Genomic DNA, 69,941 nt, shown 5'->3' with positions numbered 1-69,941 from the left:
AGAAAGCAACTCAAGTGCACTTACCAGGGTGCATAGAACTCAACTGGAACACCCTTCTTCTCATCATGTACAACCTCATGGAAGTTAGCAGGAGTCAGAACCACAACATTTGAAGGGGTGGAAGCAATCTTGACATTGGTACCTGACAAAAGAAAAGGTTGATTATCATCACTTACCTGGGCTACAAGTAAGTTAATAAGTAGAAACACTAAAAAGAGAGCATTACATTGTCCAATTCTCATCCATGATTTCATGAATAAAGTTCTTTCACAAAAACTGAAAGATTGGCATACACATACGTTTGTTGCTCAAAACGAGATTAGTTAGGCCACCAGAAATAAAATATGATAAACCTACACAGATAATTGTGGACGATAAATATGACATAACTAGAAATGCTTTACCTCCTTCACTGTTAACAAATTCAGCAAGGGTTTCAGCAGTCCTTGCACCTTCATACCTATTAAATGAAATTTTTGGCCATTAGATTTAGGCATGCTGTAGAAATGTTTTACCAGATACTTAATGTTCCACTTCAAGGAAAAAGACAAGAAGGAAATTTTGTTTGATAAGAGTATAACCCACTTTTTTGGTTCCAAGGAACCTTTATGGAACCATTGGATAGTGGGATACCCAGAAACCTATACTTGCTGCAAAGGCACTTATGCTCATCACAGTCGACCTACAATAGAACACATGCAGTTGTTGACATTAAGCAATTAAGACACATCTACTAAACGGACCCTCAAATGACCTTGATACTGTGATTTCCAAGATTGAAAGCATGGCATGCGAATTACTAAAGCATGAGAAATGAGTATCACATACCAAATTCAGTCCCAAACATTAACTGGAACAAAAGATGGGCTAACCTTTCCAATCAAAACAGATTTTGCCTTCTTGAAACCTTTACAATGAGTATTATTGGTAATTTAATTATACTCCCTTTGTTCTTGATTTATTGTCTCATTTTGACTCCGCATGAGTTAAAAAAATGTGAAAGAAAGTAGTGAAAAAAGTTATTGAAGTTTAGATCCCACTTTTTTAGCAAACTGTGGGATTCACAACCTAAAATGAAAAAAAATTAAATGAAACTTTAACTTGTGACGTTATTTCAAGAACAAATGGAGTACTATTAGTTTATTTTATAATATCCTTATACTCCAATTCATTTATTACATCTTCCCGTTGGAATGTAATATTACTCCACTATTGTTTAATTACTTGTATCACCTATGAAAAAGTCAACCACAATGAGATACAAATTCGCTGCATTGATGTTATATATAAACGGGTGCACCAGTAAGTCTTCAATCATCGATTCTATTCATTTTGAAAATTTAAGGTTAGTTTTTCTTTCCCACTTTATTTTTCTTCACCCTAAATTTCTTTAGGTTGTAGCACTCCGATGGACGAAATTAATTTCCTTTTTCTAATCTTCACCTATATATTGTGTGTGATCCCCTTACTGATTTCTTTTATTTTTTCAAGTTAGAGTATTTAATTTGTTAATCTTCACTATAAAGCTACGGCGATGTACTCCCTCCATTCCGCCTTATTAGAGGCGTTTCATTTTCTGCACGAGTTTGAACGAGTGCAAAATATGAAACGCCTCTAATAAGGCGGAACAAAGATAGTATTAATTACAGTACTATAAATTTGCTATTTAAATTCCACGCACACAAATATATATACATGTATGTATTTTGCCTTAATTTATTTATTTTCTGTGTCAAGTAGTTGTGCAATATTATTATGGTTGATTTTATTAACAACAATCTTGAATATATAGAGCATGTTTACCGAAGAAGAAATAGGCAATTTCCTTGGAGTGTTGCAAGTGACACCCCAATTTATAGAGATTGAATGTGGCAGCACCAATCCAAGATATGGTGACACAACAGGCAATCTTAGGGTTTTCAGTGATGGGAAAGTTAAGGTGGATTGCATTTGTCGTGCTGATTGCGATAAAGGTAAATTAGAGATTTTCAAATTAGAATATTGTATGTGCGGAATCCCAAACTATTTTTTTTATGTGTGTTGCCCTGTCCTAGCTAGCTAATTGCTAACTAGGGTGTGTGCAGTTAGAGTATTCCCGGCGGAGTTTGCAAAGCACGCCGGAAAAATAAACGCGCACGAGAAGTGGGATAGGCAGATATGGGTGTTTGGCAAGGATGGGACTAAAATAGGGCTATGGAGAACATGTTTGTTGAAGCATAACAAGCATACTTTCGTGAGGGGGGTGCGCCAACTCATCCATCGTGACGAGTTCATACGATGCTCCCAGTGTGACAAAGAGCGTAGGTTTAGTATGCTAACCAAGGACCATTGCAAGATCTATCATGACGCTCTTTTCAAACCAGATTGGACTTGTTCCGACATGCCAAATCATACGTACGTAATTAATCATATAAATTAAATATCGTGTGTACATTAATTAATTAATTAATTTGTGTATTGTGTTTATACTAGATTGAGTTGCAGTGTTGGTGAGGAGCGAGAATCTCGGAAAGTGAACAGAGGATGTCCCAGAGCTACAAAATGTGAGGGTTGCGAGCAATGTGTTTGTTTTGGTTGTGAGACGTGTCGATTTGAGACGTGTGCTTGTCAATCATGTATTGATTTTATAATCAATATCTGATATTTTTTGGTTTAGAGTGAGTATGTAAAATGTACTATTAATTCTATTAGACTCGCTCCTATGTTGTACTCTTAAAAAATAGTACTCCATTATTTTGTCACATCTGAATAATTTATGCGAATTTATACCCACATATATTAGAGAATGAAACTCAATAAATTACTGCATCATGTTTCTGAAATTACTGCAGACAATTTATTTTAATTTTTAATCGCAACAATTTTACATTACCTCAATATTATGTCCAGCTAAGGACAAGCCCCCGCTCCAGCGGGGGCTTAGCCGGTGCTGTACGCCATTTTACATAGGGGAGTAGTCGAGGCTGTGGGAGAGATAGGAATTAATTGGGGCAGTAGAGAAGAGAGAGTGTTGGGAGGGAGAAAGGAAGCAAAACTGGAACTCCGTAAAAATGGATTGGGAATTTGGGATTCATTTGATTGGGAATTCACTAGTAATAAATTTTAATAGTACATTTTCTTAATGTATGGAGTATTAGTTTTAAAAAGTGTGACGGAAAGTTATTATTATATTTTTATATTTTATTATTATTTCTTAAAATTTCAAGAAAAACAATTCTCAAAATTTTGCTTCATATGTAATAATATACTTATTGTATTCATTTCTTGTATTATAGTACTCCAGTAGTTTATTTGTATTATGTTATATATAAATTATTAATTTAATAATACTCCCTTTGTTTTTTATTTAGAGTCTCAATTTGATTCCGCATAAGTTAAAAAATGTGAAAGAAAGTAGTGAAAAAATTTATTGAAGTGTAGATCCCACTTTTTCAGTAAAGTGTGGGGATTCACTACCTAAAATGAAAAAAAAAGTGAATGAAACTTTAAATTGTGGACATTACAAAATAGCAAATTGAGACGTTATTTCAAGAACAAATGGAGTACTATTAGTTTATTTTATAATATCCTTATAATTCATATGTATTTATGTTCATATAAAAAAAACTACTCATAATATCTACTTCGAATATAATCTTGGATACGTCAGGATAAAGGCTAGCCTCTTTCGGTTTCCGCATATAACAAGGACGTGTTTTGCTACACTTTTATTAAATTTTAGCCCCGGCTTCTTTAAATTTCTAATTTTGTCACTGCACGTGCACACTCGCGCTCTGATTGTGCACTAGCCATGAGTGCTTGCACGCGCGCGTGAGAGCGCGTGTGAGGAGCGGACTGCAGTCAGAGAGCCTTGCATGCAACTCAAGTTGCTGACTTCTTCATCTCTGATGGTGGCAATGAACGGAAAAGAGAGGCGGATCGTCTTTCAAGCCACCGTTGTGAATATTTGTATGACGTTTTATTTTCTTTTGTAGGAAATCTGTAAACGTTGTTCATTTATTACATCTTCCCTAACGTTGTTCATTTATTACATCTTCCCATTGGAATGTAATAGGGAAAATCAAATTTATTACATTTGACAAAATATTACTCCTCTATTGTTTAATTACTTGGGTGGTAGTAATTGAATAACATGAAAATATTGGAATGTTATTGCATAGAATTCGCATGCCTAGTGTGGTATGATTATCCCCAAGAGGTGTTTGGAAAATGAATTTATTATTCAGAAATCTTTGCAGTTTGAATTTTATTTCATGAATAATAAATAAAGTTTCAAACCAGAAAAACTATTTGGAGAATTGATTTAATTCAAGTCACATAGGAGACAAAGAATTAAATTGATGGATTAATATAATCTTAAACGTGGGAAATATTGTAAAATAAAATGGAACCCAAGTTATTCATAATTTGGTGATTTAGATGAGAGTGCACTATTTTTCTTTAGTGGAACAACATAATATTCCATTGGATAATATATTAAATCATGGGTTAATTAATTTAACTAGATATTTATCTATTGGGTGAGCCCAACATCTAATTCACTCCATGGATCCTCTTTCTAGCCCAACAAGTCTTCTTATAAATAGTGATGTGATGTGGAAACCCTAGAATATATACAATACACATTTCACAACTCCTCCCCAAAACCCTAGCCGCAATCATAGGCGTTCTCTCTTTCCCTCTTTGCCTCGGTTTTCGTGCCTTGCACTAGGGAGAATAGGGTTCTTGTCTTGTTCTTGTTCTATCCTAATTCATAGGATTAGAACAAGACAATCTTGTGTTTTGTGTTGGTTTTCCTAGATCTCATCTCACTATTTATTGATTCTTCGAGATCCGCCCAAATGGATGAACAATCAAGGACGTGGGGATAGAATGGAAGATTTGTGGTCAAGAAATCAATGATTACCGGGAGGTTCAGCAAGCAACGTCAATCCTTCAACGGATCGAGAGGTAACAATCAGATCTACATCAAATAACATGTTTGTTTGTAATTTTGATGTATTTTCTATAGATCTAGATTAATTGTATGAAAATTAGATTTAATCACATAGTCACCTAAATAGATCCGTAAGGACCTGTTTGATTTCTGTGTCTTCCGTTGCAATAACCCCAACAATTTTGACTTGACATTGATTTTTTTAACATTATAACATATTTTGAAGTGTGATTGCTCTTTTTATAGTATAAATTCAAAATTGTTTTAATAAACATATGCTTTTTTGGTGTTTATATTTAATACTTGTTTAAGTTTATGTTCTTAGTCATATGATTATAAAGTGTTATTACATTTTTTGATATAAAACTCCAACTAATGATATTTTTTCTCATTTGAATTGATTAGTTGACAATGGTACAAAAAGAAGTGACTTTAACTACCGTCGACGATATTAAATGAGTTCAAGAAAAAACAAATCAATCGCGCATTGCTCGAGAGTTGACATTAGGTAAGGCATATTAAATCAGAAAAAATTAACTTCGATTTGGAATAATATAGGTATTTTATTATAGATGGCAGTGTTCAATTCTATCAACAGTTGAAGATATTTGGACGTTTTGACGTTGATTTTTCAGCATTATATACTCCCTCCGTCCCATAAAAATATGTGCACTATCCATTTTTGTCAGTACCACAAAAATATGTGCATTCCATTTTTGGAAATATATATCAATTTAATAATGTAGGTCTACTTTACCATATCATTCTCGTCCTCTCTCTCACTTTATCAATTTTGTCTTAATTCTCGTGTCATACCTATTACCCATATTTTTATGGGACGGAGGGAGTAGTGTATTTTGAAATGTGATTGCTCTTTTTATAGAAGAAATTCAAAAATTGTTTAATCAGAATATGCATTTTTGCCGGGTTTTTCAGAATTATTTAAGTTTATGCTCTTAGTTGTATGATTTTAAGGTTTTGTTACATTTTTTAATATAAACTTCAACTAATGATATTGTTTCTAATTTTAGCTGATTACTTGACAATGTTAAATAAATAAAAAAAAGAAGTGACTTTAACTATCGTCGACAATGTTAAATGAGTACAAAAAATATTAAAATTCGTGCACAGTGCATCGCACGAGAAATGAGACAAATTACAGAGTATTTAAACATAACAAATTAATTTTTATTTGGAATAATAGAGGTATGTTATTATGGATGGTAATGTTCAATTCCATTATCAGTTGAAGAGATTTTGATGTTTTGACATTTACTCTTTTGACATTATAACATATTTTGAAGTCCGATTGCTCTTTTTATAGTATAAATTCAATAATATTTTAATTAGCATATGCATTTTTGGCGTTTTTATTTCAGACTTATTTAAGTTTATGTTCTTAGTCGTATGAATATAAAGTGTTATTACATTTTTTAATATAAAACTCCAACTAATGATATTGTTTCCATTTCAACTGATTAGTTGACAATGTTAAATGAGTACAAAAAAAAAATTACTTTAACTACCGATGACAAAGTTAAATCAGTTCAAGAAAAAACAAATCAATCGTGCATTGCACGAGAGTTAACATTAAGTATGGCGTATTAAAACAGAAAAAACCAACTTTAATTTGGAATAATATATGTATGTTCTTGGACACAAGTTATTAGGCCCAAAATCAGTAAACATTTAATAAAGATTAGGTACTCAATTGAACTTTATCTCCTCTTGGTATTCTTTATTTTTCTAAAATTAGGTCTTTGCATATAAATATGATTTAATTTTGGAAAATTAGTAATTTATCTTTATAAGAGAGATTTCAACATTTATCTTTGGCAGATCTTATATAAGAATGTTTAAACAGGTCAAAATTGTAACATTTCATAAAAAAACCATAAAAATTTCGATTAAATACCTAACTTAATGTGGAATATTGGAGAGAGAAAATGTGATTGTAAGTATTAAATGGAGAAAGAAAGAGAGTTGAATATTTAATAGGACAAAGAAAAAAGTGGTTGAAGTTATAAATTGGACACAGAAAATTACTAAAAGTAGAATTGTGTCATCTTGGTTGAGACAAACTAAAAAGAAAAGTGTGTCATCTTAATTGAGACAAACTAAAAAGAAAAGTGTGTCATCTTAGTTGGGGCGAAGGGAGTAATATTTATTTAATATGTTTATAATTATGATGACAATATTATATACTAATGAGTAAAATGACACATATATTCGAACATGAATGTTACAAAAAATAAGAAAAATTGCAAGGGGATTGCATCACACGCACACGCGCGCTCTGATTGGGCACTAGCCATGAGTGCATGCACGTGCGCGTGAGGGTGGATTTTAGGTGTTGCCTTTAATTTGTTTCGACATTTTAATTTTTTTAATTAGGTATTTTAGGTGTTGCCTTTAATTTGTTTCTACATTTAATTTTATTTAGTCAAGTAAAAACTTTAAAAAGATAAAAATAATGATGATGTGGATAATGGGGATGGAAGAATTTATAGGTTGGACTATTGCAGGTGTATGGCTGGAAGATAAATACTGATGTGGCAGGGAAAAAAATGGAGATGAGTAGATTTATAGGTGTGACGCCCGACTTTTTCTATTCCTTTAAGTTTATTTCTAGGATACCGTCGAATTTTTTTTAAAGCCAAATGTCGTTCCGTTTTATTTTAAGAGTCTATGGAATTTATTTACTTTTAGAAGCCCAAAATATTAATTACTCATTCTAGTCATGCAGTCAAATTTTGGTCAAATATAATTTTCCTAACCCATCACCATACGGTTTCTCCCCATCTCCACCCCCTGAAAAATCTCCAACAAACTAAATCCAATCTTTATAGATACACATACCCAGTATGGTTTCTCCCCATCTCCACCCCCTGAAAAATCTCCAACAAACTAAATCCAATCTTTATAGATACACATACCCACAGTTATATATATATATATATATATATATATATATATATATATATATATTTGATCTATGAAGACCAGATTTAAATGCAGAAACGCAGAACGCGGTCATACGTAGGGCATTTTTAGGTCATAGTTAGTTTATTTTTAGGTCATGCTAACAAAGCATGACCTAAAATGATCTTAACATGACATAAACCCAAATCTTATAATATGACCTAAAACTACTTAATTATGACCTTCCGTGTTTTGAGTAATTATTGACCATTAGATCATCTAATCCTAGGGCCAAGATTTGGGCTGCATTTCTGGATTTAAACACATACTTGTTTTGATCATCTCCCTATATACACACATATATATATATAGGGATGTGATCAAATGCAAACTCTAAATATTGTACAAACTCCAAACTATGATCTGGACCGTTTGAAAATATCAACAGATCATGAAATAATAGCAACAAAAAATGTCAACACAATGTCAACGGTTGATGTTGTGTTGAAATTGTGTTGACATTGTATTGATATTGTGTTGACATCAAAATCTGAAAATTTTATATTGTGTTGACATTGTGTTGATATTGTGTTGAAAAAGTTTGGAGTTTGTACAATATATGAGTTTGCATTTTATCACTACCCTATATATATATATATATATATATATATATATATATATATATATATATATATAGGGTTGTGTTAAAATGACAACACCATTTAATATAACACCATACCACCATTAGGAGCCATAGGATCTGAAAATCGGACAATTGCTAAGCTGCCATGTGGCGGCTCATTTTATTTTTCTTTAATCAAATTAAAAGGCTGAAGGGCATAATAGGAATTCTCTCTTCTAATTCTTCTTCACACAATTCACGCCAATTTCCTTATCATTCTCAACCCAAACTCACGCTAGATGCTGCAAATCACCCTACCAATCTCGATTTTGATTATGGATTCTGCAATATCTAGATCCAAATTACACGGCGACATATTCAATCCAGTTTGAATTAATCTCAATTCGAGCTATCAATCACACAATCGATTCAATTTGATTCTTCCAGAATTGCAAGCGATTTCTCTGCAATCACACCACCTGTGCTATCGCTTTTTGTGCTCTCTGCAATTCACTCCACAAATTCGTTCGAATATGGGTGAATCGATTATCAACTTTGATTTGGATGATTTTCCAGAATGTGAGCTTTGTCAGATTATCAATTCTCCATCAATATTTTCTGTGTTGTTGCGATATGGATTATTTAGATTCAATGATGGATTGTTTGCCGATTTTGTCAGATTGAAGAGTAGGTTGTGATTTTGATTTTGATTGACGAGAAGTTTTTGATTGAGTATTGTTCTGTTTTTTATTCTGTTTAGTAGTTTGTACGAATTGTTGTTTTAAGTATTACATCTTGCTGTTTATGTAATTATATATTGCAGTTAGTACTATCTGAACTAATTCGGCTTATGTTTTGTTATATGGTTGCGTAGTGTTCTATTTCATAAGGCTTAATGCAGAATATTGACCTATGATTTTATGGCAGTGCTTTGTTTCTGTATTTCATATTTTGTATGCAATAATTGCTGATTTATGTATTACATGTTGTTGTTCTACTTATTATTGTATATTGCAGGTAATTGTATCTGAACTAATTCAGCTCATGTTTTCTCAGTGATCCAGTTGTATTTGTATGTGTTTCAGCATGCCCCAACGAACTCTGGCTATATGTTGGTAAGAAAGTCCTTACATTAGATGAGGGCTTTGGCTTTTATAAAGGTTAGCCGATGTTGTTCGTGGACCAGCTTGAAGTTTGGGAGAAACTGAAATTCTATCATATCCAAAGTAGGACTCAAAGAATAAAGCTGCTGACATTTTTTTTCAGTTACATGAAAAAATTTGATGGTGATAGTGCGATCATTGATTTTTTTTTCAGCTGGAATTGATGAGCTTGGGAAGAGTCTTTTGACAAGAATCCCTGAACTATCTTCAGCAGATAAGGGTAACACAGTTGAAGATTTCTATTTTATTGTAAAGCTGGCTGTGGTTGATGTACAACCACTATCAGTTGTGTCGACCAAAGGTTCGGCAAGTGATTCTAAAAGCCGTTTGGTGTCCGCGAAGGAGAAGGTTATAAAGTTGAACAACAAACCATTGCGTCGGTATAAAAAATGTGGACAATTAGGTCACCATGACTCAAGGAACTGAGGCCGACAAAAGAGAAAATAAAATTGTTAGTTCATTTTTTCATTACCAGATTGCAGTCTTATACATTGTATATTGCAATATTAGTATTTGAAGAGTTGATTTTCTTGCTTGCTGTATCCTATCAATTTCTAATTACACACTTCCTAGATCCAGTAAATCAACTAGATCACAAGGTCTAGAGACTCACAAGACTGGAAGTCTGGTCGTTGGTACGCAAGCAAACCTTCAAAACCCTCAACCACAGATACTAAACTAGCACAGGGAAGTAGGGATCGATCCCACAGAGATGGACTCGTAAAATACATGCGTAGAGAATTGGAAACTATTTTTGGGTTGGCTGCTGCCACGCATATTTTGGGTTGAGGAATTTAACTAAGTGAATTTGGAAATAAAGTATGCTATGCTAACTGCTAGATCTAGGCAAAAAATGAATTATGTATAAGAACTAAATCAAATCAACTACTAGATCTGGGACTTCTACGAACATCTCTAGACCAAGGAGATTAAAACAAGTGGGGACCAAACTCTGAAAAAGGTAAGTACGGACAGAATCGAATCTGCAGCCTAACTAACTAAAGCATCAACTGAAAATGACTTCATCTTCTTCAACGAACACAAATAAATGCAGAGATCAAGAAAAACAAACTCAGATGTAGATCGGAGGCATAATCTTAACAGAAAACTAAACAACGACGGAAATTAAACTGCTAGACGAAGCAAACCAGGCAGAACAAAATTTCCCATAATTTCATGCACAAATTTCACCTCCCCTGTTCAGATCCACACTTCGGATGCTAAATCCACTCCGGATCCAAGCATCAGAACAAAAATCCAACCGAACACAACTTCAATACCACGATTCTCGAATCTCCTAAAATATTCAGCAACAAATTCAAGAGAACATCTCAAATAAACAAACCAAAATAGCAAGCATCATAATAATCAACACGAAATCTAACTTCATCAAAGCAAATCAAATGTAAACAGAACGGTTAAACTAATCCAGCAACAAAAACAGCAAGCTCGACTTCCAAAAGTGAAGTTCGAGACGGAACAGAGTAGTAAACAGAAATTAAGAGAACAATTGTTTCTTCGCCCTCAAGGGACGGTGATGCACTGATACGAGACTCCTGAAAACGAAAACCACCCCAAATTTCCCATATCCCTAGTGTGTGTGCTAAGAGCGTGACTGTGTGTGGAGTGTAACCGATCTGCCATTCTTGTTGCGCACTCCTTTATTTATAAGCTTCGAGGTGGGGCCCAGCGAGGTATTGATTGACTTGATTGCCCTCAGCTTTTGGCTTCCTTCCTCTAGCTTTTCCTCGTGATTCCGTTCCTGCTCCTCGCTAGATATCCTCCTCCAGCATCTCCTGGATCTAGCGCTACACACACACCTGGCTTAACAAAACTTGTTAGATCCAGCAGAAATGTGATGTTTTTCACTACATAACCAATGCATGAAATTAGCCTTATCAAACTGCTCACACTTAAACCATACTTGTCCTCAAGTATAAAGACAAGAAGAAAAGAAGAATAAGGCGAATTTCAAGCATGGTTATCCCCTTGACCGACTCTACAGACTCTAGACAAAACTCCTACACCTAGACACAACTGAGGCAAAGCTAGACACTAAAACAAAGAGTACATAATCACATAGGATGAAAACATATAAACACATATGCATGAACTGGTTTCAACTTTTAGGCAACCGTCCCCACAAGATTAAGATCAATCCAACAGGCTGCACTCCTCCAAATAGGCCCTTTTCTCCCCTCTACCTAGCCAACCTGTCAGCTCGTCAAGATAGCCTGTTACTTCCCCAATTGTTAGATTCACTCGATCGCTCATTCCTTACCAGGGATGTTAGGACCGATTCTCTCTTAAGTTATTGCCAAACCACTGAAGCCTCGGGTTATGAGAATTTCCTCCTTCTATCCTCCGTCACTATCCCCCTTTTTTTTCTTTTTTTTTTTTTTTTTTTTTCTTTCTTTCTGGACTTCGTCCAGCTTATACCTCCTTGATTTCCTGGACTTCGTCCAGCTTATACCTCCTTGATTTTTTTCTCTCTTTTTATTTCCTCCTCTGGACTTCGTCCAGCTTATACCTCCAGATTTTATGATTATATATTTTCTCCTTTCCCCCTTTTTTATTTATATTTTTTTTTTTTTTTTTCTTCTCTTTTCCTTCAGCATTCAGTGGCAGACTTTTGACATATGTTAGCTCTAAGTGTTATCACAGGCTTATAACTCACCTCTAGAGTAGGGCTTCACAACTGAGCAAGTAAAGGCATTTACTATCGTTCTCGCTTCATTCAGATTGGTTCGGCTTACTAAAGAATCAGGCTTCTAAGTTGGAATACCTCCTATTTTCAATTGCTCTCCCTAAGGGAATCTGCCGTATTATATCCACTAGTTCATGCGATACAATCCTAGACCTACAACTCCTCAAAGCATAATAACACTGCATTGATTCCTCTCCCCCTCCCACTTCACTCAAGCTTGTCCTCAAGCCATCGTCGTGAAGGGGGGAAAACAGAGAATTCAATGCAGAATTAAACAACAATTTCACTTCTCACACTTAGACCGAGCAACGGGCTAAGTGGGAGAAGAATAAACCAACAGAAAACATAGAACTTCTCACACTTAGACCAAGCATTGGGCTAAGTGGGAGAAGATAGCATAAAACACAGCAACGCATGGAAATAAAACACAGAAAAAAAAAAAAAACACAAAAACTAAAATTTACTTGGTCTGGGGAAATTGCTCATTTCTGGGGCTGGCTCCCGCGAGAGCCAGACGGTGGTGGAACACTGGGGCGGTTTGTTTTCACTTTCTTCTTCGCTGGTTGCTCCAGCTCTTCCTTTCCTTCTGCAGCTTGATCGAGTCCTGGTTTCCTCATTAGCATTTTCGTCCTCGGTGGATTTGGAACTTTCTCGGGAATAGTCGGGGTGGTCAACTGCTGGAATGGCTTGATCGAGGGACTGCTGTGGATGATCTTCTGTGCCTCGCCACTTGACCCAGGAGTCGACTTCGACTGGGTCAAGGGAAGCGTCTGATGCAGCCATTTCAACATTCGCGTAGATATCTCCACAGCTTCCGCCACTCTTTCACTTTGTTTGGCACATTTCGTGGCCAAATCTGCTACGTTGCTGCTCAGAACTTTTACTTCTTCCCGACTCCCATTGAGTTCCTTCCGTATTCCCCCGAGTTCCTTCATCATCTCCTTTTTCATCAGTTGCATTTCCTTTTTCATGTCCTGCACCTCCTTCCTAAGCTCTTCCACCTCTTCACTTGGCATGGCCTCCTCAGCTTCCTCCGGCTCCGCCTTCGCTTTATCTCCCAGCGAATAGAAGTAAGTCTTGTTGCCTTGAGTTTGCAACAAGCCCTTGTTGAAGAAGTAGTCTACGCTGAAAACCTCTGGGCGGTCGCACATCACGACCTCGGGAGCAAGCTCGGCGATCTTCACCTCAATGTTTCGTTGCAGGTAGGCGCCGATGAGGTGGCAAGTATACATGTGGCGTGAGGGATTGCTCGTCATCTGGTGACAGGCCTGAGCCAGCCAATATCCCAAATGTACCTTGATGCCATTGGCCATGCACCAAGTGAAATATAGGTCGGTGGTTGTAAGAGCGGCATTTGCTGTCCCCATCAGATTGTAGCTGATAAAAGTTTGGGCGAAACGAAGGATGCGGTCTTGGATATGAGAGGCCTTCGAGTAGCTTGACTTGAATGCACCCGCTTGAGAGTGAGTGAGCGACTCCCATGCTGACTGCACATTGAAACCGGGTGTGTGCTTTGGTAGCCCAATCATCCTCTCGTTCCACTCCCCTTCATCATCCTCCTCTGGAGTGAGCACCCCCATACGGAGTGACCATTCTCTGATGCTAATCTCATGTTCTTCGTTGAACATCCGGAAGGTAATGGAGTCTGCATCCAAGTCAGTAGTGTTTTTAAACCGAAAGGTGGAGAAAAACTCCCTCGCCAGATCCACCGGAACCTTTACTCTGCTATGCTGCAGCAGCCACTCAAAACCAATTGAGGAAATGCAAGCACAGAACTCTTCGTCGCTTGCAATCTTTACTAGTTCCTTCGGCCGATATTGCTTCCCAGACTTCGTCATCTTTCCCGTGCCACACCTTTCCTTGTAAATAGCGGCCCTCTTCGGATCGTCGAACTTCCTCATAGCTTGCAACAATTTTTTCGTTAACAACACCTTCGGGCGTCCAGCGATAGGCTCCTCCTCCACTTCCTCAGAGTCAGACTCCGGCAGGGGAGTCTGTTCGTCTTGATGCTCCGTGGAGGGTTCCTCGACCACTGGGGAAAAAGGTTCCTCGACCTCCTTGACGGAGGTAGCTTTCCTCGATCGGGTAGTTGCATGGCCTTTCCCTTTCTGTTTCTTCTCGTTTTCCAGACGGCTCTCCTCAGCCGTTGAGTCCTCTTGTGCCACTTCGTCAACTTCATCCAGTAAGCTTCTCCTGGTGCGCCTTCGCTCAGCCCTTTCGTCTACAGCGGGCTCATCTTTCTCTTCCGGTTCATCTACCAAATCCACAATTAAATGGAGCCCCTCCACGTCGGGCTCCTGTACATCAGTCTGCTGCATCTCCGCAGCATCCTCAAACTTCTCAGGGGTTGCCCCCTCACCTTCAACCATCGGGGTTGCCCCCTCAATGTAAACGGGGCTTCCCCCCCCAATATCGAGTAGAGTACCCTCCTCGTCGGCAGGGGTACCCCCTTCCTTCCCCTTATCACCCTCAAGATTAGGGTCCTCGAATTTTCCTATCTCTGTCTCGTCACCCTCAAGATTAGGGTTCTCAAAATTACCTGTCTCTGTATCGTCACCGTCCCCGCCTTCCTTTCCGTCCCTTTTTCCGCCGTCCTTTTGCCTACCTCCGACATCATCCGCCTCCTCTGGGACTATTTCTGTGTTTGTCGGTTCAGATCTACACGCTTCCGCCTCTCCTTGCAGCGCTTTCTCATGAGAGACGGAAGGTCGGGCTGACGAATCGTCTGGTACCGACGTCGGCACAGTGATCGCCGCGGATGGCATCATATTGGCAAAGAATAGGGCGTAGACCTCCTTCGCCTTTTCGACGCACCCTACCTTCTGCGTCAGATCGGCCAGCAAGGCCGGGTCGTAGACTATTTGTGGAGAATTTCCGGCGGGATTAGTGGATTCCATTACTCAGATCTGCAATTCAAACAAAAACTCGGCCGATTTGGTTAGGGTTTGTAAGCTTAGAGAGAGAATGACAGTAGAGAGAGGGAGGAGCAAGTTGTGAAATTATTATGTGGAGAGAGAAGGTCGGTTCGCATCTTTTACACAGAAGAGAGAGACGGTTGCAGGCATGACATCAGCGACCGTACTCCTCCATAATTGTCGGCATTTTGAATTTCAAATTATAACTTCCCTCCTCAACTGCTCCTTCATGCACTCTTCCTCTAATTGATTCCCTTGACCGCGACCTAAAAAAAATATGAAGACCCCAGACTCCTGGGTCAAGGTTAAAGTACGAGACATAAATCCCCTTTGAGTTTGGGTCTTCGAAAATATTTTTGGAAATTTTTGAATTTTTATTTTGTTTGGATTTTCTTTGTCTTCTAAAGCAATTAAACTATGTACAATTACCTTTGAATATTCTCGAATCCCCTGGATCAGTGTGTAAAAACATAACATTTCCCTTGACCCAGGAGTTCATCGAGAATATTCCTTTGTCTGGCTAAGTGATAACTGAGAGCGCACGTAGTGGTATTTCCTCCACTACGCATAGCTCAGAATTATCCCTATAGACTTTCAATCTATGGCCATTAACAAGAAAAGGGACCGAGTTAGGAGCACTTCCCTGGATTTCCACTGCTCCGTGTGCGCGGAGGCCAACGATGGTATATGGACCTACCCACTTTGACTTCAACTTCCCTGGCATTAGCTTGAGTCTGGACTGAAATAGAAGTACTTTCTGCCCCACCTGAAGTTCCTTGACCCGGAGGTTCTTGTCGTGCCAGAGCTTCGTTCTTTCCTTGTACCACATTGCTGAATCGAATGCCTCTAGCCGTAGTTCCTCCAGCTCCTGTAATTGCAGCTTCCTTTCTTCTTCACATGCCACAGACTTCATATTCATTTCCTTAATGGCCCAGTATGCCTTGTGCTCCACTTCCACGGGTAAGTGACACATTTTCCCAAACACCAACCTATAAGGTGACATCCCGATTGGTGTCTTGTAAGCAGTTCTATACGCCCACAAAGCATCGTCAAGGCGTTTACTCCAATCCTTCCTTGTGGTGTTAACTGATTTTTCCAAAATACTCTTTATCTCCCTATTAGAGACTTCAGCTTGCCCATTCGATTGGGGGTGATATGGTGTAGACAATCTATGATGCACGCCGTATTTCCTCATGAGCGCTTCTATAGTGCGGTTGCAGAAGTGTGTTCCTTGATCTGAGATAATCGCTCTAGGAACTCCATATCTGCTGAAAATGTTTGACTTCAGAAACTTGGCCACCTCTTTAGACTCACAAGTGGGCGTAGCCTTCGCCTCTATCCATTTGGAAACGTAGTCTACAGCGACCAATATGTAAGCATTTCCGTACGACGACGGAAATGGGCCCATAAAATCCATCCCCCAAACATCGAAAATTTCGCAGATCACTATGGGCACTTGGGGCATCTCATCTCGTCTCGAGATTCCCCCTGTCTGTTGACACCTTTCGCAGCATTGACAGTATTCAAAGGCATCCTTGTTCAATGTAGGCCAGTAGAATCCACTGTCTAGAACTTTCCTTGCGGTTCTCCTTGGTCCGAAATGCCCTCCACACGCCAAGGAGTGACAATGATGGAGTACATCTCTTTGTTCCCATTCAGGAATGCAACGTCGAATTATCTGATCTGCACACATCTTCCAAAGATAAGGATCATCCCAGAAGTAATATTTGGCTTCGCTTTTAAGCTTCATCTTCTGGGCCCGGGAGGCTTCCCCTGAACTTGGCACCTCTCCCGTGACCAAGTAATTTGCCAGGTCTGCGTACCATGGTTCTGCGTTACGTACGCGCTTTCCTCGATCAGATTCTCCTGGACCTGTTAAAACTAAGACAGATTCCCAGCTTATCGGTCTAGGTGGTTCGTCCATATAGTACAAATGTTCTTCGGGAAAAACATCGGGAATAGCCTCGTCCGTATCTCCTTGATGAATTCTACTCAAGTGGTCAGCCACTCGATTCTCTGTTCCTCTTTTGTCTCTTACTTCCCAATCAAACTCCTTTGACCCAAGAAGATAAGGGCGGAATTTTTCGAACGAGTAGACGACAGCCAACATTTCCTTCTCCGTAGTATCGTAATTCTTCTGAGCTTGATTTAGTGTCTTGGACGCATAGAAAATTACGTAGTTTTTCCCATCTATCTTCTGCCCTAGGACGGCTCCCACAGCGAAATCGCTCGCGTCGCACATTATCTCAAAAGGGTGATTCCAGTCCGGTGCCCTGATAATTGGTGCGGACACTAGTCTCTCCTTGAGCAATTGAAATGCCCTCTTGCATCCCTCATCAAACTCGAACTCCACATCGTTGTGCAGCAAATGAGTGAGTGGTTGCGCAATTTTTGCAAAGTCCTTGATAAACCTTCGATAAAACCCTGCGTGACCGAGGAATCCTCTAACTTCCTTTTGATTTGTAGGGTAAGGTAGCTTTGCAATCACTTCCACCTTTGCCTTGTCCACTTGTATTCCTCTTTCAGAGACCACATGACCTAAAACAATCCCCTCAGTTACCATGAAGTGACATTTTTCAAAATTCAGGACTAGATGTTTCTCTTGACATCTTTGCAGCACTAGGTCAAGGCTGGCTAAACAAGTATCAAATGAGCCTCCATATACAGTGAAATCATCCATGAATATCTCGATGCATACCTCTAGTAGATCCGAAAAAATACTCATCATACAACGTTGGAATGTACCTGGTGCATTACATAGACCAAATGGCATCCTTCGGTAGGCATAAGTTCCAAAAGGGCATGTAAATGTGGTCTTTTCCTGGTCCTCTGGGTTCACGAAAATCTGGAAATAACCGCTATATCCGTCGAGGAAACAGAAATACTGTTTGCCAGCCAGCCTCTCTAGCATCTGGTCAATGAATGGTAAAGGAAAATGATCCTTTTTGGTGGCTTCATTTAGTTTCCTATAGTCGATGCACATCCTCCATCCAGTGACCAGTCGAGTAGGCACCAACTCATTCTTGTCATTCTTCACCACTTGTATTCCAGATTTCTTCGGTACCATGTGAACCGGACTGACCCACTCGCTATCTGGAATAGAGTATATGATTCCAAGGGACAGTAGTTTCAGAACTTCCTTGAGCACTTCCTCCCTCATGTTTGGATTCAGTTTCCTTTGTGGATCACGCCGAGCCTTTGCCCCTTCCTCTAGTCTGATGTGGTGCATGCAAAGATCAGGGCTAATTCCAACTAGGTCAGAAAGTGTCCACCCTATGGCCTTCTTGTTCCTCCTTATTACTTCCAGCAGCGCACTCTCTTGGTCTTCAGTCAAGCGGCTGTTAATTATCACTGGACAAGTTTCTCCTTCCTCCAGGTATGCATACTTTAAATTTTCAGGCAAAGTTTTCAACTCCTTCTTCGGTGTGATGGCTTCCTGAGGTAAAGGGTTCTCCGCCTTACTTCTTGGCGCCATTTCCTCTAGATTCGCTCCCTCGTCTGGGCTCTTCTCCTGAACAGATCTGGCTGATTGGAATGATAGTGGCTGGTGGCAGAATGCCATGATCGCTTCATTGATCTGATCATCTGTCAAGTCCTGTGTGAAAAAAGTTTCACACCATCCTGTCACCTCCTTTTCTACAGTCTGGCTCAGCTCCGAATTGTCAAACTGTTCCTGCATTAGTTCAGTCTCAAGATATTCTTGGACTAGGGGGTTAATTACATCTACAACATGCAAGTTTTCAACATCAAGCGGTTTTTTCATAGCTTCTTCAATGTTGAAGGTGTATTTCTCCCCATGATAGTCCAGGCATATGGTTCCATCAAACACATCAATAACAGTCTTCGCGGTGCGAAGGAAGGGTCTCCCCAGTAACACCCCACTAGACTCAGCAGATTCATTACCCCTCATTTTTATCACATGAAAATCAGCTGGGTATAGGAAATCATGCACTCTGACTATGACATTTTCCAATACTCCCTCAGGCGATATGCATGTTCTATCGGCCAACTGAATCACTACTTTAGTATCGACCAAACTGACTCCCACCAATTTTTTATATATTGACAGCGGTAGGACATTTATCGAAGCACCTAGATCACACATGGCATGCTCAATTTTAATATCACCTATAGAAATAGGAAGAGTGAACATACCTGGATCTGTACACTTTGACGGCATCCTCCTCTTTTGTATCACGGCGGATACATTTTCTCCTATAACAATCTTCCCATCAGGTTTGGTTTTTCCTGCTATGAATTCCTTGATGAACTTGCTGAAGGTGGGTATTTTCAGAGCCTGCAAAAAGGGTAGGTTAATCTCCAGCTTACTAAATATTTCCACAAGGTCCTCAGTATCATCTTTCTTTTTCTTGGCTTCTCCTCGATATGGGAATGGTTTGGGTCGCTTTACTGCATTCGTGGAACTCCCTGCTGGGGCTGCACCTGTCTCCCTGCTTCCCTCTTTAAGTTCCAACTCAGGTTCTGGATCAAGGAAAAATGGGTCACTTAGTCGAGGCATAGATCCCCTTAAATCTCCCTCCTGGAGGTCATCCTGTATAGGAATTTCTCTGAGTCCAGGATCATCTCCTCGAGACTTCTGATTCCCCTTTTCTCCGTTCATCTGTGAGGGTGTCTCCTCGTTTATCACTTGCTTCGGTCCTTCATAGCCTTTCCCCGATCTCAAGGTAATTTGACTAATATTTGCTCGGTCTGGTGGTTTGACAGTGGCAGGCAATTTCCCTTCATTTCCCCGCATTTCGTTCAGCGACGTGGCCAACTGGGACATCTGCTTTGCCAACATGTCCATGGCAGACTTCTGCTCCTGCTGGGCATCTTGAATTTTGTGCACCACGTCATTATTAGCCTGCATGTTATTCTGCATGTGTTGTTGGAAATTTACCAGGTCATGCACCATGTCATCAAGATTCCGCTGTGGTCGGAAACCTTGAATTGAACTGGGATTAAATCCTTGATTTTGATTGGTTCCAACCACCTGGTTCTGGCGAAAATTTCCCTGACCTCCTTGATTATTGTTGTACTGGGTTGCTGGACCTGGGTGACTCTGTTGGAAATTTTGATTGTTTCCTGAATTGTTCCTCTGATGCGGTGGCACATAAGAATTCCCTTGGTTGCTCTGGTTCCTGTTGTTCCAGTTATGCTGATCCCCTTGGTTACGGAAATTCCAGTTGTTCAGCCCCTCTTGCTGCTTCCCTGCCCAGTTAGAATTATGCTGTGGTCCTTCCTGATTCCGGCTGGGCCATGTCTGCTGGTTCTCCGCTGGACCTGGGTGTTGTGACTGTGGTTGTTGGTTCCCTTCAGCCCATCTGAAACAAGGATTGTCCCTCCATGGTGCCTCCTTAATCTTCCACTGGTTCCAGTTGGTATTTTGATTACTTTGATTCCAATTCCCCATTGCATTCACTTGAGCTTGGAAATCTCCATCGAGTGAGGGATTATTGTAAAATTGAAGCTGATGTTCCTCTTGACCTGGGTTTTTTTCCTTATCAGTCGACCCAGGGGTATTTTTCTTTTCAATGGCATTTAGCAGTGCCTTCTCCAGTCGATCTATTCTGTCTCTAACCTCTTCTCCTTCTCGTTCCTTAACTGTGTTCGCGGAGCTTCTCCTCATGATAGCACGCGGGCAGTCATACGCCTTCTTCGCGTCGATTAATCTTCCCAGAATCTCGCGTGCCTCGCTTGCCTTATTCTTGGTGAAATTCCCCCCGCTCGAGGAATTCATTAAGTCCTTGGACTCAGGATTTGCCCCTTCGTAGAATAGATAAAATGTTTCAGCCTCCGTCATCCTGTGATTTGGGCAAGCGTCAAGCAGGCCTTTAAACCGAGACCAATATTGGCTTAAAGATTCATCGTAGTCCTGCTTACACTCTTGAATTTCTTTTTTCAAAGCGTTTGTCTTATTGGACGGAAAGAAATAGTCCAGGAACTCCAATTTGAAATCCCTCCATGTGGTGATCGAGTCAGGTGGAAGCCTCAGCAACCAAGTGTTTGCCTCTCCTTTCAATGCAAATGGAATCGCTCGCAGGCGATAGTCCTCCTCGGTAGTTTCGTTAGGCCTTTTCTGGATGCTACATAGCTTACTAAACTCGTTCAAAAACTCATAAGGACACTCATTCCTCCGTCCAGAGAATGTAGGTAAAACGCCCAGCACATTCGTCTTGATCTCAATAGACCGCTGACGTTGATTTGACACTATGGCATGAGCTGGCTCTCCGTCGAGATGTGCAGTTAGCGAACCAATCTCTGGGTCTAGGTCCACTAAGTTTGCCATTACAGACTCCTCTTCCTCCCTTTCCGAATGCTCAGTTTCTGACGACGACCGTGAATCCTCTTTCCCCGATGAATTCCACTCTTCTTCACTCCCTGATTCAAACGGAAATGGATCTACAGTTGACAACCCCGATCTGGTAGTTATGGCGGATGTTGATTCCTTAACTTGCCACTTCAACTGCACGTTCCTTGACCAAGATGGGTTGCTCCAGATTCCTGACCTTGAGCCCTTGCTCATAAACTGCCAAAAGCGAAATTCAAAAGATTAAAACTATTTACACCAAATCTCTAAACACATAAACAAACTACGCCATCCATCCCCGGCAACGGCGCCATTTGAAGAGTTGATTTTCTTGCTTGCTGTATCCTATCAATTTCTAATTACACACTTCCTAGATCCAGTAAATCAACTAGATCACAAGGTCTAGAGACTCACAAGACTGGAAGTCTGGTCGTTGGTACGCAAGCAAACCTTCAAAACCCTCAACCACAGATACTAAACTAGCACAGGGAAGTAGGGATCGATCCCACAGAGATGGACTCGTAAAATACATGCGTAGAGAATTGGAAACTATTTTTGGGTTGGCTGCTGCCACGCATATTTTGGGTTGAGGAATTTAACTAAGTGAATTTGGAAATAAAGTATGCTATGCTAACTGCTAGATCTAGGCAAAAAATGAATTATGTATAAGAACTAAATCAAATCAACTACTAGATCTGGGACTTCTACGAACATCTCTAGACCAAGGAGATTAAAACAAGTGGGGACCAAACTCTGAAAAAGGTAAGTACGGACAGAATCGAATCTGCAGCCTAACTAACTAAAGCATCAACTGAAAATGACTTCATCTTCTTCAACGAACACAAATAAATGCAGAGATCAAGAAAAACAAACTCAGATGTAGATCGGAGGCATAATCTTAACAGAAAACTAAACAACGACGGAAATTAAACTGCTAGACGAAGCAAACCAGGCAGAACAAAATTTCCCATAATTTCATGCACAAATTTCACCTCCCCTGTTCAGATCCACACTTCGGATGCTAAATCCACTCCGGATCCAAGCATCAGAACAAAAATCCAACCGAACACAACTTCAATACCACGATTCTCGAATCTCCTAAAATATTCAGCAACAAATTCAAGAGAACATCTCAAATAAACAAACCAAAATAGCAAGCATCATAATAATCAACACGAAATCTAACTTCATCAAAGCAAATCAAATGTAAACAGAACGGTTAAACTAATCCAGCAACAAAAACAGCAAGCTCGACTTCCAAAAGTGAAGTTCGAGACGGAACAGAGTAGTAAACAGAAATTAAGAGAACAATTGTTTCTTCGCCCTCAAGGGACGGTGATGCACTGATACGAGACTCCTGAAAACGAAAACCACCCCAAATTTCCCATATCCCTAGTGTGTGTGCTAAGAGCGTGACTGTGTGTGGAGTGTAACCGATCTGCCATTCTTGTTGCGCACTCCTTTATTTATAAGCTTCGAGGTGGGGCCCAGCGAGGTATTGATTGACTTGATTGCCCTCAGCTTTTGGCTTCCTTCCTCTAGCTTTTCCTCGTGATTCCGTTCCTGCTCCTCGCTAGATATCCTCCTCCAGCATCTCCTGGATCTAGCGCTACACACACACCTGGCTTAACAAAACTTGTTAGATCCAGCAGAAATGTGATGTTTTTCACTACATAACCAATGCATGAAATTAGCCTTATCAGTATCACCATATTGCAGTCTTATACATTGTACGTTGCAGTATTAGTATCGTCATATTGAAGTCAATGTAACGATTGCAGACCACACTATTTGCTTCAATCTATTATTTCTAGAAGGATTAATTATTAATTTTATACTATTGTTTCCAGGTTGTCTTCCATTTCAGCAATAAGTGTAACTTCAATCCTTTTAAATTACAAATTTTTACATTATTATATTGTTGTGTTGTTCAATGAATGCTGCAGTTTTGTTTAATGAATGTTGCAGTATATGACTATATGAGTTGGAGTGCACCTAATAAAAATATTATGTATAATGTAGAGACACATTATTAACCTATATTTAATCTCAAGCATGCAAGCATTTTATAATTAACTGAAATCAAAACGACTATTGAAAAAAATTCAATCAAATTAAGTCACCCACATTGTCTACACCAAAACAAAACTACAAAACTACATGTTTCAGTACAGTTCATTCACACAACCAAGATTTCATTCATGTTCAAAAAAGCCAAGAGTTCATTCATTGTTTATGGTTTCATGTACTCCGCAACCATCTTCTCCACATCTATCGGTCCTCTCTTTTTTGCCTCCTCGAACTGATGTGAGACAATACTTAACACACAATCAAAGGCCATGGTTCATTGTTATACATCATTGTTGTACAATATTTGGCACGAGAAGCTGCAAAGACTTTCGTTCCCATATGACGCATTGTATAAAAGCCACAATCTGTTGTGTCATCTTTTGTACTCCATTTCAGCTGTAGAACATTCACTTTTGCTTTTCGGGCGATTTGTCTGTAGCTAGAACATTTACCAAAACTACAAAAAAAGAGAGTATTTCCATCATGATAACCAACGCTGCAATATTGTAAATGATGCACTGCAATCTATAATCAACAATACTGCAATATTGTAAATGATGCATTGCAATATTTGGTGATAAACAATACTGCAATATTGTAAATGATGCACTGCAATATATAATCAGCAATATTGCAATATCTAACAATCAATAATTCAATATATAATATGGAAATCTGCAAGATGTATCGCTATACCTAAACCTCATTGTACAGATTGTGTTTCAACTTCATTCATGTTATTGCTGCTTTCTTCAATCTCTTATTCATTCATATTCCATTCACTATTACTTGTTTCAACCTCATCCTCATCTGATTCAGTTCTTGTTCTCATTCTTGTCATTATAATTCTTCTATCACAACATTAAACCAAGAACATCAATCAAATATCATCCATCATACAAATAATATCCAAAAACATTCAGTGTCTACATTTTAACAACTAATCAACAACCAAATCATCCACAAATCGAGATTAATTGAGTAAAAATTGATGGCACATCAACCAAAATCGATGGTTACAGTTGCTCACTATCTAGGGTTTCCTAACCGAGCAACACCTCACAAATCGTGATTAATTATGTAAAAATCTATGGCACATCAACCAAAATTGATGGTTACAGTACATCAACCAAAATTTCAAAACATCAAATTAAAATTTCGCTGATCTAAGGTTTCCAAAACATCAACCTGAATTTTGCAAAAACCTCAGATCCAAACATTAAACAAGGCATAAATTGAATGAATAATACTTAAATTTCACAGTAACATCAAGGAAACATGAACAAAAATCAATAAACACATACATAAATTTGCATACACAAACGGAGTAACATTCTCGAAACCTATTCCGATCAACACCAAACGAAATCAATTTAACATACCTTGTGAACTAATTTCACCGTTTAGCTGTTGTAGGCGTTCGAAATTCTAGAAGTTAGCCGTAAATCACGCGATTCACGGTGTAGTTGTGGCTGAAAATTGAAGTTTCACGGTGTAGAGGCGGAGGCGGCGGGATTTAGTGGATCAGGGTTTCGATTTGTGAATATGGAGGCGGCGGAATGGGAGCAATCGCTGTATGGTAGAGAAAGAGTCGGATTTGGAGAGTGACGCTGTTTTTGGGGGATATCCCCAATTTGATTCTGTTTGGAATGACTAAAATGCCCCTGACAGCAATTTTGTATACACTAGACAGCGATCTCAATTCTGTTCGCTAAATTCAATCTTGGGCGTTGGATTTCCGGATCTAAGGGTGTATATTGGTGGTATGGTGTCACTATAACTATGGTGGCACCCTAGTGCTCCTATATATGTATATATATATATATATATATAGGGAGATGATCAAAACAAGTATGTGTTTAAATCCAGGAATGCAGCCCAAATCTTGGCCCTAGGATTAGATGATCTAATGGTCAATAATTAACCCAAAACACGAAAGGTCATAATTAAGTAGTTTTAGGTCATATTATAAGATTTGGATTTATGTCATGTTAAGATCATTTTAGGTCATGCTTTGTTAGCATGACCTAAAAATAAACTAACTATGACCTAAAAATGTCTTACGTATGACCGTGTTCTGCATTTCTGTATTTAAATCTGGTCTTCATAGATCAAAACCCTATATATATATATATATATATATATATATATATATATATATATAGGGATGTATTCACATCCTTACACTAAATAGTTGGAAAACACAAAACTCTTCCCACTCCATTGGATTTCTAAATCTAACGCTTAGTTTTGTGCCATGTGGATTAATTAAATGATTATTTAAATTCGAAAAGGGCACAGCCGGTAGTTCTTATTTTAGGCGGTTATTATACTTCCTTGATTTTCTCCTCCAAAATTGGTAAATATATTATATAATTGGTTTTCCATAATTAAATCTTTAATCTCTTCCATGTTTACGGTTTATTCTACCGCAGATTCTAAATTCTACAACAAATTATTGTTAATAATTATTTTTTAGTTGGAAGTATAAATTACGGTAGAAGGACCCGTTTATACGTATGAAATATATTTCCACAATTATTATATAATGGTTTTCCATAATGTACGATTTTGGTTTTGTAATGTAGGAATACCTCCTGTAATGAGGTAATAGTTTTACGTGTAGTTATATTTGTGCCGGAAGTTTATACCTTCCCCCTAGGGTTTAGTAGTCCAAGGGGCTAGGTTGTAGTACAAATTCAGTGACACAACTTTGATAAAGGCCGGGAGTTAGTTCCATTCCCGTAGGGTTTTATTATCCGTAGGGCTAGAGTCTAGTTCCATATAATTCACAAATTGATTTTAATGTAAGAAAAATTGCTTTTAATGTACTTGTCAGTTTCAAAGTAAATTAGAATCGTATTACATCCCTAATGCCGGAAAGTAACACCTTTCACCTAGGGTTTAGTAGTCCAAGGGGCTCGGTTGTAGTACTAGGTTCATTGACACAACTTTCACAAAAGGGCGTGAGTTAGTCCCATTCCCGTAGGGTTAAATTATCCATAAGGCTAGGCTCTAGTTCCCGCATTTTCCGTATTTGATTCTAACAAACGAAATATTGCGTTTAATGTATTTTGGTGTTGTCAAGTAATGTATACTTTTGGTACATATATTTTTTTGGTACATATGTTTTTTTTTGAACGCTCTGATTTAATGTCTACATTATTCCATTTTTTATATACATTATTGTCTATTAGCTACTACATTATTCAACATAATGGTGACTTTATATCTGTTTTCTTTAAGAAGGAATATCAAACTATTACAGTCGCATTTGTTCACTACAAATTTAGATGTATTCATTATAGAATCAATTATGCCTCAACAATGTTTCTATTTCCCTCAATTCTGCCTCTGTAATGTATTTATTTCCCTCAAACAATGTAATTTTAATTTAAAATTAGAAATCGTTTATGTATGATTTTTTGTAGTTTTGTTACATTACTAATGGAACGAAGTTTATATTTTACCATTCCCTTATCATTTGATTAATGTACATATTTCCCTTCAAATAACGAAATATTAGGGAACACAAAAAGTGTATTGTATCTGGTTTAATATAGTAACACTATTACTCGTGAACGAAGTTTACATTAATTCTATAATAGCGTCGTGTTTAACTTAGTTCCGAAAACAAAAAGTACCAAAAGTATTACCAGTACAAGTTTTCAAAAGCGACCACATCACCAATATAAAACAACAAACCAATCTTTGGTTCCCACAAATAAAGTCTAACATTCAGGGTACTCATTTCAAATTATAATTTTGAACATACTTTTCCAGAAGCATTCACTGCGTTCACTATTTTTTGGGGCTTGAGCATCTTCCTTGGCTTCACAAACTTTGTTTGAGCATCTACGTCAGCTTCACCAACTTTGTTGCACAACTCCTCAAGTACAAGTGTTGTCCTTCTTGCTTCACCTAGGTTTTACCACATCATCGTCCTACATGACTTCAAGCATTTCTTGTCGCAGCCGGTGTGCTAATGCAATGAGCATGTCATCGTCAAAGTCATCATCAAAATCAATTGTGGTCCTCTTTGTACCTATTTAAAAACGTATACATTGATTAGTTTAAATGATACATTAATAATAAACACATTATTATATTATTAACAATATGAAACTATAATGTAACACATCAATGTGAATTAGTGTAAATATACGCAAGGCCTACTGTAACCACAGACGGCAAATAATATAACTTAACAAATGTATTACCGTAACATAGCATAGTTTAACACAATAAATAAGCTTATCAGTTTAAAATAATGTAAACATTTTCTTAAATAATGTATCAAATCCTAATGTAAGCAAATATTGTAATCTTAAGAAGCTATAATGTAACTCAACAAATGTATTAATGTAACAGAGCATACTACAACACATAATAATGTAGCACATTAGTAGATAATAATTTTAAAAATCTTCCTAAATAATGTATCTCAACCTAATGTACAAACATATATATTGATGTAGCAAATCAGTGGAATAATGTATACAGAAATCAGATATAAATGCAAGATGTAACCAAATAATGTAGCATTTAGTAGATTAATGTACAAGCACAGCTAAAAAAACAAATAATGTAAGAGGCATAGTTGAATGATGTAGACGATATAGAGACATGTCAGAAGCCATGTTAATGTCGTGGAGAAAACAAGTTAATGTACCTCTTGAATGGTACAATGTAAAAATAGATCAGGTGTATAAACCAGTTAATCTACCTCTTTAAAACAAGTTAATGTACTACTTTAAACACCGCATTGTTTATGAACAAATAGATCAAATGCAAACTGTGTAGACAAGCAGATAATGCACTATATTAGTGAAATAATGTAAACAAGATTTATTATTCAGTTCCTTCTTCTTATGTATTATACATGAATAATGTAAGCCGAAGAGTTAGATGATGTAGCAGTTGTGGAGATATGTTGTTGGAAACCATTGACAGTAAACACAATGAACATTACGGGCTGGAAAAACTAGTGATTCAAACATATACAACCAAATAATCAACTATATATCGAAAAACAAAAAAAAAATGAAACTCAGAAAAAAAATTCAAATATTTACTAAAAAACACTGAAATCACAGATTCAAATATCCCAAACAACATAAACTTCCATCACCACGGAAACCCTACGTTTGTGGTTGATTTCGCGAATTAATAACCGAAACTCTGCTCAATCGACTAACCTTGTTCGCGTTCGTCTTCAAATGGGCAAAACAGTAAACCGTATGATTCAATCGACACACCAACTCGACCACATACACTTCGCGGCTTCGATTTGTAGCAACTCTTTCGGCGGCGTCTTCAATCGTTGAAGATTAGGGCTTTTGACGAGATTTGGGTGGAAGAATGGGGATGGAAGGGTTTTTTATGAGAGAGAATTTGGGGAGACACAATTGTGATTTGATGGGAGAGAGAGGGATACAAATCGACAGTTTTAATTAAATGGCGGAAATTATGGACATGCAGTTTAAAACCGATGCTTGAGTTTGTGTCTTTCCCATTTTACCCATGTAATGTAGCAAAAATATGTATTAATGTAGGACGGATGTTTTAAATCATAACCATCAAAATCATTAATCCAAGGGCTGATATTAGTGTTAAGTTTAAGACTAAGAGGGTGTAAGGACCTTAATGCACCCATATATATATATATATATATACATATACATATATATATATATATATATACATATACATATATATATATATATATCCTTCCATGATACTGATCGGTTTTCTGCCTACAATTATTCTATATCTCCACATTCTTCAAAATCCAAGATAAATAAAAATAAAAAGTCTGAGAGAGGGGTTCCAGAGGAGAAAGCCGTGAGTTTCATTCCTCCTGCAATTGCAATATCTTTCTCCCTTACATAAAGGTATATTTCTCCCAATTACATATGAAATTCTTGCTGCATATTTTCATGAATCATGGTAGCACACTCACAGTAGGCCACGAGAATTTAGTTCATCCTTGCAACTTCTTGAATAATTCCTTGAATAATCTGTAACCGCTCCCAAGATATAATCTTTGGCCATTTTGTTTGAAACTATTTTCAACATGAACCTGCCCGAACAAATCGAATTTTAATAATGATAGTTATAAGAATTAAAAGGGAAACGAGGGAGGCGGACTTACCTGTCGCCGAAGGAGAAAAGGGACGGAGAATGAGTGGCTGCTCCAATTTTTGGGACATGGAGAGAGAGAGAAGACGATATCGATTACTGAGTTGAGATTTAGATGAATAGAGATGGGTGTTTCCTTAATTTTTGTGAAGAGAATGTCGAGAGGGAGAGAGTTGATGGTAGGAATTGGTGAGGAAGACGCGTTGGTGACGGCTGGGAGTATGCAGTACCTATTCTTTTTTTTCTTTTTGTATACACGTGTTGGGAAGGGAGTATGGACGTGTAGTATTGTGGGAGCATAGATACTAAGGAAATGTGTTGGTTAGGGGAGTATATACGTGTAGTGATGTGGGAGTATCAAGTATTTGGGCTTTGGAAATGTGCATATTGCCTTCTTCCAGTGACAACCGAGAGATTAACTATGTGGATAACTTAATTGATGAACCTGTTTTTATTATATGAGAACGAAGAATATTTTGAGCACACACTTAGAAGGCATGCATTGGTAAATTTAGTTTTTTGCAAAGTCTAATTTTAGCGTATCATATTATTTCAAAAGGTGAACTTTGCAAGTTGGTTGTGGTTGGAGCAGAAAGTGATTGAGGAGCTAAGTGAAGGAGGTGAACTTTCTTTTTAAATAAGGGCAATGCCCTAAGTATATTTTTATGTGAAAATGAATATTTGTCATGCCGTGTTTTGTTTTATCTATGGAACCTATCTGCTGTGGCTTTTGCTATCTATGGATAATCGAATTCGGGTCTGACTAGGGAGTGAGTCCCTACTCAGGCTAGTGTACACCAATGGGGATCGTGAGCCGTCTTTTGGGTCGGCCGGTCTAGTGACTTGGAATGTGGCCACATTCCTTGTCATCAATGGATCAGATATGGTAGACATCTGTGGGAAAATGACTGATCAGTCGAATTTTACAATGAAAATGATTTTGGTGTCTCGGGCATTTTTAAAGTTAGAACCCCGAGGACACTCTATGGTGGCATGATAAATACTTTTTATAAAATGTTTTCGGCATGAGTCCACTGAGTGCATCAAGTACTCAGCCCTGCATTCTTTTTAAAAAATGTGCAGGTTGAGCTGTGACGAGCGCGGTGGGTGTTGAGCAGAGCTGGTGCAGATTTGTGTTTGCTTTTAAATATTCCGAATATATTATGTCTTCATACATAATATGATTCTTCTCTCGAATGCTTCCGCTAAATGTTGTTTCTTTCGAGTTCATATATTGATGAGATATTGTATTCCTTTGAGTTGTCAGCTGTTGATATAATACTCTGATTTAATTCGAATTGCCCCTATTATTTCGAGCTATGGTCGAGTTTCGTTTATTTACCCTTTCTTCCCTGCTTCTTTAATCCTCCCCTAATCACGATCAACCGTGTTTTCTATCCTTAGAAAATGCGGTTATGACAATAGGACAGACTATAGTGAATTCCCTCATACTTAATCTCTGAAATTGGATATTATTATTCGCAATTCATACATATAACATCTTATCCTAACGCTTATTCGATTAACCAAAACTATCACAAAATCGAAACAACTAATTTCAAGAATTCTAAATTTTTTTATTTTCAAATAAATTGCATTAAATCTTTTTTTACTATGGAACAGAGGGAATATTAAACATTGGGTTATACTCAATTGAACTAAATCTTCTCTTGACATTTTAAATTTTTTCCAAAATTAGGTCTTTGCATATAAATATAATTTTGTTTGGAAAATTAGTAAATCAAATTCATAAGAGAGATTCAACATGTATCTTTGGCAGAATCATACTCTGCAGAATGCTTAACTGCTGGGTCGAAAACTGTAACATTTCATCAAAAATACATTAATAATTTAGATTAAATACTTGTCTAACATGCTAATATTTATTTAATATATTTATAATTATGATGACAATATTATATGCTAATATGTAAAATGACATATATATTCGATTAGGAATGTTACTAAAAATAAGAAAGATTGAAAGGGGTTGCATGACACGCGCAGCTAAGGACCTGCCCCCGCTCCAGCGGGGGCATAGCCTGTGCCGTCTGCCATTTTATATAGGGGAGTAGTCGAGGCTGTGGGAGAATGGGGCGGTGGGAGAGAGAGGGATTAATTGGGGCAGGAGAGGAGAGAGAGTGTTGGGAGGGAGAAAGGAGGCAGAATTGGAACTCCGTAAAAATGGATTGGGAATTTGGGATTCGTTTGATTGGGAATTCACTAGTAATAAATTTTACTAGTACATTTTCTTAACGTATATGGAGTATTAGTTTTAAAAAGTGTGAGGAAAAGTTATTATTATATTTTAATATTTTATTATTATTTCTTAAAATTTCAAGAAAAACAATTACTCAAAATTTTGCTTCATAAGTATTAATATACTTTATGTATTAATTTCTTGTATTATAGTACTCTAGTAATTTATTTATACTATGTTATATATAAATTAGTAATTTAATAATACTCCCTTTTTTCATGATTTATAGTGTCATTTTGACTTCCGCATGAATTAAAAAATGTGAAAGAAAGTAGTGAAAATAGTTATTGAAGTGTAGATCCCACTTTTTTAGTAAAGTGTGGGGATTCACTCCCTAAAATGAAAAGAAAAAGTAAATGAAACTTTAAATTGTGGACATTACAAAATAAAAATTGAGACGTTATTTCAAAAACAAATGGAGTACTTTTAGTAATTTTATAATATCCTTATAATTCATATGTGTTTATGTTCATATAAAAATGAACTACTCCTAAAATCTACTTCGAATATAATCGTGGATACGTCAGGATAAAGGCTAGCCTCTTCCGCCTACAACAAGGACGTGTTATGCTACAATTTTTTTAAAATTTTAGCCCCGGCTCCTTTAAATTTCTAATTTCGTCACTGCACGCGCACACACGCGCTCTGATTGTGCACTAGCCATGAGTGCTTGCACGCGCGCGTGAGAGCGCGCGTGAGGAGCGGACTGCAGCCAGAGAGCCTTGCATGCAACTCAAGTTGCTGTCTTCTTCATCTCTGATCGTCTTTCAAGCCACCGTTGTGAATATTTGTATGACGTTTTATTTTCTTTTGTAAGAAATCTCTTGTGTCAACTTTGAAAAAAGTCAACCACAGTGAGATACCTAAATTCGCTGCGTTGATGTTATATATAAACGGGTGCACCAGTAAGTCTTCAATGATCAATTCTATTCATTTTGAAAATTTAAGGTTAGTTTTTCTTTCCCACTTTATTTTTCTCCAACCTAAATTTCTTTAGGTTGTAGCACTCCGATGAACGAAATTTAATTTCCTTTTTCTAATCTTCACCTATATATTGTGTGTGATCCCCTTACTGATTTTTTTTATTTTTTCAATTTTGAGTATTTAATTTGTTAATCTTCACTATAAAGCTACGGCGATGTACTCCCTCCTTTCCGCCTTATTAGAGGCGTTTCATTTTCTGCACGAGTTTGAACGAGTGCAAAATATGAAACGCCTCTAATAAGGCGGAACGGAGATAGTATTAATTACAGTACTATAAATTTGCTATTTATGTTCCACTCACACAAATATATATATATATATATATATACATGTATGTATTTTGCCTTAATTTATTTATTTTCTGTGTCAAGTAGTTGTGCAATATTATTATGGTTGATTTTATTAACAACAATCTTGAATATATAGAGCATGTTTACCGAAGAAGAAATAGGCAATTTCCTTGGAGTGTTGCAAGTGACACCCCAATTTATAGAGATTGAATGTGGCAGCACCAATCCAAGATATGGTGACACAGCAGGCAATCTTAGGGTTTTCAGTGATGGGAATGTGGAGGTGGATTGCATTTGTCGTGCTGATTGCGATAAAGGTAAACTAGAGATTTTCAAATTAGAATATTGTATGTGCGGAATCCCAAACTATTTTTTTTTATGTGTGTTGCCCTGTCCTAGCTAGCTAATTGCTAACTAGGGTGCGTGCAGTTAGAGTATTCCCGGCGGAGTTTGCAAAGCACGCCAGAAAAATAAACGCGCACGAGAAGTGGGATAGGCAGATATGGGTGTTTGGCAAGGATGGGACTAAAATAGGGCTGTGGAGAACATGTTTATTGAAGCATCACAAGCATACTTTCGTGAGGGGGGTGCGCCAACTCATTCATCGTGACGAGTTCGTACGATGCTCCCAGTGCGACAAAGAGCGTAGGTTTAGTATGCGAACCAAGGACCATTGCAAGATCTATCATGACGCTCTTGTCAAAACATATTGGACTTGTTCCGACATGCCAAATCATACGTACGTAATTAATCATATAAATTAAATATTGTGTGTACATTAATTAATTAATTAATTAATTTGTGTATTGTGTTTATACTAGATTGAGTTGCAGTGTTGGTGAGGAGCGAGAATCTCGGAAAGTGAACAGAGGATGTCCCAGAGCTACGAAATGTGAGGGTTGCGAGCAATGTGTTTGTTTTGGTTGTGAGATGTGTCGATTTGAGACGTGTGCTTGTCAATCATGTATTGATTTTATAATCAATATCTGATATTTTTTGGTTTAGAGTGAGTATGTAAAATGTACTATTAATTCTATTAGGTTCGCTCTTATGTTGTACTCTTAAAAAACAGTACTCCATCATTTTGTCACATCTGAATAATTTATGTTAATTTATACCCACATATATTAGAGAATGAAACTCAATAAATTACTGCATCATGTTTCTGAAATTACTGCAGACAATTTATTTTAATTTTTAATCGCAGCAATTTTACATTACCTCAATATTATCTCCAGCTAAGGAGATAGGAATTAATTGGGGCAGTAGAGAAGAGAGAGTGTTGGGAGGGAGAAAGGAGGCAGAACTGTAACTCCGTAAAAATGGATTGGGAATTTGGGATTCATTTGATTGGGAATTCACTAGTACGGAGTAATAAATTTTACTAGTACATTTTCTTAACGTATATGGAGTATTAGTTTTAAAAAGTGTGAGGGAAAGTTATTATTATACATGGATCAAATGACTTTTGATGATGTACAAGACCATATATACAGCTGTTTGACCGATCGAAATGCTTATTAAGAGTAAAATAAGTGAGTCACAAGAAACGAAGACTCAATAATAGTTATGAAATGAAAATCATGGAGAAAATGCGAATACATTCGTAGTTTATGTTTGACGAAACAAATTCCATCAACCAGAGGGATTCGTCTGAGAGGTGGCCAAGAAGAGCCACAAGTTGAAGAGACATTCGAGAAAAGAAACGCATGATGGCACAACTAACCTCACCCTCCCTGCTACGAAAGGGGAGAATCGATTTTTTTTAAAGAGTTATCGCGGGAGAACGGATATGGAGTCCTACAATGTGGAGTAAGGAAAAATGTTAGTAGCAAAATGCGAAGAAGTATTCTATGATATTCCACACCGTCGATTAAGCGATCCAAAAAGGAAATGGCGATAGAGTTTTGTGTTGATCTAGACATAAGACCTAGATCATCTTGGAAAGTCGTACTAGATTATTTCATCACGAATCGTTTAGTCGAACATATGGGCATGGAGCCAACAATGTTTGGAGAAAGAAGCCAACACCTCCGCTATACTATTCCTGTATTCAAGGATAAATATAAGTAAAATGAAGTTAGTGCTAAGTCGTGACAAAATAGATCGTGGTAAGCACAAAAGTATCCTGAAAACTGTTAAAGTAGACAACCTCAGCTAAGCGAGAGATTACAAGGTCAATCCGCTAGCTTAATGACTACAACTACGACTAATGCAAACATTAGGGAGCTCGACACCTGACGATAAAATCTAAAATGAGGAATGTCTTCACCAATCAGAAGAAATAAATTATTTAATGAATGGCTTGAGTCAGCCACATCATATAAAATGACGCTTAAGGAGTAAGAAGAACTTAAGATCCGGTAGTTATGAGAAACTACTAGACCTGAGTTTTATTAGGCCTAGTGTACGACCATGAGGTACACCAATATTCTTCGTAAAGAAGGACAGAACGATGAGAATGCGTATAGACTACAAAGAGTTGACCAAGTTAACGTTCAAAGACAAGTACTCTTTACCCAAGGATTGATGGCTTGTTTGACTAGCCCTAAGGAGCTGGTGTATTCTCAAATATCGATTTGATATCTAGCACAAACAGAAGTTCCGACCAAGACGATGTGCCGAAGACTCTGTCCGCACTAGATATGGCCATTACGAGGTCATTGTAATGCCTTTTGGGCTTACAAATGCCCCGACGGTGTCCATGGACCTAATGAACCGCGTGTTCCACCCGTACTTGGACAAGTTCGTCCTAGTCTTTATAGATGATGTACTTATCTATTCGAAGAACGAGAAAGAACACGAGGAACATCTGAGAACCACCTTAGAGACGTTGAGAGCCGAGAAACTCTACGCTAAGTTTGGCAAATGTGAGTTCTGGCTTAACGAGGTAAACGTCCTTGGGCACATAGTAATGGCAGAAGGGATCCGAGTGGACCCTGCAAAGGTGGAAGTAGTACAACGTTGGCAGTCACCAACAACACCTAATGAGATTCGAAGTTTCTTAGGTTTGGCTGAATATTACCGAAGGTTTATTGAAGCATTTTCTAAAATAACAAGATCCATGACTCAATAGCTCAAGAAAGGAGCTAATGTCAATTGGACACCGAAGTGTGAAGCAAGCTTCCAGCTGTTAAAAGGAAAGTTGACCACCGCATCAGTCCTAGCCGTGCCAGCACCAAGAACAGGTTATGTAGTGTACACAGATGCATCAAAGATCGAACTCGGATATGTGCTGATGCAGAATGGCAAGGTGATTGCATATGCATCACGCCAATTGAGGCCGCACGAGTTAAACTACCCTACTCATGATCTGGAACTAGCGGCAGGGGTACATGCCTTGAAGATTTGGAGACATCACCTCTACGAAGTGCGATGTGAGATCTTCACGGACCACAAGAGCCTTAAGTACTTCTTCGAGCAGAAGAATTTGAACATACGACAACGCAGATGGCTCAAATTAATCAAGGATTATGACTGTGGTATAAATTACCACCCAGGCAAGGCGAATGTAGCGGCAGATGCCTTGAGCAGGAAGGCTACACCCCAAGTGGCCACTTTCCTCACACAGAATGAGGAGCTTATACGCGAGTTTGCTAAGATGCGACTGGAAGTAGTGAGAGCGCCAGAGACGGTGGAAAGTAGGATTGCCACTTTAGTGATTGAACAAGACTTAAGGGCCAGAATTGTTGAGGCTCAAAGGAGTGATGAAGCATTAGAGAAGATTTATCTTAAAGTGAGGACGGGAAAAGAAGAGAGTTACCGCGAGGAGGCGGATAACGCCATCACTTTTGAGGGAAGATTGTGTGTGCCCAATGACGAGGCACTCAGAAATGAGATCATGAGTAAAGCGCATGAAACACCTTACACTGCTCACCCAAGGAGCACGAAAATGTATCAAGACATAAAGAAACAGTTTTGGTGGGATGGCATGAAGAGGAGCATAGCGCCGTTTGTAGAAAGATGCCTAGCATGTCAACAAGTGAAGACTCTACATCAACGACCCTATGGGAAAATGCAACCCCTAGAAATTCCCAGAGTGGAAATGGGAGCACATTGCGATAGATTTCGTGACAGGATTGCCAAAGTCGCAACGAGGAAACACTACTATTTGGGTGATCATAGATCGCCTCACCAAAAGTGCTCACTTTATACCGATTCGTATTACTTCCGGATCGGACAAGTTAGCTCAGATCTATGTACAAGAGATCATACGCTTACATGAAATACCGGTAACAATCACATCAGACCGTGATTCAAAATTTACTTCTAGATTTTGGATAAGCTTGCAACAAGAGTTGGGCACTAGATTGAATTTCAGTACTACATTCTATCCACAGACTGATGGGCAGTCTGAAAGAAAGATCCAGACTTTGGAAGATATGCTGAGAGCCGTAGTGCTCGACCGTGGAGGAAACTGAGAACAAGTACTACCACTTATAAAGTTTGCTTACAGCAACAGACAACTATAAACATGGCCCCATATGAAGCATTGTATGGAAAGAAATGTATCAGTGAGAGAAAGATGCACGGACCGGATTCTGTAGAGGAGATGATAAGAGATCAATCGTCAGATCCGTGAGAGAATCAAGGAAGCTCAAGATAGGTAAAAGTCTTACGCAAATGCTCGCCGAACCGATCTGCAGTTCAAGGCGGGAGACAAAGTGTTTCTGGAGGTATCCCCGTCTAAAGGGATTACGAGATTTGGCGTCAGGGCAAAGCTAAGACCACGTTTCATCGGGCCCTATGAAATTCTAGGAGAAGTCGGTCATGTGGCGTATAGATTGGCGCTCCCACCGAGTTTCGGGAATGTGCACAATGTTTTTCATGTGTCACAATTGAGGAAATATGTGTTCGACCCTAAACACATAGTCCACCAAGAGGAAATGGTTTTGGAACCAAACTTAAGCTATGAAGAGAAGCCAGAGGCAATCTTGGATAGGAAGTCAAAGAATTGAGGAATAAATTTATTGTAACAGTGAAGGTTCTATGGAAGCATCATGGTCACGAGGAAGCTACGTGGGAATTGGAAGACAAGATGAAGAAAAAGTACTCAGAGCTTTTTGAATAACATAAGCAAAATTTCGGGACGAAATTTTTGTTAAGGAGGGTAGAATGTAATACCCGCTTCTTTCATTATCCTTTTCGTTGATGTTTAATGTCGAACTAAAGAATCTTCACTCTATTGCTTCGTTGTTTTAAATAAGAACTCATTACTTACTGATGCTTAGTGTTGATAGTTCGCGAAACAAAACTTTGAAGTGAAAGTCAAACGAACTAAAGCAATTTAAGATATATATGAAACTTAGCAAATGTCGAGAACGAATACAGAGATCATTCACGACTAAAACGTTCGTATACGTCCCAAACTACATTTCCACTTACATGATTAAATGTATGTGGGTTTATGAGTTTAAGAAAAAGGAATTAATGGGTGATATTACAAAATACACAAGTATGGGCCTAGAGCTTAAGAAACTATTTTGCTATTGCTTGCATTTTGGGCCTCTTCTTTCCCCCGAGCCCAAGTCGCACTCCACCGCGACCCTATCCAATCAGCCCATTGGGCCCGAGGCAGCAAGCCCGTCGAGGACAACAGCTGGGCAGCCCAAGTCCTCTACCAACCTGCAAGATAAAACAAGTGTTAATTGCTAAGAAACAAGGGAAATTAAGGAACTACTATTAGAAGAAAAGAAACAACCCTTCTTTGACAATAGGAGACCAAAAATTCACCAAAGAGGGCAAGTCAATTTCTGAAAATCCTCCACACCATATGGCAGCACCTGAAATGTTTATGTACCGGTCACTAGGTGGCCATATGAGAACAAGATGAAGAAAACAGCCAAATACCTAGTACTACAAATAACATAAATGCATAGTCCTTACCTCCTTAGTATACCACCAAACTCTGTTAAAGTTACTGCAAAAATCAAAGATAAGGGAGATTTGCTGCAGGAAAATAACAAAGAATTTCAACAGCCCCAATTAAGGCTACACGAGTACACATTCGTGCCTATAAAATCCTCCACACCACCTTTGAACACTCTCCTACACTTTCAAACTTTTTCCAGCAACATAGCAAGGTTGAGAGGAAGGGAGCTGAGGTTTTAAGAACTGTTTTTACCAAGGCAGCCGCAGCTTCAAGAGGATGAGCATAGAACAACAACACCATCTCGATCCCAACTTCACCACAAAGTATGAGGAGGCTAGCATGAGGAGCAAGGAGTAACAAGAAGCTTAGGATCAGCCACAATCATCAAGGATTCACCCAAGTCAAGGTAAAACACTAGCACACCCTCTGCTTTTGTTTCGAACATCATGCTAGGCTCAAGAACATAGAATCGTGGCCTTAGGAACCTCACAACAGTAGCAAGCTTCAATAATTAAAGAATCAACACTTTAGCCCCAAATACCAAGCTCATTCCAGTAACACATAATTTTTTTTTTCAAAACCTCTAATTCCACATAGTTGCTGCCCTAAAACCCCAACTAAGTAAGCTAAGAATAGGATGGAAGAAACTTAGCTTAGAGTAGGGGGCAGGGCTGCACCGGGTAGCAGCTGCACAGCACGCTGCTAGAGGCGGCAGAAGAGCCCGACAGACAGGGCAGTGATACGGCAGCTCCGACGGGGACCGAACCCGGGCAGCTCGAAGGGACCGATGCTGTGAGAAAAGGGGAGAAGCCGGCGCTGCTGCTCGTTGGTCCTGAACCTGACGCCGCGAGAGAGGCGGGCAACGATGGCGCTGCTACGGCGGCGCTGCCTGAAGAAGAAGACGGCGTCGGGTGCCGAGTACAGTGGCGGCATCGTTGCGAGGGAGAGGCGGCGATGGTAGCGACGATTCCGCCAGGAGAGGAAGACCAAGTGTAGCTCCGCGTGGAGCACAGTGAGTGAGGATTATGAGAGAGAGATAGGGAGAGCCGTGCAGGAAGAGCAGTCGCCGGTTGGGGAATGATCCGAGAACACCGGAAAATTTCCGGTGACCGATTGATGGCGAACGGACACAGGAGAGAGGGAGAGGAATTGAGCCTCTAAATTAGGGATTTTTGACTTAAGTTGAGAAGAAAGAGGGGTTGAGAGAGAGAATCAGGGGAGGAGGGAGTATACGCCGGTGGAGTCCGGCGAGGAATCGGGAGGAAGAAGATTGTGGAGCCACCGATTTCTCCTCCAATTTTAGGGTTAGTGTGTGTGTTGATTTGGGGATTGTGTTTAGAGGGAGAGGCCGATAGTTTTGAGAAGAGGGAGTATTTGGGCCTCCCTTATTTTTATTTTTATTTTGTTGGGCCTCTTTAGTTTTGGTTGGGCTGCATTTTTTTTATAGGTTGGGCCACCAAATTAAATAAAGCATGGACTAAGAATTTAATTAAATCATGGACTCTCCTATGTTATGGATTAAATAATAGTCCGCTAATTATTTCCACGAGGATAAGTCTAATTTTCCGGAATTTAGTATGAGTGCTCAAATGATTAATTTTAAGAAATTATGATACGCTAACGATGAATAGACCTCGAGCCTATTTTTTTTAGTACTTAAATAAATGGCATAGGAGGTAACACCCCCTAGTTAAGTGAATAATTTTCCCCAATTTAATTAAATCATTAAATCTACTGATTTAATTAATATTCAAGAAATCTAGAACTCTTCTAGAAAATTTAGAGAAGAATAAAACGATCACGCACTTAGGATGCATTCATGTTTACGTTTAATGGATATCTCAAAATCTAATTAAGTATATGTATGTTATTTCCTAAAGGGACGTCTCCACACGTTGTCTAAGGCCAAGTTAAAGAACTTACGGATAGAGATTTTGCTTTGAGGTGGGCATTCTTTCAAAACGTGATTTCAGTATGAAAATGTGAATTTTTGCTCAAGTATGTTGTCATGCCATGTTTTGTTTTATGATTACCTATCTGCTTGGCTATGCCAATTTAAGTTAAATCGAATTCGGGTCCCAGTAGGGCCGCAAACCCTACTCGGACTAGTGTACACATAAGGGGATCGTGAGCTAACAAAGGAGTTGGCCGGTCCAGTGACCGTCGTGGAATGTGGCCACATTCCCGGTTCACACAAGGTTCAGATATGGTATATCTATGTTACGTGATTGCGCAATCAAATCTTCATGAAAAGAAAAGTATTTAGTGACTCGGGTCTTTTAAGTAAAACCCCGTGATCACTCAACTGTGGCATTGACAATTAATGATAGAACTATTTTTGGCAATGTGCCCACTGAGTATATCAAATACTCAGCCCTGCATGTTATTTTCAAATGTGCAGGTTGAACGTGGACGAGCAGGAGAAGGTGTTGGGACAAGAATTTTAAATAAGTAGTTAGGTAGCCCAAAGTAGCATGTCTTCATACGTGCTATTTTGTCTTGGACTCTTCCGCTGCAATCTAGAGTTACGTGCTAGAAAGCTATGAACTTAGTCTTGATACTCTGAACACGTTTTGACTATGTACCCATATGCCTTTGATACTATTGACTTAAGTGATTTCATCCTTTTTATGTTGTCCCTTGATTATCGAGAATTGTTTAGTCGTGAAATAGCTACGCTCACTAGCACTAGGGAGTTGTGGTCGTGACAACTCCAGTAGTTTATTTGTATTGTGTTATATATAAATTAGTAATTTAATAAAACTCCCTTTGTTTTTTATTTAGAGTCTCATTTTGATTCCGCATGAATTAAAAAATGTGAAAGAAAGTAGTGAAAAAAGTTATTGAAGTGTAGATCCCACTTTTTTAGTAAAGTGTGGGAATTCACTACCTAAAATGAAAAATAAAAGTAAATGAAACTTTAAATTGTGGACATTACAAAATAGCAAATTGAGAAGTTATTTCAAGAACAAATGGAGTACTATTAGTTTATTTTATAATATCCTTATAATTCATATGTATTTTTGTTCACATAAAAAAAACTACTCATAATATCTACTTCGAATATAATCTTGGATACGTCAGGATAAAGACTAGCCTCTTTCGGCTTCCGCATATAACAAGGACGTGTTATGCTACACTTTTATTAAATTTTAGCCCCGGCTTCTTTAAATTTCTAATTTTGTCACTGCACGCGCACACTCGCGCTCTGATTGTGCACTAGCCATGAGTGCTTGCACGCGCGCGTGAGAGCGCGTGTGAGGAGCGGACTGCAGTCAGAGAGCCTTGCATGCAACTCAAGTTGCTGACTTCTTCATCTCTGATGGTGGGCAATGAACGGAAAAGAGAGGCGGATCGTCTTTCAAGCCACCGTTGTGAATATTTGTATGACGTTTTATTTTCTTTTGTAGGAAATCTGTAAACGTTGTTCATTTATTACATCTTCCCTAACGTTGTTCATTTATTACATCTTCCCGTTGGAATGTAATAGGGAAAATCAAATTTATTACATTTGACAAAATATTACTCCTCTATTGTTTAATTACTTGGGTGGTAGTAATTGAATAACATGAAAATATTGGAATGTTATTGCATAGAATTCGTGTGCCCAGTGTGGTATGATTATCCCCAAGAGGTGTTTGAAAAATAAATTTATTATTCAGAAATCTTTGCATTTTGAATTTTATTCCATGAATAATAAATAAAGTTTAAAACTAGAAAAACTCTTTAGAGAATTGATTTAATTCAAGTCACATAGGAGACAAAGAATTAAATTGATGGATTAATATAATCTTTAACGCGGGAAATATTGTAAAATAAAATGGAACCCAAGTTATTCGTAATTTGGTGATTTAGATGAGAGTGCACTATTTTTCTTTATTGGAACAAAATAATATTCCATTGGATAATATATTAAATCATGGGTTAATTGATTTAACTAGATATTTATCTATTGGGTGAGCCCAACATCTAATTCACTCCATGGATCCTCATTCTAGCCCAACAAGTCTTCTTATAAATAGTGATGTGATGTGGAAACCCTAGAATATATACAATACACATTTCACAACTCCTCCCCAAAACCCTAGCCGCAATCATAGGCGTTCTCTCTTTCCCTCTTTGCCTCGGTTTTCGTGCCTTGCACTAGGGAGAATAGGGTTCTTGTCTTGTTCTTGTTCTATCCTAATTCATAGGATTAGAACAAGACAATCTTGTGTTTTGTGTTGGTTTTCCTATATCTCATCTCACTATTTATTGATTCTTCGAGATCCGCCCACATGGATGAACAATCAAGGACGTGGGGATAGAATGGAAGATTTGTGGTCAAGAAATCAATGATTACCGGGAGGTTCAGCAAGCAACGTCAATCCTTCAACGGATCGAGAGGTAACAATCAGATCTACATCAAATAACATGTTTGTTTGTAATTTTGATGTGTTTTCTATAGATCTAGATTAATTGTATGAAAATTAGATTTAATCACATAGTCACCTAAATAGATCCGTAAGAAGCTGTTTGATTTCTGTGTCTTCCGTTGCGATAACCCCAACAATTTTGACTTGACATTGATTTTTTTTAACATTATAACATATTTTGAAGTGTGATTGCTCTTTTTATAGTATAAATTCAAAATTGTTTTAAGCAACATATGTTTTTTTGGTGTTTATATTTAATACTTGTTTAAGTTTATATTCTTAGTCATATGATTATAAAGTGTTATTACATTTTTTGATATAAAACTCCAACTAATTATAAAGTGTTATTACATTTTTTGATATAAAACTCCAACTAATGATATTTTTTCTCATTTGAATTGATTAGTTGACAATGGTACAAAAAGAAGTGACTTTAACTACCGTCGACGATATTAAATGAGTTCAAGAAAAAACAAATCAATCGCGCATTGCTCGAGAGTTGACATTAGGTAAGGCATATTAAATCAGAAAAAATTAACTTCGATTTGGAATAATATAGGTATTTATTATAGATGGCAGTGTTCAATTCTATCAACAGTTGAAGATATTTGGACGTTTTGACGTTGATTTTTCAGCATTATATACTCCCTCCGTCCCATAAAAATATGTGCACTATCCATTTTTGTCAGTACCACAAAAATATGTGCATTCCATTTTTGGAAATATATATCAATTTAATAATGTAGGTCTACTTTACCATATCATTCTCGTCCTCTCTCTCACTTTATCAATTTTGTCTTAATTCTCGTGTCATACCTATTACCCATATTTTTATGGGACGGAGGGAGTAGTGTATTTTGAAATGTGATTGCTCTTTTTATAGAAGAAATTCAAAAATTGTTTACTCAGAATATGCATTTTTGCCGGGTTTTTCAGAATTATTTAAGTTTATGCTCTTAGTTGTATGATTTTAAGGTTTTGTTACATTTTTTAATATAAACTTCAACTAATGATATTGTTTCTAATTTTAGCTGATTACTTGACAATGTTAAATAAATAAAAAAAAGAAGTGACTTTAACTATCGTCGACAATGTTAAATGAGTACAAAAAATATTAAAATTACTCGTGCACAGTGCATCGCACGAGAAATGAGACAAATTACAGAGTATTTAAACATAACAAATTAATTTTTATTTGGAATAATAGAGGTATGTTATTATGGATGGTAATGTTCAATTCCATTATCAGTTGAAGAGATTTTGATGTTTTGACATTTACTCTTTTGACATTATAACATATTTTGAAGTCCGATTGCTCTTTTTATAGTATAAATTCAATAATATTTTAATTAGCATATGCATTTTTGGCGTTTTTATTTCAGACTTATTTAAGTTTATGTTCTTAGTCGTATGAATATAAAGTGTTATTACATTTTTTAATATAAAACTCCAACTAATGATATTGTTTCCATTTCAACTGATTAGTTGACAATGTTAAATGAGTACAAAAAAAAATTACTTTAACTACCGATGACAAAGTTAAATCAGTTCAAGAAAAAACAAATCGATCGTGCATTGCACGAGAGTTAACATTAAGTATGGCGTATTAAAACAGAAAAAACCAACTTTAATTTGGAATAATATATGTATGTTCTTGGACACAAGTTATTAGGCCCAAAATCAGTAAACATTTAATAAAGATTAGGTACTCAATTGAACTTTATCTCCTCTTGGTATTCTTTATTTTTCTAAAATTAGGTCTTTGCATATAAATATGATTTAATTTTGGAAAATTAGTAATTTAACTTTATAAGAGAGATTTCAACATTTATCTTTGGCAGATCTTATATAAGAATGTTTAACTAGGTCAAAATTGTAACATTTCATAAAAAAGCCATAAAAATTTCGATTAAATACCTAACTTAATGTGGAATATTGGAGAGAGAAAATGTGATTGTAAGTATTAAATGGAGAAAGAAAGAGAGTTGAATATTTAATAGGACAAAGAAAAAAGTGGGTGAGGCCGTGAGGTTATAAATTGGACATAGAAAATTACTAAAAGTAGAAATGTGTCATCTTGGTTGGGACAATCTAAAAAGAAAAGTGTGTCATCTTGATTGGGACAAACTAAAAAGAAAAGTGTGTCATCTTAGTTGGGGCGAAGGGAGTAATATTTATTTAATATGTTTATAATTATGATGACAATATTATATACTAATGAGTAAAATGACACATATATTCGAACATGAATGTTACAAAAAATAAGAAAAATTGCAAGGGGATTGCATGACACGCACACACGCGCTCTGATTGGGCACTAGCCATGAGTGCATGCATGTGCGCGTGAGGGTGGGTTTTAGGTGTTGCCTTTAATTTGTTTCGACATTTTAATTTTTTAATTAGGTATTTTAGGCGTTGCATTTAATTTGTTTCGACATTTTATTTGATTTAGTTAAGTAAAAACTTTAAAAAGATAAAAATAATGATGATGTGGATAATGGGGATGGAAGAATTTATAAGTTGGACTATTGCAGGTGTATGGCTGGAAGATAAATACTGATGTGGCAGGGAAAAAATGGAGATAAGTAGATTTATAGGACAGACTATAGTGAATTCCCTCATACTTAATCTATAAAATTGGATATTATTATTCGCAATTCATACATATAACATCTTATCCTAACGCTTATTCGATTAACCAAAACTATCATAAAATCGAAACAACTAATTTCAAGAATTCTAAATTTTTTTATTTTCAAATAAATTGCATTAAATCTTTTTTTACTATGGAACGGAGGGAATATTAAATATTGGGTTATACTCAATTGAACTAAATCTTCTCTTGACATTTTCTATTTTTTCCAAAATTAGGTCTTTGCATATAAATATAATTTTGTTTGGAAAATTAGTAAATCAAATTCATAAGAGAGATTCAACATGTATCTTTGGCAGAATCATACTCATCAGAATGCTTAACTGCTGGGTCAAAAACTGTTACATTTCATAAAAAATACATTAATAATTTAGATTAAATACTTGTCTAACATGCTAATATTTATTTAATATATTTATAATTATGATGACAATATTATATGCTAATATGTAAAATGACATATATATTCGATTAGGAATGTTACTAAAAATAAGAAAGATTGAAAGGGGTTGCATGACACGCGCAGCTAAGGACCTGCCCCCGCTCCAGCGGGGGCATAGCCTGTGCCGTCTGCCATTTTATATAGGGGAGTAGTCGAGGCTGTGGGAGAATGGGGCGGTGGGAGAGAGAGGGATTAATTGGGGCAGGAGAGGAGAGAGAGTGTTGGGAGGGAGAAAGGAGGCAGAATTGGAACTCCGTAAAAATGGATTGGGAATTTGGGATTCGTTTGATTGGGAATTCACTAGTAATAAATTTTACTAGTACATTTTCTTAACGTATATGGAGTATTAGTTTTAAAAAGTGTGAGGAAAAGTTATTATTATATTTTAATATTTTATTATTATTTCTTAAAATTTCAAGAAAAACAATTACTCAAAATTTTGCTTCATAAGTATTAATATACTTTATGTATTAATTTCTTGTATTATAGTACCCCAGTAATTTATTCATACTGTGTTATATATAAATTAGTAATTTAATAATACTCCCTTTGTTCTTGATTTATAGTCTCATTTTGAATTCCGCATGAATTAAAAAATGTGAAAGAAAGTAGTGAAAATAGTTATTGAAGTGTAGATCCCACTTTTTTAGTAAAGTGTGGGGATTCACTACCTAAAATGAAAAGAAAAAGTAAATGAAACTTTAAATTGTGGACATTACAAAATAAAAATTGAGACGTTATTTCAAAAACAAATAGAGTACTTTTAGTAATTTTATAATATCCTTATAATTCATATGTGTTTATGTTCATATAAAAATGAACTACTCCTAATATCTACTTCGAATATAATCTTGGATACGTCAGGATAAAGGCTAGCCTCTTCCGCATATAACAAGGATGTGTTATGCTATAATTTTTTTAAAATTTTAGCCCCAACTCCTTTAAATTTCTAATTTCGTCACTGCACGGTCACACACGCGCTCTGAGTGTGCACTAGCCATGAGTGCTTGCACGCGCGCGTGAGATCGCGCGTGAGTAGCGGACTGCAGCCAGAGAGCCTTGCATGCAACTCAAGTTGCTGTCTTCTTCATCTCCGATCGTCTTTCAAGCCACCGTTATGAATATTTGTATGACGTTTTATTTTCTTTTGTAGGAAATCTGTAAACGTTGTTCATTTATTACATCTTCCCGTTGGAATGTATCTATTGTTTAATTACTTGTGTCAACTTTGAAAAAAGTCAACTACAGTGAGATACATAAATTCGCTGCGTTGATGTTATATATAAACGGGTGCTCCAGTAAGTCTTCAATCATCGATTCTATTCATTTTAAAAATTTAAGGTTAGTTTTTCTTTCCCACTTTATTTTTCTCCAACCTAAATTTCTTTAGGTTGTAGCACTCCGATGAACGAAATTAAATTTCCTTTTTCTAATCTTCACCTATATATTGTGTGTGATCCTCTTACTGATTTTTTTTATTTTTTCAAGTTTGAGTATTTAATTTGTTAATCTTCACTATAAAGCTACGGCGATGTACTCCCTCCGTTCCGCCTTATTAGAGGCGTTTCATTTTCTGCACGAGTTTGAACGAGTGCAAAATATGAAACGCCTCTAATAAGGCGGAACGGAGATAGTATTAATTACAGTACTATAAATTAGCTATTTAAGTTCCACTCACACAAATATATATACATGTATGTATTTTGCCTTAATTTATTTATTTTTTGTGTCAAGTAGTTGTGCAATATTATTATGGTAGACTTTATTAACAACAATCTTGAATATATAGAGCATGTTTACCGAAGAAGAAATAGGCAATTTCCTTGGAGTGTTGCAAGTGACACCCCAATTTATAGAGATTGAATGTGGCAGCACCAATCCAAGATATGGTGATACAGCTGGCAATCTTAGGGTTTTCAGTGATGGGAAAGTGGAGGTGGATTGCATTTGTCGTGCTGATTGCGATAAAGGTAAATTAGAGATTTTCAAATTAGAATATTGTATGTGCGGAATCCCAAACTATTTTTTTTTATGTGTGTTGCCCTGTCCTAGCTAGCTAATTGCTAACTAGGTTGCGTGCAGTTAGAGTATTCCCGGCGGAGTTTGCAAAGCACGCCGGAAAAATAAACGCGCACGAGAAGTGGGATAGGCAGATATGGGTGTTTGGCAAGGATGGGACTAAAATAGGGCTGTGGAGAACATGTTTGTTGAAGCATCACAAGCATACTTTCGTGAGGGGGGTGCGCCAACTCATCCATCGTGACGAGTTCATACGATGCTCCCAGTGCGACAAAGAGCGTAGGTTTAGTATGCGAACCAAGGACCATTGCAAGATCTATCATGACGCTCTTGTCAAACCAGATTGGACTTGTTCCGAAATGCCAAATCATACGTACGTAATTAATGATATAAATTAAATATTGTGTGTACATTAATTAATTAATTAATTAATTTGTGTATTGTGTTTATACTAGATTGAGTTGCAGTGTTGGTGAGGAGCGAGAATCTCGGAAAGTGAACAGAGGATGTCCCAGAGCTACGAAATGTGCGGGTTGCGAGCAATGTGTTTGTTTTGGTTGTGAGATGTGTCGATTTGAGACGTGTGCTTGTCAATCTTGTATTGATTTTATAATCAATATCTGATATTTTTTGGTCTAGAGTGAGTATGTAAAATGTACTATTAATTCTATTAGGCTCGCTCCTATGTTTTACTCTTAAAAAATAGTACTCCATCATTTCTTCACATCTGAATAATTTATGTGAATTTATACCCACATATATTAGAGAATGAAACTCAATAAATTACTGCAACATGTTTCTGAAATTACTGCAGACAATTTATTTTAATTTTTAATCGCAGCAATTTTACATTACCTCAATATTATCTCCAGCTAAGGAAAAGCCCCTTCTCCAGCGGGGGCTTAGCCGGTGTTGTCTGCCATTTTACAAAGGGGAGTAGTCGAGGCTGTGGGAGAGATAGGAATTAATTGGGGCAGTAGAGAAGAGAGAGTGTTGGGAGGGAGAAAGGAGGCAGAACTGTAACTCCGTAAAAATGGACTGGGAATTTGGGATTCATTTGATTGGGAATTCACTAGTACGGAGTAATAAATTTTACTAGTACATTTTCTTAACGTATATGGAGTATTAATTTTAAAAAGTGTGAGGGAAAGTTATTATTATATTTTAATATTTTATTATTATTTCTTAAAATTTCAAGAAAAACAATTAATCAAAATTTTGCTTCATATGTAATAATATACTTTTTGTATTCATTTCTTGTATTATAGTACTCCAGTAGTTTATTTGTATTGTGTTATATATAAATTAGTAATTTAATAAAACTTCCTTTGTTTTTTATTTAGAGTCTCATTTTGATTCCGCATGAATTAAAAAATGTGAAAGAAAGTAGTGAAAAAAGTTATTGAAGTGTAGATCCCACTTTTTTAGTAAAGTGTGGGAATTCACTACCTAAAATGAAAAATAAAAGTAAATGAAACTTTAAATTGTGGACATTACAAAATAGCAAATTGAGAAGTTATTTCAAGAACAAATGGAGTACTATTAGTTTATTTTATAATATCCTTATAATTCATATGTATTTTTGTTCATATAAAAAAAACTACTCATAATATCTACTTCGAATATAATCTTGGATACGTCAGGATAAAGACTAGCCTCTTTCGGCATCCGCATATAACAAGGACGTGTTATGCTACACTTTTATTAAATTTTAGCCCCGGCTTCTTTAAATTTCTAATTTTGTCACTGCACGCGCACACTCGCGCTCTGATTGTGCACTAGCCATGAGTGCTTGCACGCGCGCGTGAGAGCGCGTGTGAGGAGCGGACTGCAGTCAGAGAGCCTTGCATGCAACTCAAGTTGCTGACTTCTTCATCTCTGATGGTGGGCAATGAACGGAAAAGAGAGGCGGATCGTCTTTCAAGCCACCGTTGTGAATATTTGTATGACGTTTTATTTTCTTTTGTAGGAAATCTGTAAACGTTGATCATTTATTACATCTTCCCGTTGGAATGTAATAGGGAAAATCAAATTTATTACATTTGACAAAATATCACTCCTTTATTGTTTAATTACTTGGGTGGTAGTAATTGAATGGAAACCAAGTTATTCGTAATTTGGTGATTTAGATGGGAGTGCAGTATTTTTCTTTAGAGGAACAAAATAATATTCCATTGGATAATATATTAAATCATGGTTAATTGATTTAACTAGATATTTATCTATTGGGTTAGCCCAAAATCTAATTCACTCCATGGATCCTCATTCTAGCCCAACAAGTCTTCTTATAAATAGTGATGAGATATGGAAACCCTAGAATATACAATACAAAATTCACAACTCCTCCCCAAAACCCTAGCCGCCATCATAGGCGTTCTCTCTTTCCCTCTTTGCCTCGGTTTTCATGCCTTGCACTAGGGAGAATAGGGTTCTTGTCTTGTTCTTGTTCTATCCTAATTCATAGGATTAGGACAAGACAATCTCGTGTTTTGTGTTGGTTTTCCTAGATCTCATCTCAGTATTATTGATTCTTCGAGATTTGTCCACACGGATGAACAATCAAGGACGTGGGAATAGAATGGAAGATTTGTTTTCAAGAAATCAATGATTACCGGGAGGTTCGACAAGCAACGTCAATTCATTAATGGATCGAGAGGTAACAATCAGATCTACATAAAATAACATGTTTGTGTGTAACAATCAGATCTAGATTAATTGTATGAAAATTGGATTTAATCACATAGTCACCTAAATAGATTTGTAAGGACCTATTTCATTTTTGTCAGATCTAAATAAAATATGTGCACTTTCCATTTTTGTCAGTCCCACAAAAATATGTGCATTCCATTTTTGGAAAGATATATCAATTTAATAATGTAGGTCTCACTATCCACTAACACTACTTTAATTATCATCCTCCTTCTCTCTCTTACTTTACCATATCATTCTCGTCCTCTCTCTCACTTTATCAATTTTGTCTTAATTCTCGTGTCATACCTATTGCCCATATTTTTATGGGACGGAGGGAGTTGTATATTTTGAAATGTGATTGCTCTTTTTATAGTAGAAATTGAAAAATGGTTTAATCAGAATATGCATTTTTGTCGGGTTTTTCAGACTTATTTAAGTTTGTGCTCTTAGTTGTATGATTATAAGGTTTTATTACATTTTTTAATATAAACTTTAACTAAAGATATTGTTTCTAATTTTAGCTGATTACTTGACAATGTCAAATAAGTACAAAAAAGAAGTGACTTTTACTATCGTCAACAAGTTTAAATGAGTACAAAAAAAATTAAAATTACTCGTGCATAGTGCATCGCACGAGAGACGAGACTAATTACGGAGTATTTAAACATAACAAATTAATTTTTATTTGGAATAATAGAGGTATGTTATTATGGATGGTAATGTTCAATTCTATTATTAATTGAAGAGATTTTGACGTTTTGACATTTAATTTTTTAACATTGTAACATATTTTGAAGTGTGATTTCTCTTTTTATAGTATAAATTCAAAAATGTTTTACTCAGCATATGCATATTTGTCGTTTTTATTTCGGACTTATTTAAGTTTATGTTCTTAGTCGTATGATTATAAAGTGTTATTACATTTTTTAATATAAAACTCCAACTAATGATATTGTTTCCATTTCAACTGATTAGTTGACAATGTTAAATGAGTAAAAAAAAAATATGACTTTAACTACCGATGACAAAGTTAAATTAGTTCAAGAAAAAACAAATCAATCGTGCATTGCACGAGAGTTAACATTAAGTATGGCGCATTAACACAGAAAAAAACTAACTTTAATTTGGATAATATATGTATGTTCTTGGACACAAGTTATTAGGCCCAAAATCAGTAAAAATTTAATAAAGATTGGGTACTCAATTGAACTTTATCTTCTCTTGGTATTCTTTATTTTTCTAAAATTGGGTCTTTGCATATAAATATGATTTTATTTTGGAAAATTAGTAACTTAACTTAATAAGAAATATTTCAACATTTAACTTTGGCAGATCTTGTATAAGAATGTTTAACTAGGTCAAAATTGAAACATTTCATAAAAAAGCGTAAAAATTTAGATTAAATACCTAACTTAATGTGGAATATTGGAGAGAGAAAATATGGTTGTAAGTATTAAATGGAGAAAGAAAGAGAGTTGAATATTTAATAGGACAAAGGAAAAAGGGGTTGAGGTTATAAATTGGATACAGAAAACTACTAAAAATAGAAATGTTTCATCTTGGTTGGGACAAACTAAAAAGAAAAGTGTGTCATCTTAGTTGGGGCGAAGAGAGTATTATTTATTTAATATGTTAATAGTTCTGATGACAATATTATATACTAATGAGTAAAATGACACATATATTCGAACATGAATGTTACAAAAAACAAAAAAAATTGAAAGGGGATTGCATGACACGCACACACGCGCTCTGATTCGGCACTAGCCACGAGTGCATGCACGTACGCGTGAGGGTGGGTTTTAGGTGTTGCCATTAATTTGTGTTGCCTTTAATTTTTTAATTAGGTATTTTAGGTGTTTCCTTTAGTTTGTTTCGACATTTTAATTTTTAAAGTAGGTATTTTAGGTGTTGCCTTTAATTAGGTATTATAGTACTCCAGTAGTTTATTTGTATTGTGTTATATATAAATTAGTAATTTAATAATACTCCCTTTGTTTTTTATTTAGAGTCTCATTTTGACTCCACATGAGTTTAAAAAATGTGAAAGAAAGTAGTGAAAAAAGTTATTGAAGTGTAGATCCCACTTTTTTAGTAAAGTGTGGGGATTCACTACCTAAAATGAAAAAAAAATTAAATGAAACTTTAAATTGTGGACCTTACAAAATAGCAAATTGAGACGTTATTTCAAAAAACAAATGGAGTACTTTTAGTAATTTTATAATATCCTTATAATTCATGTGTTTATGTTCATATAAAAATGAACTACTCCTAATATCTACTTCGAATATAATCTTGGATACGTCAGGATAAAGGCTAGCCTCTTCCGCGTATAACAAGGACGTGTTATGCTACACTTTTATTAAATTTTTGCGCCGGCTTCTTTAAATTTCTAATTCGTCACCGCACGCGCACGCACGCGCTCTAATTGTGCACTAGACATGAGTGCATGCACGCGCCCGTGAAAGCACGTGAGGAGCGGACTGCAGTCAAAGAGCCTTGCCTGCAACTCAAGTTGATGACTTCTTCATCTCTGATGGTGGGCTATGAACCGAAAAGCGATGGTGGGCAATGAACGGAAGAGAGAGGTGGATCGTCTTTCAAGCCACCGTTGTGAATATTTTTATGACGTTTTATTTTCTTTTGTAGGAAATCTATAAACGTTGTTCATTTATTACATCTTCTCGTTGGAATGTAATAGGGAAAATCAAATTTATTACATTTGACAAAATATCACTCCTCTATTGTTTAATTACTTGGGTGGTAGTAATTGAATAACATGAAAATATTGGAATATTATTGCACAGAATTCGCATGCCCAGTGTGGTATGATTATTCCCAAGAGGTGTTTGAAAAAGGAATTTATTATTAAGAAATCTTTGCAGTTGGAATTTTATTCCATGAATAATAAATAAAGTTTCAAACCAGAAATACTCTTTGGAGAATTAATTTAATTCAAGTAATATAGCACACAAAGAATTAAATTGATGGATTAACATAATGATAAACGCGGAAAATATTGTGAAATAAAATGAAACCCAAGTTATTCGTAATTTGGTGATTTAGTGGAACAAAATAATATTCCATTGGATAATATATTAAATCATGGATTAATTGATTTAACTAGATATTTATCTATTGGGTTAGCCCAAAATCTAATTCACTCCATGGATCCTCATTCTAGCCCAACAAGTCTTCTTATAAATAGTGATGAGATGTGGAAACCCTAGAATATGCAATACACAACTCACAACTCCTCCCAAAACCCTAGCCGCCATCATAGGAGTTCTCTCTTTCCCTCTTTGCCTCGGTTTTCGTGCCTTGCACTAGGGATAATAGGGTTCTTGTCTTGTTCTTGTTATATCCTAATTCATAGGATTAGGACAAGACAATCTCGTGTTTTGTGTTGGTTTTCCTAGATCTCACCTCACTATTATTGATTCTTCGAGATTTTCCCACACGGATGAACAATCAAGGACGTGGGAATAGAATGGAAAATTTGTGGTCAAGAAATCAATGATTACCGGGAGGTTTGGCAAGCAATGACAATCCTTCAATGGATCGAGAGGTAACAATAAGATCTACATCAAATAACATGTTTGTGTGTAATTTTGATGTGTTTTCTATAGATCTAGATTAATTGTATGAAAATTGGATTTAATCACATAGTCACCTAAATAGATCGTAAGGACCTGTTTGATGTCTTCCGCTTCGATAACCCCAACAATTTTGACGTTTTGACATTGATTTTTTTAACATTATAAATATTTTGAAGTGTGATTGCTCTTTTTATAGTATAAATTCAAAACTGTTTTAATCAGCATATGCTTTTTTTGGTGTTTTTATTTAATACTTGTTTAAGTGTATATTCTTAGTCATATGGTTATAAAGTGTTATTACATTTTTTGATATAAAACTCCAACTAATGATATTTTTTCTCATTTGAATTAATTAGTTGACAATGGTACAAAAAAAAAGTGACTTTAACTACCGTCGACAATATTAAATGAGTTCAAGAAAAAACAAATCAATTGCGCATTGCTCGAGAGTTGACATTAGGTAAGACGTATTAAATCAGAAAAAATTAACTTCAATTTGGAATAATATAGGTATGTTATTATGGATGACAGTGTTCAATTCTATCAACAATTGAAGATATTTGGACATTTTGACGTTGATTTTTTCAACATTATATACTCTCTCCGTCCTATAAAAATATGTGCACTTTTCATTTTTGTCAGTCCCACAAAAATATGTGCATTCCTTTTTTGGAAAGATATATCAATTTAATAATGTAGGTCTCACTATCCACTAACACTACTTTAATTATCATTCTTCTTCTCTCTCTTACTTTACCATATCATTCTCGTCCTCTCGTTCACTTTATCAATTTTGTCTTAATTCTCGTGTCATACCTATTGCCCATATTTTTATGGGACGGAAGAAGTAATATATTTTGAAATATGATTGCTCTTTTTATAGTAAAAATTGAAAAACGATTTAATCAGAATATGCATTTTTACCGGGTTTTTTTTACTTATATATAGGACATACTATTGTGAATTCCCTCATACTTAATCTCTAAAATTGGATATTATTATTCGCAATTCATAAATATAACATCTCATCCTAATGCTTAAGCCTAAATGCATATACTCATAATCAATCAACCAAAACTATCATAAAATCGAAACAACTAATTTCAAGAATTCTAATTTTTTTTGTTTTCAAATAAATCGCATTAAATCTTTTTTTGTTATATTCTTATTATGGATGGTAGTGCTCAATTCTATCATTAGTTGAAGACATTTGGACGTTTTGACATTGACTTTTTTAACATTATAGTACTTCATTCGTCCCACTAAAAATGACTCACTTTTCTTTTTGGTGTGTCCCAACCAAGATGATTCATTACTAACAATGAAAACATCTTTATCTCTACTTTATTCACTCTTTCTTATTTTACCCTCTCTATTTTTATATAAAATAAAATTTCATAAATTCTCGTGCCACCCAAGGAATGAGTCATCTTCTTTGGGACGGAGGAGTATATTTTTGAAGTGTGATTGCTCTTTTTATAGTTGAAATTCAAAAATGTTTTTAATCAGCGCATGCATTTTCGGAGTTTTTATTTCATACTTATTTAAGTTTATGTTCTTAGTCTTTTGATTATAAAGCGTTATTACATCTTTTAATATAAAATTCCAACTAATGATATTGTTTCTAATTCAACTGATTAGTTGACAATGTTAAATGAGTACAAAAAAAAAGGCTATCGTCGACAATGTTAAATGAGTACTAGAAAAAATAAAATCAATCATGCATCGCAGGAGAGTTCACACTAACTACGGAGTATTGAAACATAACAAACTAATTTCAATTTGGAATAATATATGTATGTTCTTGAACAAGTCATTTTGGTATGTTCCATAGTAATGGAGTCATTTCCCTTTTTAGTAAAAGTCAATAGATTTCTTATCACTTACTTTACTCTCTCTTACTTTATTCTCTCTACATCTTTTTACCTTTTTTATTTCCTACTTTACTTTTCTTTTACTTCACTCACCTAAAAAAAAAAATTCTTAATCTTTGTGCCGAAAAGAATTGTCTTATACTCAATTGAACTAAATCTTCTCTTGACATTTTCTATTTTTCCAAAATTAAGTCTTTGCATATAAATATGATTTTTTTTTGGAAAATTATTAAATCAAATTCATAAGAGAGATTCAACATGTATCTTTGGCAGAATCATACTCATCAGAATGTTTAACTGGGTCAAAAATTGTAACATTTCATCAAAAATACATTAATAGTTTAGATTAAATACTTGTCTTACATGCTAATATTTATTTAATATATTTATAATTATGATGACAATATTATATGCTAATATGTAAAATGACATATATATTCAATTAGGAATGTTACTAAAAATAAGAAAAATTGCAAGGGGTTGCATGACACGCGCAGCTAAGGACAAGCGGGGGCTTGGCCTGTGCCGTCCGCCATTTTAGATAGGGGAGTAGTCGAGGATGTGGGAGAATGGGGCTGTGGGAGAGAGAGGGATTAATTGGGGCAGGAGAGGAGAGAGAGTGTTGGGAGGGAGAAAGGAGGCGGAACCGGAACTCCGTAAAAATGGATTGGGAATTTGGGATTCATTTGATTGGGAATTCACTAGTAATAAATTTTACTAGTACTCCCTTCGTCCCACAAAAGATGTCACACTTTCCTTTTTAATTTGTCCCATAAAAGATGTCACATTTCCCTTTTTAGAAAAAGTTCTCTCACATAAATATAAAAATTATATTATCTCTCTCCATTTAACACACAAAACAAAACCTCCTAAAATCATGTGTCGTCCCACAAGTGTGTCATCTTTTGTGGGACGGAGGGAGTACATTTTCTTAACGTATATGGAGTATTAGTTTTAAAAAGTGTGAAGGGAAAGTTATTATTATATTTTAATATTTTATTAATTATTTCTTAAAATTTCAAGAAAAACAATTACTCAAAATTTTGCTTCATATGTAATAATATACTTTTTGTATTAATTTCTTGTATTATAGTACTCCAGTAGTTTATTTGTATTGTGTTATATATAAATTAGTAATTTAATAATACTCCCTTTGTTTTTTATTTAGAGTCTCATTTTGATTCCGCATGAGTTAAAAAAATGTGAAAGAAAGTAGTGAAAAAAGTTATTGAAGTGTAGACCCACTTTTTTAGTAAAGTGTGGGGATTCACTACCTAAAATGAAAAAAAAAAGTAAATGAAACTTTAAATTGTGGACATTACAAAATAGCAAATTGAGACGTTATTTCAAGAACAAATGGAGTACTATTAGTTTATTTTATAATATCCTTATAATTCATATGTAATTATATTCATATAAAAAAACTACTCATAATATCTACTTCGAATATAATCTTGGATACGTCGGGATAAAGGCTAGCCTCTTCCGCATATAACAAGGACGTGTTATGCTACACTTTTATTAAATTTTAGCCCCGGGTCCTTTAAATTTCTAATTCTGTCACTGCACGCACACACACGCGCTCTGATTGTGCACTAGCCATGAGTGCTTGCACGCGCGCGTGAGAGCACGTGTGAGGAGCGGACTGCAGTCAGAGAGCCTTGCATGCAACTCAAGTTGCTGACTTCTTCATCTCTGATCGTCTTTCAAGCCATCGTTGTAAATATTTGTATGACGTTTTATTTTCTTTTGTAGGAAATCTGTAAACATTGTTCATTTATTATATCTTCCCGTTGGATTGTATCTATTGTTTAATTACTTGTATCAACTTTGAAAAAGTCAACCACAATGAGATACATAAATTCACTGCGTCGATGTTATATATAAACGGGTGCACCAGTAAGTCCTCAATCATCGATTCTAATCATTTGGAAAATTTAAGGTTAGTTTTTCTTTCCCTTTATTTTTCTTCACCTTAAATTTCTTTAGGTTGTAACACTTCGATGGACGAAATTTAATTTCCTTTCAAATCTCACATGCAATTCTTGTATGCATCTCATACTGTGTGTGATCCCCTTACTGATTTCTTTTATTTTTTCAAGTTTGAGTATTTAATTTGTTAATCTTTACTGTAAAGCTACGGCGATATACCCCATTTGTTCCGCCTTATGAGAGTCGTTTCATTTTCTGCACTCGCTTTAAAAAAATAATATAATAACTAGTTAAAGTGGAGAAAAAGTAAAGTAAGTCGTCTCTACATTATTATCTATCTCTCTTATTTTATTTTTCTCCACTTTAACTATTTATTATTATTTTTTTTCAAAACGAGTGCAGAAAATGAAACGCCTCTAATAAGGTGGAACGGAGATAGTATTAATTATGGTACTATAAATTTGCTATTTAAGTTCCACGCACACAAATATATATACATGTTTGTATTTTGCCTTAATTTATTTATTTTCTGTGTCAAGTAGTTGTGCAATATTATTATATGGTTGATTTTTTTAACTACAATCTTGAATATATAGAGCATGTTTACCGAAGAAGAAATAGGCAATTTCCTTGGAGTGTTGCAGGTGACTCCCCAATTTATAGAGATTGAATGTGGCAGCACCAATCCAAGATATGGTGACACAGTAGGCAAACTTAGGGTTTTCAGTGATGGGAAAGTGGAGGTGGATTGCATTTGTCGTGTTGATTGCGATAAAGGTAATTACTATAAATTAATTAGAAATTTTCAAATTAGAATATAATGTGATATGTGTGGAATTCCAAACTTTTTTTTTAGCTAGCTAATTGCTAACTAGGGTGCGTGCAGTTAGAGTATCCCCGGCGGAGTTTGCAAAGCACGCGGGAAAAATAAACGCGCACGAGAAGTGGGATAGGCAGATATGGGTGTTTGGGAAGGATGGGACTAAAATAGGGTTGTGGAGAACATGTTTGTTGAAGCATCACAAGCATACTTTCGTGAGGGGGGTGCGCCAACTCATCCATCGCGACGAGTTCATCCGATGCTCCCAGTGTGACAAGGAGCGTAGGTTTAGTATGCGAACCAAGGACCATTGCAAGATCTATCATGACGCTCTTGTCAAAACAGATTGGACTTGTTCCGACATGCCAAATCATACGTAATTAATCATAGTCCTATAAATTATATATTGCATGTACATTATGTATTGTGTTTATACTAGATTGAGTTGCAGTGTTGGCGAGGAGCGAGAATCTCGGAAAGTGAACAGAGGTTGCCCTAAAGCTGCAAAATGTGAGGGTTGCGAGCAATGTGTTTGTTTTGGTTGCGAGATGTGTCGATTTGAGACGTGTGTTTGTCAATCATGTATTGATTTTATAATCAATATCTGATTTTTTTTTGTTCAGAGTGAGTATGTAAAATGTACTCCTACAAATAGTACTCCATCATTTCGTCACATCTGAATAATTTATGTGAATTTATACCCACATATAATGTAGATTTTTTATAAAACTCAATAAACTCAAATTACTATCAACATGTTTCAGAAATTACTGCAAACAATTTATTTAATTTTTATTGGCAGCAATTTTACATTACCTCCAAATTATCTCCATAGAAAAAAGGTATCATGTGCACGGATACAAAATACTTACTTATAAAATGGTATTTAATGCATAATAGTAGTAATTAACAATATAACAATAATGTAAAATTGTAATTTACCTTTTTCACGTAAATAAATTGCAGTCAATATAGATAAACCAATCTCCATTTCCAATTCCAAGCCAAACCGCGCGCTCAACAAAATATACCATCTCTTGGTATCGTTAATTCAGCCAAAGCTTATAGCAAAATAATACTACTAATAATAACTATAATGCCTCCTACATATACTGAAAAAGGTGATGTACTGTTCAAGAAATAATCATCAGCCAAATAACAAAATAAGATTGATCTGCTTAAACAACTCTTACAAGTCTGTCAATATGAAAATTGAGATTGTAAGATGTTCACTATGATTACTAGTGGTGGAAACTATCTTGTAGTAATACAACTATAATGACTCCTGCTCCTCAACTCATATCTCAAGGAACTGAATCCAAGGTAAAAGCTCGCGTTCCTTCCACCCCTCGGAGAAGAAGAGTTCTTACAATTTACCACTCTGCAATTCACCACTCATCTCAAGCAAACATTGATAGGATGTTCTTCTTTAGGGTGAATTCATCTGCCTTTGTTGCGCTGATTGACTGCATCAACAACAATGCCATGAAATGAAATGAATACTTCTTCCAGAATGCATGCAAGAAATCAAGGCTGTACATTGCTACTAGTGTAACGAAGCTTCCAACTGTATATCATGGAGAAGTCGAGGAAACTCAGTCGCACAAAACCATGTAGCAGAGATGTACCTTAGAAACTATGCGCTCCAATCGTAGGATTTCATTCTTCGCATAATCAGAGCCTTTTTCCATGCAGCTCTTAGCAGCTTTCACATAGATCTTCCCATATCTACACAATGATAATAAGAGGGAAGAAAGTAATCATCCAAGTTTTAATATGCACAATCTAGAACAAAAGCATGTTTTAACATCACTACACACTGATAACCTTGCAGTTGAACCCTTAAGCTTCCCAGCTTCTTCCTCTAACTGTTTGAATACAATTTTTTTTTCCTCATCTTTTGCACTCAAAAATTCGTTCACTAAGCTTCCAAGCTCCTCAATGATACCAGCCTATAGAGGAGATAAAGTAGATCAGTATCACAAACAGAAGTCCACGTGATCAAAATCAGAAACTTAGTCACAGACTTTGGAGGTCAGTTTTCCTTTAGCATCTCGGCTTGTTCCGCACTTCTCATTAATGAAAGTAACAAAATCTTCTAAATCTCTCCCACCATCATAATCTTCACCAGCCTTGTTGTTCTTAGGGAAGAACTTCAATGTAGGAAAACCGCTAATACCATACCTGCTAGGCAGAAGATATTTCATAAGAAAACCGATGCCACATTACCATCCAAAGGGAAGTGCACAATTCTCAGAAATCTAATGAGGACTTCAAGATGCCACTGATGGCTCCAGGCCAGAATTTATAAGAAACAACTATGTTTTTTAATGAAGTAAACTACTGTGCTTTCTGCTCTTACTTTTCAGCAAGATCTTTGTGTGCATCAGCATCAAGATTAGCGATGACCACATCTTCCTCCAGATTAAATGCTGTTGCAACCTTTTCATAGATCTACACGTCGAATAGATATAGGTATCAATATCTTAATAAACTCTTCTAGAGTCATGCTAGTGCAATTAACTAGGCAGTACTGCACTTACAGGAGCAAGGCTCTTGCAATGACCACACCTGGAAAACAAAAGCATCAAATCAGATGTATAAATTGGACATACTAATCAATTTGGAAAATATGTCATAATAAGAAGCCTTCACAAGCTGCTTTTTCAAGGTCAATCAAATAACTTAAATTGTTTGGACAACCACATCTCACATCACATTACAGTATTCAAGAGAGTGCAACTCAAGTACACTTACCAGGGTGCATAGAACTCAACTAGAACATCCTTCTTCTCATCAAGTACAACCTCATTGAAGTTAGCGGGAGTCAGAACCACAACATTTGAAGGGGTGGAAGCAATCTTGACATTGGTACCTGACAAAAGATCAAGTTGATGATCATCACTTACCTGGGTGACAAGTAAGCTAAAAGTAGAAACACTAAAAAGAGAGCATCACATTGTCCAATTCTCATCCATGAATTCATAACTAAAGATCTTCACGAAACTGAAAGATTGGCATACACATACGATTTGTTGCTCAAAACGTTATGCCACCAGAAATAACATAATCATTAAATAAAATATGATAAACCTACACAGATAATTGTGGATGATAAATATGACATAACTAGAAATGCTTTACCTCCTTCACTGTTAACAAATTCAGCAAGGGTTTCAGCAGTCCTTGCACCTTCATACCTATTAAATGAAATTTTTGGCTATTAGGCATGCTGCAGAAATGTTTTACCAGATACTTTAATGTTCCACTTCAAGGAAAAAGACAAGGAAAAAGATTTTGATAAGAGTATAACACACTTTTTGGGCTCCAATGAACCTTTAGGAAACCATTGGATAGTGGGATACCCAGAAACCCCATACTTGCTGCAAAGGCTCTTATGCTCATCACAGTCAACCTACAATAGAACACATGCAGCTGTTGACATTAAGCAATTATTTTATCATGTGATTAGGAATACAGAGCATCGAGTTGGGGTGTTACATCCCTGAGATCAAGATATTTAAAAGTCTGGTAACTGCAATCATAATTCTATAAGAAACATCTGCTAAACAGACCCTCAAATGAACTTAATACTGTGATTAAGGAACATTCTCAAACAAAAAACTTTTAAAATCACAAACAGAATTTGGCAGCATCAGTCAAACTATAAGTTACATTATATTATATTAATAGAAGAATAAGACATCAGAACAATATCAGCTGATGACATATAAACTGTTACAGTATAAAGCTACTAGGAAATCCCACAATGCATAATTATAACCTAGATGTGGAGGGTGGTGAGGGGGCTCAGGCCTCCCAAATTTCTCTGCCATTCAATAATCCCGTATGTGTTTTTTTTTATATAAGTTCTGATTTTTTTTTCCATATTTATTTCGTTGTCTCGAATAGATGTGTTCTACCGCACTAGCATAAAAGAAGATGTTTACTGTGAAGTCGAGAGTTCAAAAGCAATAATCTTGATTCTGAGTGACCATTCATCCTCCAAAATGGAACTAAGTAGAGCATTGAACATTTGACTGAACCGCAATGGAATATTTTGGGATGTAAACTATCTCAAGGCCTTTACTCATATATACTATGATTTCCAAGATTGAAAGCATGGCATGCGAATTACTAAAGCATGGGAAATGAGTATCACATACCAAATTCAGTCCCAAACATGAACAAGAACAAAAAATGAGCTAACCTTTCCAATAAAAACAGATTTTGCCTTCTTGAAACTTGCACCGAGCTTTTCGAACTCGGGAGCAAGCTTCTTACAGTGTCCACACCTGCATCATAAGATGAAGTCCCATATCACGAATCTGAAACTACATAACTGCAACAAAAGCGGGAATAATACTGAAATATTACACTGCTAGTTACAATTGATCAAGTTCGAATTCCACTTATTCTAAAATTTGTTGTCTGCAAATTGATAACTTGAAACTGAGATTAAAACCATTCATAATGATATGCAAATAGGCAGGGCTACAGCAGGGAATTGCCCAATGCTTACCACCTTTTATTACAGGATAAAACAACAACGCGTAGTCGCGTAGAAATGGATAATTAAACGCACCCACGACTTAACTAACTGACAAATATATCGAAGATGTAAGCGATCAAATCAGATCTTCATCAAAGATCTATCACAATCGTATAAATAAACATGGAAATCAATCACTTAAAACTAGTAGTATATTACTAAACACGAAACATAACATACGAAAAAAGTAGTTTAAAAACGCAGGTGAAAATTGAATAAGTAGATGAAATAAAGAAATAAATTCAATACCAGGGAGCGTAGAACTCGACGAGAGCACCACGGTCTTTGCCGACCTCTTGGTGGAAATTGTCTTCGGTAAGAACAATGACGTCTTCGGCGTAGGCCAAAGCGACCAACAACAGCGTTAGGGCGGCGAAACAGATCGGCGATCTCCACATTTTCATGAAAAGAGAAGTCTTTTGTGTCTGTTCTCTAATCCCTTAAGCTAATTTTGTGACTTTTCAGTGGTTTTACTTGTGTAGAGATGTACTATTACTTTAATTAGTTCTCCTCAACTCCACACTTTCTTTCTTTACATTCTTTTCGGCATAAATATTAAGAAAAATGCAACTAATATACTTATTAAATAAATAAAAAAATGTAACTAATATAATTATTAAGTAAAAAAATAAAGTAGAAGAGAGGAAAAGGTTAGAGAATAAAATAAGAGTACGGAAAAAATAAGAGTGATAAAATATCTAAAATGAAAAAATAACTCTATTACTATCAAACGGACGGAGTATGTTATTTCTACAAACAAGATAAGTATACACGGAACTTTTTAAAAATTTATTTTTTTCCACAAATTTTGAACATATAATATCACGAATTTAAATAGTTATTGAATTTTTTCCGACAAAATTTAATATATTAAAATGAGATGGATAACCCTATCTAGTTTTTTGGGACTTTACAATCACATCGCTATTATTTTCATTGGTAACCATATCTCATGTGATGTAAAATGTGCCCAAATTCTATTGTTGGTGGGAAAAATTCAACAATTGTTTAAGTTCATGATATTATGGGCTTGTTCGATCTTCCATATTTCTACTTAGAAGAAATAAATGTGGTCATATTTAATGTTGATGACCCCACCACAATGAAAGTCAATTGCATCATTGATCTACAAGAAATGAGTGCCAGAATTTGATGTGATGGGTTGGGTTGACTACTATTGTAGGCATGATTGTAAATATTGCCCCTGTCATTTCACACAAATTCCACCAACTACCCAATCCTATTAACCGCGCCAATACCAACATGTCAAATTTCATAGGTCAAATTGGTAATTTGACACACAATTATCGATGCACTGTAGCGGAGCAGTTTTCAAATATCAAGTAGGAGGGCCATAATAATATACGCCGAAAGTCGTGGCCAATAGTCCAGGCTCTTGGTCATATCGACTTATCGAGGGCCATGCATAAAAAAAGCGGAACACCGAACCATCATTATTCACTTGTTTTCACACCAATTATGTCCATTTAGCAAACACCGAACGAGTCCTATATGTCAACTTCAAAATTCATAAAAAATAATTTTTTTTAAAATTTCATGATATTAGTAGCCATTCTAAAGATATACAGACCTTGATATGTTTGTTTGGGTTCCTATGACAAGTGGGATTTTTTCAGTTAAATCAGCTATTCGGAATTCTCATGAAGAGGTTTCTCTAGTGCCACATTTGTGGAATAAGTATGTCCCTTTGCATATTGCAATTTTCAACTGGAGATTGTTTAATTGTCTATATCATTTCCTTGAGGTTCTTCGAAGATATGGGTATATTTTACAACCCTCGATATGTTGCTTCTGCCAAGGTGCTTATGACAATATTGGGCATGTTTTTTTTTCTCTTGTGCAAAATCACGTGGCATATGGACATATTTTTCAGAAATCTTGAATATAAATATCCATAATGACATGGGCTTATGGAATTATGTTCAATCATGGTCTCCAAAGGGGGTTCATCCTCAACTTGGAAAATCATTATTAAAGTGATTCCTTTGTTTATAACGTGGGAGCTTTGGAAGGCTAGAAACAAATACCTCTTTAATTTAGAAAAGTTTTCTCAAGATCGAATAGCAAAAGAAGTGCATATGCATGGAATATGCTTAAAGCTTAGGATTTAGGTGTATCTTCTCAAAGAGAAAATAACAAAATTAACAGTGCATTTGGGTTGAAGTTGAACATTATCAGGATGAATCCAAGTTATTTTGATTTGTTGGAAGCCTTCAAGCTCTTATATATGGTTACTATATTAGCTCTCCAAGAACGGCGAGATGCATATGTGCCCAGTGATCAACATGGTCACTTTATTATGGCAGAATCAGTGTTTTTGGGACATGTTGATAGTTTTACCGCTGAAATTATGGGAATTTTGATGTGGCTGAGGAAGTGTGCTTATATTGGTTTATGGAATGTGAGAGTCCAAACGGACAACACAACACTAGCACAAAGAGTGAAGGGTTCCCATGGAGGAATTACAACGAGTTGTGTGAAATTTATAAAATCATGGACATATATACATATGAGGTGGAGCATATTTACCGTGAAATGGATGCCGTCGCAAATTTCTAGGCGAAACAAGTCCTTGGGTATCTCAATCGAATACAATGGTGCTTCTATGCTCCCCCGCGCTGCAAGAGGTTTACTACGTCTTGATAGTATTTCCTACCCATACTTGCGAGAAAAAAAAGGGCAATAGCTCCGGGGAGACCTTCCAACATAGAAGATAATGGTGTGAAAATGCTCTAGTTGGATTTTTGTGTCAGAGAGTAGAGATGGGGAAGGAGAGGTGATGGTGATGGTGATGGTTAATGATAGCATAAGCTTATTGAATAGCTTCGCCATTTGATTGTTGCTATGAAAATAGAGATCTATAGTTTAAAAAAGAGAAGGCTATAAGTAAGTTGAAAATTTGTATTACTATCATTATATTTGAAGCTATCAATGGAAATGAATTATTGATTAAAAAAAATACTATAGTACTTCTTCTGTTGTCTAAAAATATAGATTAAATATAGTAGATTTTATAGATAACGCAGATTTTATTGCAAATTGATAAAATACAGGAAGAAAAATAAAATAATTAAAGTGTGTATTAATGAATAGTAAAAAACTATTCAAAAATAAAAAAAGATTAATTTTATGAGACATATTAAAATGACAACATGGACTTTTTTTTGGTGATATAGAAAGTACAAAAAATTTCATTCACGTTTTATTTTAACACATTTTGTCCGGTATGTTTATAAGTCATAAATTTTTTGTCTACTTAGTATACAAAACGTAAAACAATGATAAATTTTTCTTACCAATATAAAATAACGATGAAACTTTTTATATTGATGTGAAAAATGCTCATAGTTTGTACGTCATATACAAGTAAAATTAATATTGTCAAATATAATTGACAACAAAAACTATTACAAAAAATAAAATAAAATACAAATAATTTTTTTATATTATTAATGAAAACTTAAATCTTTATGTTTTTATAAAAAATATTGATAAAAAATTTGTATGATCAATTTTCTACAAAAATCTTCTCCTTCTCTAGAAAGAATAATTTAAGTCAAGAAAGCCCTCTTATTTTCATGGAAAACTAGCAAATTTCTTCCTTTCTGCATATTCCCGTTTTGAAAACTAGGGTTCAATCATCTGTCCATTTTTAAAAAAATTTCTCTCCCATTTTCCCCTTCTTCATAAATACGGGTTCCCTCCATCTCTACGCGATTGCTTTTGGTACGAATTCGGTGTAAGAGTCGGCAAACGAGCTGCATAATGCCTCAATCTGGCAACGGCGTAAGCACAAACTCGTGGTTCAAATTCATCTCTCTTTTGTGCTAGTTTGATTTCACTGACTCAAAGCACTGATTTTTTGTTGCTTTATGTGCAGGCTGCTGGAATTGATAACACTTTCAGAAAAAAATTCGACCGAGAGGAGTATCTGCAACGCGCCCGGGACCGCGAAGCTAAGGTTTGTCTATGGAGTAGCGTAAATTAAGTTTTTTTTCTTCAAGTTTTATCGTAATTTTGTTATTCCAGCTGGCATATTAGGTTGATTCTTTGTTTGTTCTTGTGTTGTAGGAAGAAGCTCGGAACAAATCAAAATGTATGGTTTCTGATCTAAATGTCTTTATGATGTTCTTATGCATTATGCTCTTAAATTATCAATCACAACACGTGGTATTATTATGCTTTATTGGTGAATGCTGTGTTCATGATTGATGCTTGCTATTGGATCTCTGTAATGATTTCCTATCTTTTGTGTTTGTTTGGTGCAGCAAGTGGTCCACCAGTGCAAAGGAAACCATTGAAGCACAGAGATTATGAAGTGGACCTTGAATCACGCCTGGGGAAGACTCAGGTATTGTTCAGAAAAAATTGTAATGTGTTTGGTCATCCAAGTATGCGAGTCATTTACTTACATTTATGGTGCTTAAAAAAACGAGTAGTTCTTTTCTTTCAGTTCATGCCCCAGTGAGGCAGTGATGAACTAACTTATTCACACATATATTATTGTTATTTAAATGAGTGGAAAGTGAATTTATCTACTATCTCATTTGTAGGTCGTGACTCCTATTGCACCCCTCAGTCAGCAGGTATGTGATCAACTATTATTTAAATACTATATGCTCAGTTATTTTTTGTACTGTCTTTAAAGGCACTGGTGTACTACTAATGCAGTTATATAGGAAAAAGACAGGACTCTGAATAGTTCTCATTTGTTAATACAAAAGCTAGTAGGATGAATTTTATTTTACACATGTTGCAGTTGGCAGGAGCCACTTTTGTGGTGTTATAAACTTGGAAAATCAATATGGATAGGAATGCTTATCTAGCTTTATAGTAAAACATTTTTGACCTGAAAGGTTCCCAATTTTCTCTTATCATCCCATGAGGTTTTAACTATCTGGTCTAGAAGAGCTCTTATCGATACAGAGAGTTAATCCATTGTCTCATCCACATCCAAGAAGCCTAAAACAAAGTAATAATATGAAGTCCAAGTTTTCGAACAGAATCTTATAAAATATGTTGTGTTTTCTATAATTTTATATCTGCAAATCATTTAGTTCGATTCTGTTGCAGGCTGGATACTACTGCTCAGTTTGCGAATGTGTAGTTAAAGATTCAGCAAACTACTTGGATCATATTAATGGAAAGAAGCGTATGTCAAAGCCCAGTCTGTTTCTTTTGGTTTTTAATCTGTCTATGTTCTATATAGTTACCAATTGATACGTGATTCTTTTTCTCTAGATCAACGAGCTTTGGGAATGTCCATGCGGTCCGAAAGAGCAACTTTGGAGCAGGTGGGCTTATTTACTTTCTATTATTGGGTACATGCATATTGACTGTTTAGCCATCAGAAATGTAGGTTTTAGCTGATTTTTGGTTTTCGACTGTTCGTCCCAAACTCCCAATGTATTATGGGATATAATTTGTCCCGTGTGAGGTATAACTAATGCATGAGCTAGTGTCTTCTTTGCAAGTAATAAAACTTGGTACTCCCTCCGTCCCAACTAAGTTGGTACAAAACTTTTAGGCACGGAGATTAAGAAATTGTGTTGAATAGATTAAATAAAAGTAAGATAAATACGAGAGGGAAAAAAGTAGGAGAGATGAAGAGAGAAATTGGTTATAAATAAAGTAAGAGTGATTGGATGTTTGTTATTTTGTCAAAAAGGGAAATGACTCAACTTTGTTGGGACGTCCCAAAAAGGAATACGACTCAACTTAGTTGGGACGG

The 69,941-nt window shown here is 36.2% G+C and overlaps 3 protein-coding genes, 4 long non-coding RNA genes and 1 pseudogene across 7 annotated transcripts in view; 4 read left to right on the top strand and 4 right to left on the bottom strand.

The window, feature by feature from the left end:
• Positions 1-1,318, bottom strand: part of LOC125206228 (putative protein disulfide-isomerase A6) — a 3,912-nt pseudogene extending 2,594 nt beyond the window's left edge.
• A 477-nt stretch (positions 1,319-1,795) lies between these two features.
• LOC125206227 (protein ULTRAPETALA 1-like) lies at positions 1,796-2,641 on the top strand. The gene is made up of 3 exons (XM_048105513.2): positions 1,796-1,973; positions 2,085-2,394; positions 2,473-2,641. The coding sequence occupies exons 1-3, from the start codon at positions 1,796-1,798 to the stop codon at positions 2,639-2,641; spliced, it is 657 nt and encodes a 218-aa protein (XP_047961470.2).
• Positions 2,642-27,216: 24,575 nt separating this feature from the next.
• Positions 27,217-30,071, bottom strand: LOC125199778 (uncharacterized). Its single transcript, XR_007172630.2, has 3 exons — positions 29,800-30,071; positions 28,844-29,727; positions 27,217-27,690 (listed from the first exon to the last, which is right to left on the bottom strand). It is a non-coding gene; the product is annotated as an uncharacterized LOC125199778 (long non-coding RNA).
• On the top strand, positions 29,419-31,006 carry LOC125208368 (uncharacterized). The gene is made up of 3 exons (XR_007174098.2): positions 29,419-29,539; positions 30,346-30,406; positions 30,870-31,006. It is a non-coding gene; the product is annotated as an uncharacterized LOC125208368 (long non-coding RNA).
• Positions 31,007-38,598: 7,592 nt separating this feature from the next.
• Positions 38,599-40,514, bottom strand: LOC125208365 (uncharacterized). Its single transcript, XR_016133029.1, has 2 exons — positions 39,207-40,514; positions 38,599-39,103 (listed from the first exon to the last, which is right to left on the bottom strand). It is a non-coding gene; the product is annotated as an uncharacterized LOC125208365 (long non-coding RNA).
• A 7,953-nt stretch (positions 40,515-48,467) lies between these two features.
• Positions 48,468-49,460, top strand: LOC125208363 (uncharacterized). Its single transcript, XR_016132408.1, has 3 exons — positions 48,468-48,672; positions 48,785-49,094; positions 49,177-49,460. It is a non-coding gene; the product is annotated as an uncharacterized LOC125208363 (long non-coding RNA).
• Positions 49,461-60,784: 11,324 nt separating this feature from the next.
• On the bottom strand, positions 60,785-64,671 carry LOC125208362 (putative protein disulfide-isomerase A6). The gene is made up of 11 exons (XM_048107957.2): positions 64,439-64,671; positions 63,848-63,932; positions 62,955-63,052; positions 62,782-62,837; positions 62,395-62,512; positions 62,181-62,208; positions 62,000-62,091; positions 61,665-61,821; positions 61,465-61,589; positions 61,266-61,365; positions 60,785-61,103 (listed from the first exon to the last, which is right to left on the bottom strand). The coding sequence occupies exons 1-11, from the start codon at positions 64,591-64,593 to the stop codon at positions 61,038-61,040; spliced, it is 1,080 nt and encodes a 359-aa protein (XP_047963914.1). The 5' UTR covers positions 64,594-64,671; the 3' UTR covers positions 60,785-61,037.
• Positions 64,672-67,779: 3,108 nt separating this feature from the next.
• LOC125207437 (C2H2 and C2HC zinc fingers superfamily protein) overlaps positions 67,780-69,941 on the top strand; it is a 4,133-nt gene continuing 1,971 nt past the window's right edge. Inside the window, exons 1-7 of the mRNA XM_048106778.2 lie at positions 67,780-67,996; positions 68,091-68,171; positions 68,282-68,306; positions 68,479-68,561; positions 68,764-68,796; positions 69,284-69,362; positions 69,452-69,504. Coding sequence (XP_047962735.1) covers positions 67,976-67,996; positions 68,091-68,171; positions 68,282-68,306; positions 68,479-68,561; positions 68,764-68,796; positions 69,284-69,362; positions 69,452-69,504 — 375 coding nt within the window. The 5' untranslated portion in view covers positions 67,780-67,975. The remainder of the gene's footprint in view (positions 67,997-68,090; positions 68,172-68,281; positions 68,307-68,478; positions 68,562-68,763; positions 68,797-69,283; positions 69,363-69,451; positions 69,505-69,941) is intronic.

Source organism: Salvia hispanica, chromosome 6, assembly GCF_029641045.1.
Source record: "Salvia hispanica isolate PSC_SH4W2 chromosome 6, Shi_PSC_v1, whole genome shotgun sequence".
NCBI lineage: Eukaryota > Viridiplantae > Streptophyta > Magnoliopsida > Lamiales > Lamiaceae > Salvia > Salvia hispanica.
The sequence above is the reverse complement of the archived record's forward strand: the minus strand, read 5'-3'. Positions and strand labels throughout refer to the sequence as shown.

What these genes read in the sequence shown, in the direction of transcription:
- LOC125208362 (XM_048107957.2), bottom strand. Translation starts at nt 64,593, where the DNA reads ATGAAAATGTGGAGATCGCCGATCTGTTTCGCCGCCCTAACGCTGTTG. An exon ending in AATCTGTTTTTATTGGAAAG is followed by an intron (nt 63,053 to 63,847) that starts GTTAGCTCATTT and finishes GTTCTATTGTAG; the next exon opens with GTTGACTGTGATGAGCATAA. An exon ending in ATTGCAAGAGCCTTGCTCCT is followed by an intron (nt 62,092 to 62,180) that starts GTAAGTGCAGTA and finishes TTCGACGTGTAG; the next exon opens with ATCTATGAAAAGGTTGCAAC.
- LOC125206227 (XM_048105513.2), top strand. Translation starts at nt 1,796, where the DNA reads ATGTTTACCGAAGAAGAAATAGGCAATTTCCTTGGAGTGTTGCAAGTG. An exon ending in TCGTGCTGATTGCGATAAAG is followed by an intron (nt 1,974 to 2,084) that starts GTAAATTAGAGA and finishes GGGTGTGTGCAG; the next exon opens with TTAGAGTATTCCCGGCGGAG. An exon ending in TCCGACATGCCAAATCATAC is followed by an intron (nt 2,395 to 2,472) that starts GTACGTAATTAA and finishes TGTTTATACTAG; the next exon opens with ATTGAGTTGCAGTGTTGGTG.